Below are 72,089 nucleotides of genomic sequence, written 5' to 3' on the forward strand. Positions count from 1 at the left end.
CAACAACCTCAACAATCGATCATTCGCTTCAACTTTCTCGTAGTCGAATCCCATCCACCTATAATATCATCTTAGGGTGGTTCAGATTGAATGCATTTCGAGCAGTCATCTCAACCTATCACCTGCTCGTACGTTTTTCGATAAGGAACGGATTGGTAAGATGCGTGGAGACCGACAGTTGGTCCGACAATGCTACTTAACTTCCATTAGTGGAAAAAAGACAGCTAAATTCTTCTCATCGATGACGGACTGGATCAGAGAGAAATTGAAAGCCAGAAGAATCTACAGAATAGCTCATCTCAGTTTCTTTACTCGGTGGAGATCTAAAACCATTCAAATCGGATTCTCACTAAGCAAGGAATTGCAAGAGAAGCTGATCAATTTTCTAAGAAGGAGGCTGACATCTTTGCCGATCCGCCTCAGACATGTCAGGCATTCCTCAGAGGTTATTGTCCACCGACTGAACATTGATGTTAACCACAAATCGGTGAGATAAAAGAAGAGAAGCTTTGCTCCAGAGCGACAGAAGGTCATTAACGAAGTGTTGACAAGCTATGGACAACCGACTTCATCCACAAGGCAACCTACCCGGACTGGCTCGCGAATGTGGTTATGATCAAGAAAGCAAGTGGTAAATGATGCATCTGCATTGACTACACTAACTTGAACAAAGCCTGTTCCAAAGATAGTTTTTCTCTCCCCCGAATAGATCTACTAGTTGATGCGATAGTCGAACATTAGCTACTTAGTTTATGGATGCCTTCTCCGGCTTCAATCAAATCCGGATGGCACTTGAAGATGAGGAGAAAATGGCATTTATTATCGAGAAAGGTTTATACGCTACAAAGTCATATGCCCTTTGGCCTCAAGAACGTTGGAGCAACATATCAAAAACTAGTCAATAAAGTCTTTAAAATCCAAATCGGACACAATATGAAGGTTTATATCGACGACGTGCTTGTGAAAAGTACTGAAGCTGCCCTTCATATCAGTGACCTGACTAGGCTTTCGATGCCCTGTGGAAGTATCGGATGAAGCTAAACCCGACTAAGTGTGCCTTTGGCATCACATCAAAAATTTTTTCGATTTTATGGTAATAAAAAGAGGCATCGAGGCCAATCCCGAGAAGATCAAGGCAGTTCTTGATATAAAATTTTTAAATTCTTGAAAGGACATTCGAAGATTGGCGGGATGAATTACATCCCTAAGTCGATTTATCTCCAGGTCTGCAGAACGGTGCCTCCCTTTCTTTAAAATCTTAGGCAGATGAAAGACTTCATCTGGATGGAGGAGTGTCAAAAATCTTTTGATGAATTAAAGCAGTACCTCACTCTCCTCCACTTTTAGCAAAGCTTAGCATCGATGATGAATTACTCATATACGTGGCGACCACTTCTGAAGCCATCAGCTCGGTGATGGTCCGAGAAGAAGACAAAGTGTAAAAGCCCATCTACTATATAAGCCAGATGCTACGTGATGCTGAAATAAGATATTCAAGGATTGAAAAGGTCGTTTTTACGATTGTGACTACTATTCGATGGTTGCGGCCTTAGTTTCAGGCCTATTCGGTAAAAGTCCTTACTGACCTCCCCTAAGATCTATACTTTACAGATCGGATACTTCGAGGAGAATGACAAATGGACGGTCGAGCTCATCGAGTTTGACCTTTCTTTTGTCCCAAGAATGTCAATGAAATCTCAGATCCTCACCGACTTCATCGTTGAATACACTCTGACAAATAATGATCAAGTCAAAGGTAACTCCATAGAGAGCACTCACGAGCCGCCTGGATTTTGCACGTTTATGGAGTCTCAAACCCTCAAGGATGCGGCGCGAGCCTGATCTTGACCCACATTGACGGAATGGTGATCGAGTATGCTCTTCGATTCGACTTTAAGGCTTCAAACAATCAAGCAGAGTATGAGACCCTAATAGCTAGACTCAAGATTGCTCAGGATCTCGATGTAAATGCCTACGGGTATTCACCGATTCGCAACTCATCGCTGGACAATTTCGAGAAAAATATGCAGTCCGAGATCCTGTTCTCTCCAGATATTTACAAAGACTTAAGTCTCTACTTTCGATTACTTCAAAATTTCTCATATTCCTCGCTCTAAGAATATTCGAGCTGACTCTTTGTGCCATCTTGCTACCTCTAGTTGTGCAGACTTTGAAAAAATCTTTATCGAGTATCTTGAGAGCCCGAGCATAGACTCAGAAGAAGAGATCCACTAGATTGAAGTCGGGTAAGAGCCAAGTTGGATTGACCCGTTCATCAATTTTTGACCAATGGGACCTTGCCAACTGATCCTGTCGAGGCACGTTGAGTAAAAAGTTTGGCAACTCGATACGTGATCATAGACAATCAACTTGACAGGAGGACAGTGTCTCTACCCTTGCTCAGGTGTCTCCGACTTTTTGAGGCCGACTATACCCTCGAGAGGTGTATGAAGGCATTTGTGGCAACCACTTGGGGGGCAAGTCGCTATCGTACAAAATTCTTTGATAAGAATATTACTGGCCAACCATATAGAAGGATGCGTATGATTTGATACAGAAGTACGACCAATGTCAAAGATTCGCCAATATTTAGAGGCTCCTATCCAGCTATCTTACGGCCATCTCGGCACCCTGGCCATTTGATCAATCGAGTGTCGACCTACTTGGTCCATTCCTGCCTCTTAGTGGATAAAGAAAATTTTTCATTGTGATCATTAATTACTTTACCAAGTGGGTCAAAACCGAACTATTAGCACAGATAACAGAACAGAAGACTAGCTTTCTTTGAAAATCATTATCTATCGATTTGGTCTGTTCGGGTAATTGTCACCACAACGATCGATAATTCAACAACGCCAGATTCAAAAAATTTTGTGTAAAATATTATATCATCTACAAGCTTACTTCGATTAGATATCCCAATGTAATGAAAAAGCTGAGGTGACCGACAGGATGATTCTTCAAGGCCTAAAAATCAGAATCGATCAAGCCAAAGAAAGTTGGGCCGACGAGCTTCACATGTCATGTAGTTTTATCGAACGACTCCTCGAATTCCAACCAGAGAAACTCCGTTCAAATTGGCATTTGGAACTGAAGCCATGATTCCAGTTGAAATCTGTCTATCTTCAACTCGAGTGGAGTACTTTGACGAATCAACCAACTCGGACAAGAGACGAGCAGACTTGGATCTACTTGAAGAAACTCGAAAAAAGTCCGATTAAGAATAGTCTCCTACCAGCAAAGGATAGCGAGATATTATAATTCCCAAGCCAAGCCAAAGATTTTTTGAGTAGGAGACTTAGTCCTGAGAAGAGCAGAAATTTTCAAGCCCATTGAGCAGAAAAAATTATCTCCGAATTGGGAGGGTCCTTACAGAGTCTCGATAATGCTGCAATCAGAGGTCTACAAAATCAAAAATCTTGATGACACCAAGATTCCTCGATCTTGCAACGTCGAGAACCTGCGAAAGTATTATCAATGAGAATACCTTATCAAATAAAAAGGTCTTTATTCTTACAAGTCATGTGTCTAACAACTTAAGTTCTCGGCAAACTACATTACAACCACTCCCTCGTCGGCTTGTACCTGACGAAGCGCTAGTCGGCTCACACCCTATAACGAAGTCGGGAGTGGGCCCGTTCTTAACAATGGATGGGTCCTTCAATCATAAGCGCACCCACCAAGAGCTACGACATTAGATTGAATACGAGATCCAGGCAAAATCATTGCATTAGTCGGCTAAAATTCGATTATCGGAGCCATACGGTCCGACAACTGCCGCCATACTCGCAACAGCCCAAGGCTGCAAGTGTAAGAGTTACAATTTGTCATACGATCCGATGAAAACAGATTGCGCTAAGTTGGCTCAATACCACAGCCAAAGATCGATCGATTTTGCGGGAAGACTATAGCCTACTCGGCTAGCTACTCCTGCGAACTATTTTGACCGACTTCGTTACTTAGTCGATTTTGTGGGAAGGCTACGGCCTAATGGCTAGCTACTTCTTATGAATTATTTGACCGACTTCATTACTTAGTCGATTTTGTGGGAAGGCTGTGCCTACTCGGCTAGCTACTTTTTACGAACTATTTTGACCGACTTTGTTACTTAGTCATTTTATGAGAAGGCTGCGGCCTACTCAGCTAGCGACTTCCTACGAATTATTTGACCAACTTCGTTATTTAGTTGATTTTGTGGGAAGACTAGCCTACTTGGCTAGCTACTTCCTACGAATTATTCGACAGATGCAGCTACTTAGTCAAATTAGTAGGAAGTCTACCAAGAAAATAAAAAACGAGAGAAGTACATACAGACAAAAGAAGTCGGACAACTTATATATATAAAAATAGTAAGTATTCATTTCATTTCTAAAAAGTTTATTACAAAAGAGAAAGAGTACAAAAGATGTTTAGAAACTTGATTGGGGGCGATCCACTTCGGCTTCTACGTTTCATTATCCGACTCATCCGATTCTTTATCGGGCTGGAGGCAGCTCAAGTCCATCTTGGGCAAGAGATGATGAACTTGCTTCTTGTACTCTCGAAGTCGAGTTGAAATGCATCCACCTCGGCGTCAGCAAGCTCATCTTCATACTCCTTCAATTCGCGAAACTCGATCAGTGCTCAAGAAGCAACTTTTGAACTCGAGTTTCTGTCGATGTCAACTTTTCTTGGAGTTTGACTGTAATCTTCTCGACGGCACTCTTGGCCTCCTCAGTAGCCTTCTCTGCCTTCAAAACCCTCTCCTTCTCCTGTTGAGGGCACTTTCAGTCGACTCCATTTCTGCTTGATAATCGGCCTTCAGCTTTTGAATTCTTTTTTGTCGCTTTGCTGCTGGGCCGCCAGATTGATCAATTCGGCCTCTAGCAGAGAGATCTTCTTTCTGCTCTTTCTCTCCCGCTCTTCGACAGCTTGGAGGAGCTCATCGAAGACCTCGGCCCTCATACGAGCAGTCTGGGCCTGGTCTCCAACTCGTGGTTGATCTGGAAGGACTTGATCAACCTTTCAGACAGAACAATAATGTCGTGGATCATCTGCAATACAAAAAAAAAGTAGCTAAGTAACCTACTCGGTAAGAAAGAAAGTGGCTGAACAAAAGAAGCTCAAATACTTATCCTGATTAACGACATGTAGGCATCCGACTGTATCTCAGAGATCGGGCATACTTTTTTGACTTCCCAATCTGCGGGGAGCATCACCATCTTCGCCAACTCTACGACGAGTTGGCGTCTCGGAGCGTCGATCGGTGGCATTGAAGGCATCCCGATCACTATAGTCGGCTCCCCAGAAGGCAGGTCCGGACCATAGTCTACAGTAAAATGGGGAGATCGGTGCTTTACCCTTATCAGTAGCTTTCCGACTAGCTGCTGACTCCCTCCGGATCCGACTGGAATCGAAGAGCTTGAATTGCTTCGGCCTTCTTCGTCGGAGCTTCGACGACCTCTATGTTGTCCTCGGTTAAGGGAGAGGCCGCGACTGTCACGACCTCGGTAGAGGGTGGGAGACGAGCGTGTTGTCGGTACTCGAGATGGCGACGACGGCTGCGTGCTTTTCGGCACCCGAATCGGAGACTCCTCCCTCAACTTCTTCGACTGTCGAGATGGGCCCCAGGCCCAGATGCTGCCTTAGTCTTTTTTTTTGGATCGCCTCCTTCAGCGATCCTGCTGTGACCCGCATGCCTGCATGAACACAACAAAAAGAAGAAGACGATTAGCCATCGAATAAAGCAAAAAATACAAAAAGAATCTATGGAGAAGAAAACTATCAAGATGGCTAGTCGGGCTAATCCCGACATGTAGAGGGACTGCTTCTTGAGCAGCTTCTGATGCACGAGGATCTGGACTTCGAAAAGCTTCTCGTGCGCCTCCCGATCCTTGTTCAGAATAGTGTGTCCCTATTCGAGGAAAGATTTGGGGTGGTCCAGGTCCAATCAAAATCCCATGGGTGGTCGGCGGTAATGTAGAAAAGTTTACCCTTCCACCCATGGATAGAAGAAGAGAATTTCTTAAAGATTTATTGTCGGGGCTGAGGGCAGAAGAACCACCACCCCGTTCTTGGGATGTTTCTTCAGGACAAAGATGGCCCGAAACAAAGGACTCGAGGTTCGATACGGAGGAGATGACAAAGGACAACAAAAAAAAAGAATACGAATGGAATTGGGAGCAAGCTGAGCAGGAACGACCTCGTAAAGATCGAAGATATTGGCGAAGAAGGGTGAAGAAGGAATTGGAGTCCCGACCGAAGAAACTCCTCATGGATGGCAATATAGCCATCAAGAGGACGAATGACCCGACCTTCTTCGTCGAGTGCCATCAGCTGATATGGACTAGGGATATGATAATGTCCCCCTAGTCGGACGATTGTCGATTTAGTCAGCTCGGACCTCTCTACAAGAGGTCTGAAGGTGTTCTCAGGAGCCGACTATTCATTCGACTCACTCGAGTCTGACTGACCCTTTTGAGAAAACACCATGTCGGGCTCATCTCGAGTAATCAACTCGATCGCCCTCTGGCTTGTTGGAGCTCAAGAACTCCGGTCACCGATCAGAGTCTCATCATCGGACTCTCTGCCAGAAGAAGACATTGAAAAGATAGAAAAAGAAAAGACGAAGGAGAGGGAGGACCAAGGAAGATAACCTCTAAGAAAGCAAGAAAACCAGCAATGGGGTTTGACGCCGACAGAAGACCGACATCGGGGAAGATGACTCGCTAGCAGCAAAACCCTCAGCAAAGAAGAGAGACGGTGTGGACTCAAGGAGCAGAAAGAAGAGAGAATGAAGCCAGAAACAGTGGGGGGGACCAACCCCTATATATAGATTTTCTCAACGTCAGGATCGATGCTGAGTACCGTGCCTAGCTCAGAGATGATGACATGTGGCGGCAATCTCGATCCTTCCGACGTTCGTTCAGTGTGCCACCGTTCAGATCTTGCCGAGTAGGCTTAATCCGTATGATTGCAGATTGGACCAACGAGCGACTGACATGCGGATGACTCGGATATACGTGCTCATTATTATCCTGCCAGTCGATCTCCTGTCATTAATACAGAAGATCATCTCGAGCTCCACAGCTTTTATTGCCACGCAACCTACGAAAGGATGGCACTGCCGCATGAAAAGACATGATGACGGTTCGCCCGACGAAGAGATAGCCGAGTTGCAGTTGACTGAAGTAACTCGTAACGGACCAAGGACGAACTCCTCTCACTCGACTAACTACTAAGTCAGACTCGAAAGTTGGGAGGCAAGTGTTGGGGTAGGTTCCCGTCACTTAGCCGACTATCCTACCTTCTCATCCGTGAGCCAACTAAGAAAACACCGACTAACTGACAATCAATCCGACTCGGTTATACAAAGTTTTTTCTCCATTTGGGTAGATGTCGGATGCCATTACTGACATCCAGTCGACTGAAGGATAGATGCCTCTGGTTGGCACTACAGAACTAGAGTTAATGTGCCTTCCATTGCTGCTCAGCCTACAACCAACTTAATGGTCGGTTAATAACCGATTATGCCAAACAAAGATACGGCATCTTGGCAATTCCATCCTGCCGACTTGGGCAATATGGATCTCTACCAACTAACTGCAAACCTAATATGGCCATCATATGACTTGAAGAAGCCACATCAAGATCATGTCACTCAGACACCATACCCTGACCGGCTAGCTGTCGTCATGATGAGATATTACGATCTTATTAAATGCACCCTAAGGGTTATTTATTATGCCCCACGTCTTGTAGCGTCTGCCAGCGTGTGCGTGCCGAATAAAGAGCATGCTTGCCGCCGACATTTAAAGATGCCCACGTGACATCATGTCACGCCGTACAACAGGACATGATCGTCTGTCCTCTCATCATTTATTTTGCTCCCTTTATAAATAGAGGTAAGCGGGGATTCCTCCAGAGGGGATAAAAACGAGCCATTCTAGAACCCAGAGATTCTGCCTCTCCTTTTTCTTAAAGCATACACTGATTTGAGTGTCGGAGCCACCTTTGATGGGATTTGTTTTGCAGGTCTTCCTTCTTTTGGCATCGAGCGGAGCCCAGCACCATCTCAAGCCCAGTTTCGTCCTCGTCCCTTATCTTGGCTTTGACTGTTTGCACCTTCTCCGGTGACGGTACCTCCCTTATCAATAGTCCCTCAACCAATTGACCGGCATGACTCCTAGTTGGCCTCTGCCGACTACTTACTACCGACTACCTACCGGAGTCAAACCACAACAAAACCTAATTGGAAGAGTGTTATAAATGTATAAGGTTCCCAACCTACTGTTCAAGCTTCATCCCACAAGTTAAAACAGTTTCAGGGATACTTGCTCCGATAGGAAGGAAGCAAAAATATGGGCATGAAGAGAGTTCTGGCATGGTATTGTTTGCTTGCTCTCTGCTCATTGGCATCAGTTTCACGAGCGCAGGACTCGGCTTACCTGAACCAACTTGTCCCTTGCTTGAGTTACCCAACTCCAAGAAGACTCCCTCAACCAGCTGCTGCAACCCTTTGAAGTCTCTGATCATAAAGTCGGATCCTCGATGCCTCTGCAGCATGCTGGGTGGCAACTCGGGGACACGGCAGGTTTGGGTAAGTATGTCAGAGGACCAGCTATTATCTGCAAGGTGTGGAGAAAAACATCATGCTGGCTTTTGCAAAAGCAAGCACCTCAACTCTGATGGGGAGTTGATAAAGAATCCCTTATGATATGGCCTTTTTGTTTCAGGTCCCATAACCCTCCAAGTCTCCAAGATAGATCAATTTTTTTGATAAACAATTCGATGTGCAGGATGGAACAATTTAATTTTAGTAGGAAACCAAATAGAGTACTTACATTGCACAGCTTACGGTGATAAACATTAAGAAAGTAAACCTGATGTGCAGGTTTCAGCAAGAAAAAAAAACAACGGTCTCAAACTCAGCTGCGGAGTTTCCTGGTGCAAATGCTGTGAATGTTATGGATGTCCTCCTGTCATTGATGGCTCATACCATTTTGGCTTCTCTTGGATAAAGTCCGAAACAAGTTACTGGTTCGATCTGCTATGGGGTGAGCTTCCTTTTCCTACATGTCTCACTCTTGCATTTGTTTTTCCTCGTTTGATTGCATGATATTGTGTGCTTAAAAGCAGTATATGCTGAAATAGTAACACAATTTTGAGCCTAAGACAAATATACATGGAGACAAAGCATGGATCACAGAGATATGTAGAGGTTAACCCAGGTGATGATGAAGTCCATCTGGAGGAAACTTGATTTGTGGATTAATGTCTTTTTCCGTAACAAGGATTTGTTGATTAATGTCACAAATGTAATGATATGGACCTAAAAAGACATTGCCAGCCAACAACGTGACTCTACCAACTTCCTCATCATGAGGAAGCTTGATTTGTTGATCAATGTCTTTTTCCCGCAACAAGGATTTGTTGATTAATGCCATAAATTTAATGACATTGACCTAAAAAGACATTGCTAGACACCAACGCAACTCTACGAGCTTCCTCTTTCCTTGTTGTTCGGAAAACTTGCAGGATTGCCACCACATGGATTTGAATTTGCACCATCCAAGCACAAGAACAGAGTGGAAAAGTAACAACAGCCTACCAACGTCCTATTGGCTAAAAGCCTAAGAACACTATAACCTATCTAGGGAGCTATAAAACAGTAACTGTGATAGTCCCACATCGGTGGGGTAGAAATTTAAATGGGATTTATAATAACTTACATGGGCTACTATCAACAACTAGACTTAGATATTTTTGAACCGCATGGTTTAAGGTCTAAACAAGTTGTTGAGTCAGTAGTCAGTGTGGAGGTGACAGAAATGGTATAGCATCCTGACTGGATATCATGTGGACTATGTTGGATAGAGCATCTGATGAGATATCTTTGATCCGATGGGGGGAGGTTAACCATCGAGGAGGTGACAGCGGCATGATGGGCAGATTTAATAGGGAGATTGTGATATCCATATTGATGAATAAAATTTAAGTGGGGTTTATAATAACTTACATGGACTAGTACCAACAATTGGATTAGGTATTTTAGGTGGTTTATAAAATAATGGGTCAGTGTCTTGGGGTCAGTAGGACCCTCCGTTTAAGGTCAAAATAAGTTGTTGGGTCAGTGGTCGGTGTGGAGCATGACAGTAAGAGAACTACAAAATCAATCTGAAAGCAAAGCAAATCTAATTGAATTTGACCCTAAACTCCTCTTCTGAACTTTGGTCTATATCCTGTGGAGCAAAAATTCTGGAGACTGATTGTCTGATGGGTCTTATGATCTTCCATTAACTAGATTAACTTGCCACTGGCATGGGTTCGAGTCGCAATGGATGCTGCAGCTTTGATTAAATATAGAACATATGATCATGAGGGAGCTGATCCTAATGGCCCAAGTGCGGAGTTTGGAAGAGGTTTCTGGTCCTTTCATCCGTGGTGGTGTTGGGGTGACATATCATCCGTTGGGCTTGATCACGCTCAGGAGAGGTAGTTGGCTAGTGCCTCTGATCCCAATTTACTGTACCAAAAAAACTAGATCAACTTATGGCTGAAAACTTAAAAAAGGAGGAAGCTGATGGTGTTACCTTGTCTGGGTGATCATTGATGAAAACGAAGTTTAAAATGAATTTACTGAATAGTTGCCGAATCATCTGGAGAATTTGCTTAGCTGAACTCCATAGGAACTTTATCAGTGAAAACTTGCTAAATTAGCTGGAGAATCCCCTGCATCCTTCAAGGAACCTTTTATGGCTCATTTGACTCAGCGTGACCGCTTCCATTTTGTCCCTGAACTTTCCACTGTAGATAATGTCAAAATTACTAGTTGCTTGATAACGTCTACCTTAGATTCTTCTTCCAGTTAATCTGACAGAAAAGAAGAATATAATTGATAAAAAGAATTGATCGGAGCTCCATTATTCCATCAAAAATCAGTGATAAAGAAAATGACTTCAGGAGCTCATCTCCGGGGTCCATGGAGTCCACAATGGAGATTTCATTCAATGGTACAAGAAATACAAATATTATACCATCGATACAGGTGTGAGCATAACCGTGAAGAAAATTCATCATAATCAGGTACTTCAATTGTGGATGCTGCTATCCTTAATAACGCTCCCATATAAACCATGAGCACTAGAGATGTTTAGGTATGACTTAGTCTCCTAAAATCTCATTTCTGCAGTTTCATCAGTCATTTTAGGATGATTAAATCAGGTAAGGCTTCCAAAACATAAGGGAGATTGACCTCGACTTCAAGTGAGTACACAGATACCCCAAACAACAAGCGATCTTGTCACACATCTGAAGAGGCAGTTGCCATTTTACCTCAAACTGTTTCCAACTCTTAAATTTTTTGAAGGCACCTGTTCCTGGTTTCCATGGTTAGTTGCACAGATATAGTCAAATTCAAAATCTTTATTTCCTTTATTCAGTAGCATCAGATATGCGGAAAATGCAGCAGAGCAGAATTACCTCACCAGCATGAATACAACCTATAAATAATATTCCTGCAGAACCACCATCCTTCATATTGTACATCTCATATTACAGACCCAAATCAAGCCAGTATCTATGAAGAAAGGCTCAAGGTTACAGCTCCTGCATGATTTAAAACTTATCTTGCATATAAGAAGAAAAGAAAACTACCAAGGCACCAGCAGAAAGGCCCAATAATAGTCCAGAAGGAATTAATTTTCGAGTCGCAGCCAACCGTATACCTGAAAACACAACCGATGAGTTGAACCTAGTTGAAGACCCAACAACCAAACCACTAAGAAGCCTCCACAACAAGCGGCATTGGTTGTTGATAAAACATAAATGAGGAAAAAAAAAAGCACATACCAAATACAGCAGCAAAGAGGAAAGCAGACCCAAATCCGATGGCATCACCTACCGCCTTCGTCTCAGGTGACTGCATGAGATAATATGCCTACACCAACAAACATCACCAAACCAACATGAGTATTACTTGCAGCAAGGAAAAAAAAAAAAATACACTTGCAATATCATGATAAAACATCACATCAAGGAGACGAAGAACGATGACTCCGCAGGATGTATGACTAAAATGATTACACTGACAAAAGCCCCTTAAGAGGCACTAAATGTAAATGAATGAAATCAGCAGTACCATAAGCTAAAAGAAGGGCAATACTAGTAACATCCTGTCAGAAAGAGCATCGCAAGAAGCATCACAAATCAACTGAATATTGGGCTTTGAAAGATATCTCCCAACAGTGCAGATGAATAATGTGAATCCTGCAAGGCTGTATTCTGCATTTCAAAAGAGAATATAATATCTGTGGCACTATTCTGAGCATTCCCGATCCTCTATAAACTGAGCTTCTGCAATGCATGAATTAGAAAGAATTTATAAGTCCACCCAAGCAAAATGATGAGAAAATAACTTCTAGTGAAAATGAAAGCGCAGCACACCTTCATCTACCTTAATGTCCTCGTGGACTAAGTGGGGGAAGAAAAGAGCGAAGCAGCTTTCTACGAAGGCTTGGGATCAGCTTGTTCTCGCTCTGTTGTGCCAGTTTTGGAGGGAGCGAAACTCTAGGATTCTTCCTTTTTTTTTTTTTTTTTTGTGAAAAAAAAAAAAAAAAAAAACCCATATGCTCTTAGGCTACTGAATTCTGTTTTCTCATTCATAATAATTGCTAGGGGAGGGGAGGTTCCCTTCCCCCTCCATTATGCTCAAAAGAAGGATCTGCTGTTTCCTTAATTCTGAGGTTAGCGAATTTGTCTGGGTCTCAAACTAAATGATCTTTATCCCTCCCCCCCACCCCTTTTACAATTAACAGCATGAGTTTTTAGCCAGATCAAGACAGGAAATAACAGGTAGCAATGTCACACGAGTTCCAAACAATTCGAAGACACAAGGTCAGCTAGTTACCAAATTCTTCAAAAGAAAAGGAAAAGAACAAACGCTGGATTCTAGTTACTTACAACGGCCATGAGCGCAGCACCGGATAGTCCTCCAAGAATAGAGCCTTTACTTCTGGATCTCGCATCTGTAAATAAAGAGATGAGTCTTCAATTAATCAATTGAAAAAAAAAAAAAAAAAACGAAAGAAATTAGGGGTTTAGATGCAGGGAGTGATTAAAAATTTCTTCATTTTCGTGAAGATTGAAGGGGGAAGGAGTAAAAGGATTACAAGCAAAGAGGCCTCCACCCAGAAGAAGGGTGCCGTAGGCCGCACAGGTGGCAGGGGCGACGTCGACGAGAAGCTGAGCGCGGCAGTGGAGAGAGACGGTCTTCTTCTGGAAGTCATTCTTCCACTTCCGCTGGAAAATGGGGTGAGGAAATGAAGTGGTGAAGTGGGTTCTTTGGTTTGCGGCGGAAACCAGGGGAGGGAGGAAGAGGGAGCTACGAGAAAGACACGCGGCGGAGGAAGTCGACATGCTCGTTCGGTCGACCTCGGACACGGCCACTGAAGATGGGGGATTGGTTTCTTGTACCGGTACTACGATGATGACGATGGACCCGGCAAGGGCCGGGCCGGAGTTCCTAATGGCAATTGGTAGATGGCGACGTGAGAGAAATTCTTTCTGCACCGCGGTGTAAAAAATCCGACCGGGCACACCGTCTTATTCGATTAATCCGTATAATTTTTATTTTTTAATATATATTTAATATTTTATTTTTTTATTTAAAAATTTTATATGATAAAAATATTTTTATTTTTTATAAAAAAATTATGACATCTGATTTACATGATATATAATATTCATGTCGGATGTCATAATTTTTTACGGCACGGAGATATTTTCGTCATTCAAAATTTAAATAAAAAAATGAATTACGGATATTAAATATGCGTTGAAAAGTGGTTGGATAAAAATATCCTTCTCATATTATGATATTTGAGATGATATTATGGCATCAAAAGCAACATATGATGGATGCTATAATTTTTTATAAAAAATAGAGATATTTTTATGATAAAAAATTTTGAATGATGAAAATGCTCTTTTCTTTGAAAAAAATTATGACATCTGAGGTCAAAATATGACATCTGAGACAGAATATTTTTGTTATACAAAAGTCAACCTATAAAATATTAAATGCGTATTAAAAATGATGACTATGCGGATCAATCGGACGAGACAATGCACTCTACGTCGGATTTTCTACACCGCCTGTGGTGCACAAAGAATTACTCACGACATTATGGGTGAGGAGAAATTCTTTGTGCACCGCGAGCTGTGTAAAAATCAAACGTGAAGCACACCGTCTTATTTGATTGGTCCACATGATCACATTTTTTAATATACATTTAATGTCTGTAGGTCGATTTTTTTATTTAAAAATTTTATATGACAAAAATACTTCTGTCCTTTGAAAAAAATTATGACATTCTGTGGCATAATATGGTTCAGGATTCATAATATGGTCTAAGATATTATAATATGAAAGGAGTATTTTTGTCCAACAACTTTTTAATACACATTTAATGCTTACAGATCAGTTTTTTCATTTGAAAATTTGAATGATGAAAATATCCCTGTTCTTTGCAAAAATTATGACATCTTGTGTTATATTATGACATCCTATAGACAAAAATTACGACTTTCTGGATGCAGGATGTCATAATATGGATATGGAATGTTACAATTTTTTCAAAGAATAGAAATATTTTCATCATACAATATTTTTAAATGAAAAAACTGATCTACAGATATTAAATATGTGTTAAAAAATGATGACTATGTGGATCAATTGATAAGATAGTGCATCGCATCGGATTTTCTACATCGCCTGCAGTGCATAAATAATTTCGCTATGGGTGAGTGTTCTCATGCCTCAGATACTTCGACCCTATCATAGGCCCAACCAATCCTCTTCTCTAGCTTCAAGCAAGCATCGACACAAGCTTTAAGTCGGCCCCTATTTGCAAGAGAGAAATTCTTTCTACCCGTGGGCAGTGTAGAAAATCCAACGTGGAGTTCACCGCCTCGTTTGATTGGTCCACATAGTTTTCACTTTTCAATACGTATTTAATGCTTATAAATCGATTTTTTTGTTTAAAAATTTTATATGACGAAAATACCTGGATCTTTTGCAAGAAATTATGACATCCGACCTGCAGGATATCATAATATTCACATCAGATGTCATAATTTTTCTATAGCATAGGGACATTTTTATCATTTAAAATTTTCAAATAAAAAAATGACCTGCGGAAATTAAATGCGTGTTGGAAAGTAGTTGGACAAAAATATTTTTCTCATATTATAATATCCGAGGTGAAATATGACTAAAACTGTTAAGATGGGCCGGTCCGCCCCGATCCACCTCGACCCATCTTGACCCGTCTTTAAACGGGCGGGATGGGTGGCCCGTTTAACAGGCGGGTTGGAAAAATCTCAATCCGACCCAACCCGCCATGGATCGTAGGTTAAACGGGTCAACCTACCAAAATTCTAAAAAAAAAAATAAACAGTAAAAAAAAAAATTATTAATATTATATTTTTATTGTGCAAGAATATATAGGAAGAAGCCATAAATTAAACCTAGATGCTTTCCAATCTACAGTTCAAGAAAACAATCGTGATTTAAATTGCAAGTTACAAAAAGTCAAATTTACAGGCAAAAGCTGCTGTTCCCCATTTCTCTAGTTCTATTGCAAGTAAGGAATCCAAAAGCGCTAATGCTGAAAGAGGAAAATCCTTAAATGTCTCAGCAAAATAGCGTTGGTATTAGTTTTGAGGTTTGAAAATAGTTGCATGAGGCAACTTAGATTTCTTCCGGTACTCATGTGATGGTGATCCACGTAGCTTGAAAAATTTGTGCAATTGCTCTACTTAAGAATGGTTCAGCCATGAAGGATTAGATGTGGATGAAACTTGCCACAACCAACAATCATAGAAAAGAGAAAAATTATTTTAATGATAAATAGATAAATATTTTTTTATCACTTCTATCCATCTATAAAGGGCATACTAACGCTGTTTTTGGTTGTAGAAAATATTAGACCAGAGGGAATAACAATGGAATAGACAGAAAATAAAAAAAAAAAAAACAAAAGAAAGTAAAGGAATTTAGGTTTGGGGAAGGGATAAGGGTAAGGGGATAAGGGGAAGGGATTTGGGTTTGGGCTTTTTAGGTTGAGGCTGACTAATATATATATATATATATATATATATATTATATATATATATATATATATATAAAGAGATGGGTCAGCATGCTTCGATTCGTTCTGATTCGTCAATTTAAATAGGATGGATTATTTAATCTATTTTTAGACGGATTGCTAAAATACGAATCCAATCCATCTTATTTACATGACAAAGATCCAAATTGATAGTTCTAAAAATGATTTCAGATATCATTATTTTTTATAAAAAATAAAAATATTTTTATCATAAAAAATTTTAAATGATAAAAATATTTATATTTTTTTAAAAAATTATGACACCTGAGATAATATTATGATATTCAAAATTAAAATATATATTTAAAATAAAAATAATTTTATTAAATAAAAATTAATTTATAAAATATTATATTTTTATAAAAAAATAATAATTATGTAGATCAATGGATGGTACATCCCACGGATTTTTTGCATCACCTGCGCACAAAGAATACTCTTTACACGCACTCTAATAAAGAAGCTGGCCCGGCCCACTACACACCACCTAACCCCGAGGACACGAATGGTAATAGTTCAAACCAGGGCCATTTCTCGTCCCATCCTCCTACCCTCCTCCGACCCGTGACCCGTTTGCTCTTTTTCTCCCGTCGTCCTCCTCCTCTTTTTCCCCAAGCACGGGAACAAGAAAGCGAACGAGAGAGATCGATCGATTACTTACTAATAAAGCGAGTAAGCAAAAAATATTAAGCAACAGAAGCTCAAGGAGGGATCCAATAATTACTGTTTAAGAGAGGCTAAAGGTAGAAAGCAGTCGAGAAAGAGAGGGATCCCAAGAAAGAGAGAGAAAGCAGAATAGCATGCGGCGGTACAGCAGCAGAGCGGGTCGCTCGCCGTCGGATCCCAATCGGATGGCGGCAGACCTCCCCCTGGTCGTCTCCCTCAACTGCCTCGAGGACCCATCCCTAGAGCAGGAGGGCCTCGCCGGCGTCGCTGCCGTCGAGCACGTCGGCCTCTCCCGCCTCGCGGACGGCCGGATCGAGTCCGCCGCTGTCGTCCTTGTCCACTCCCTCGCCTTCCTCCCCCGCGCCGCCCAGCGCCGCCTCCGCCCTTGGCAGCTCATCCTCTGCCTCGGCTCCTCCGACCGGACCGTCGACTCCGCCCTCGCCGCGGACCTTGGCCTCCGCCTGGTCCACGTTGACGCTGGCCGCGCCGAGGAGGTCGCTGACACCGTCATGGCCCTCTTCCTCGGCCTCCTGCGCCGGACCCACCTCCTCTCCCGCCACTCCTCCTCCTCCTCCGCTGCCTCTGGCTGGCTCGGCTCCATCCAGCCTCTCTGCCGGGGGATGCGCCGCTGCCGTGGCCTCGTGCTCGGGATCATAGGGAGGTCCGCGTCTGCCCGCAGCCTCGCTACTAGGAGCCTGGCATTCAAGATGAGCGTCCTCTACTTTGATCTGAACCACAAGGTGCCACACCAATTTCCTTTCTAAATTTTTGTGATCTACAATTCATAGTCCAATCCAATGTATGCGGTTATCCTGTTTCACCATGCTCCATCCAAAAATTTAGCGTTCTTATCTCCTTTCTGGAGAAAAAAAGTTCTTGTCCTAATGAAACACAAAAACTATCGAAGTTCGGGATTGAGTAGTCATATTTATTGGAAACGAGTATATGTGGCTCAGGATCCTACTGTTTGCTTAAAAGGATTCAGAAGTAATTGGGAACTAATATGGATGTCTTTTGTAAGCTTAGCAAGACCTGATCTAAAAGGGGAATCTTGCATAAGATCCTTATTACGAAATAAAGGCCTGAATGATTTCTTAATAAAAAACAAGTATATGGTAACATACAAGAGATCATGCAGAAAATGTTATTGACCATATAACACTGGAAGGGAATGGCAAAATCAGCTAGAAGCCGAATCTTTTGATTGCAAGTCTTGTCCCACTTTTTGGTTTGCCAAAAGGAAATGCTTGAAGTAATAATTTGTCAGACTCAACTTTATCATTGAAAGATTGATTAAAATATAATAATGTTTAACAAGCTGAATACCCAGCATGTAACAAAATTTCTGTTGCTAATTCCTACTCCACCTAGCTCACCCTGTCACGAGCACCTTTGATATAATCCACCCTCCAATCACATAGCCTCCCGCTTCCCCTTCCACCCATCCCTAAATGGCCAAACCCAAGGTGCACCTCCTCCTCCATCTCCTCCTCATCTCTCTTACCTAACCTCCAACCAATAGTTAAGCTCCCTCTCTTTAGGGCCAACTTTGATGAATGACTAATGACCCCACTCCCACCATCCTTCCTGTGTTGCCAACCTCCCAAATTACCTGATTTGGACTAGGATATACATAGGCAAATGGAGATGCCAATATTAGATGGAGAGGGAAAGAGGCAGGAAGTGGTGATTGGGTCTTCTTTTGAACGGGCAAAGGGGGCTTGTTAATAGGGGCCCAACAACACGAGCTAGCATTAGGGAAAAAGAGGGAAGGCAGAGAGGTGTGTGGGTCATCTAAGAGGGGAATATCGAGGATGGGTGTAGAAGCTTATCCTTCTCTTCTCTTGATCTGATTGAGCCTGGAGACCCGATCTATAATGGGGCATTAAAAACCTCACTAGGGCATGGATCTATGCTGGCAGACTTCGGCAGCTTTATAGATTTGGTCAAGTTTTCCTAGTTAACTATGGACTATGGTTTGTCTTGTAGTAAAGAATGCTTATCTAGACCTTAGGTATTGAGCACTTCTTGATTGCTAATTTATCATTTTCTATCTTTGAAAATATTCTTATGTTCTATGGACGCAAATAAAAACTATTTAACTAATATGTTATTCTTTATAGATGTTTTTTCTTATAGCATACCTGAACCTCATTGTTTAGTTCTCCATGGCTTTCCTTGCATTTGACTCAATGTCTCTTTCAGAGAATTTGCTAGGTCCCTAGCTTATGAGGCCTTGATTTGTACCTTATGCCAGAAAAATAAATATTTGAAATTGTGCTCTAAAGAATCATACTGGGTGCTTATAAACTTTCATCTATATTTTATGTCTAGACCATCTTGAATTTTTGTGCATTCTTGGTACATCATCATTATCATCAGCTTTAATTCATTCTCACCTATTTTTATGAATTATTTAGTTTGCCGCACTTGTGGTTGCCACCATTGTTGAAGGAAAACTAACAAAATCAAACCTTTTTTTTGTGGGATATATGGTAGTCATGCCACCACCAGGTTCCTAACATTTGGTCCTATCCCAAGCGGAGAGGATGCCAATTTACTGAGCTAGCCTTGTTGGCCAAAAGCAAATAAGCTTATAGTGGTAACATTGATCTCCATGACTTCAACCTCATATGATAGAAATTATTGGTAGAATGGGCACAGGTTAAAGGTGAGGTTTATGGTCTAAGTTGCTTGTAAAATTTTCATGAAATTGTGTGCCTAAAAAGTGCATCTTGAATGATTTTGAAGTAGAACAGTTTTATAGAGTTCTGATGTGTTTAATATCTCATCTCATATTCTAGACTTTACCGTAATACAATTTTGTATAGGGCAAAGGAAAGTCCAGAAGGCCTTCTATTGCATTTCCTCCTGCCGCTCGAAGAATGGACACACTCAATGACCTGTTGGCAGCAAGTGATCTTGTTTCACTTCATTGTTCGCTATCCAATGATACGATGCATATTCTTAATGCAGAATGTCTGCAGCATATAAAGCCTGGTAACTTTAGTTGCACTTCTTGTAATTGTGGTCATTAGTTTTTCTTTTTCTTTTTCTTTTTTAGTTACTGGCTGTCTTCTGAATCCTCAGCATGCCTCTTTCTTCGTATTTATAATCTAAATTTGTTTGGTTGCTTTTGTACCAATTATCCATCAATTTCAACTTACAATGAACTGGTTTTCTCACAGGGGCATTTATAGTTAATACAGGTAGCAGTCAGCTAATAGATGATTGTGCACTAAAACAGCTTTTGATTGATGGAACTATAGCTGGTTGTGCATTAGATGGTGCTGAGGGGCCACAGTGGATGGAAGCATGGGTATGAGCATTAGTCTTAGGGTATGAATTATTTTCTTATTACATGTGGTTATTTAGGTCTGAGTAGTAATATGATTGAGCTACCGTCTATAAAGGCATATTTTTAGGAACAACATATTTTGTTTTTCACATATCCTATGTAAGTTTTCATGCTTGCTCGATAAATGGTGTCACTCAGTAAAATGGTTGCTGTACCTTACAATTTAGTGTAGTGGTTGGGTGTCCCAACTACCACTTACTTTAATCTTTAAACTAGTCAATGGTGACAATTTTGAGTGTTAAAAACATTTTTGAAAGATGTTCAGTTGTCCTTCCTTGAGTTCTTCAATGATTTGTGCTGATTGCAAAAAAGTTCTATTACTTTCTTAATCTTGTAGCTTAGGCTTGATGAGCCTTCCTCAGCGAGGTTAAATAAACTGTTCCATTAAATGTACTATTTCACCTGTGAGACCTGGACATGTTTCATGAGTAAGTATTTGTTAGTTATAAAATGAAACTTAAATTCTTAATAAATTGTAGTGACTTACTTCCATCCCTTGGTTGTTACGCTCTCTAATCATGAAAATTTATTTATCATAGACCATGGCTACCTTTAGATGCTGGACAAATTGTGCTATTTATCGATTTCTTGAATGTGTTTTCTTCTTGGAGAAACAACTAATGAGTACTTGTCCATGTGATGTTTATATTGTTGTTGGAAGACTAGCTTTAATTAAAACTCCATGAGTAATCATGTTTTCCCCTTTCTTGTGCATCCCTAACCCACTTTTGTTGTGGTTAAGCATCTATAATTGTTGTCGATCGACCCTAATTGATGGGAAGAAACCATTTAGGGAGCAAAAGTGAACTAGCTAGGAGTGATTGACTTCTCAGATAAAAGTAGTTGAACTTTTCGTACACCTTTGTGGATGGAATATTATGTCGATAAGCTTTTGTTTTATATGGTACAATAGGATGGATTGAGAAATGTGCATCTAAAATAGCTTGAATTGCAAGTTGCAACAATAAATTGATGGGAACCTCATCGATGTTCATGTTGTTATCCATGTGTGTTAGTGTCCCTATTGGTAGCAACTAATCATAAATATTACACACGGATATACTAGAAGAGGTCATATTTGTATCTAGAAAGCTACATCGACCATGCAATAAGCAATGGTGAAAGGAGGAAGGAAACATAAGGAAGACATCTCTCAAGGTTTGTCATACCATGCTGTATGGTATCGTAATGGTAAGGTACCAGTACAGTGCTGAGGTTTAGGTTGGTACATGAGGTGAATCCATTCGTACCAGTTTGAACTGAGCACAACTATACCGTATCATCTGATAACGACCTAGGTTATCTGGTTTCAAGCGGTGCCAACGCTAGGAGTGAGAAAAGTGCTGGAAGCTTTTGTCAATAAGGGGTGTGTGGCAATTGTTTCGTGCCAAAGCGGTAACCTACCAATGATTTCCGGTGCCGATTCTCTGGACCTTGATAGTCAACAATCAAAGGGTGAGCATGACTAAAATGAGCAGCCCGGGTGTTGAGCCTGCAAAATTAGGTGGGATCTTTCTCAAGGATGCCCCATATATTGAATGATTTGATGTTATAATGGAAGAAAATTGGGTTCTTGGTAAAAATTTTTGGATAAAAATCCAGTGGAATGGAGAAAATGCTAGATAGTTGTGCTTCTTATAAATTGCATATCACTTTGGTAAAAACTTGAGTAGGTTGGAATGCCTGGGGGGTAAAGGAAGGTCCCTACCACATGTCCTTTGTTCATTACTAGATGCCATCTCACCTGTGACCATGTGAGAGGCAACTGGCTAGACAAAGAAAAGAAAAGGACAAAAAAGAATCACATTCTAGTTTTTGCAGTTACCCCCAGAAAAAGCCTGTAGCAATGTCAAAAGTTTCCTCCCATTGGCTTTTAGCTGTAGATTACCCTCTTGGACTTTCTAGGAAACTGAGCTCTCAACTTCCTACTCATAAATCTCCAAAAGGATAGGCACCTAATCTAATCATATCCTCTTCTATTAATAAATCCTGACTTTTAAAAGTAGAGAGAAAATTTTCATGGAATAAATGGAGACCTGTCTATGCTTCCTCTCATGTTCGTGACATGTGTCAAGGTCTAGTCTATATGATGAATTGGCGTAGCTAAACAAGTACCTTGTTATATCTTAATATCCCAGAAAATTTTGTGCTAACTATAGAGTATATGTCACTTAGATGATAATGTTTTGAATGTTGGGGAGATTCATCTTATCTTTATATCTATCTCTAGTCATCTTACTTTTTTATTTTTAAAAGCTTCTTGTAATTAATTTACTTTAGTTTCTAGCTAGGTGTTATGTAAATATCAAGGATTGTGGAACCGTTCCGAACCATCGGTTTGGGGTGTACAGAACCATGCTAGCAACGAATCGGGACGGTTCCAGCAATCGAAACGAGAAACCGGTGAAGGAGTGGGAGAGGGAGAAGGAAAGAGAGAGAGAGAGGGAGGGAGGGAGAGGATGAGAGGGAGAGGAACAGAGGGCCTTTGGAAGAGAGAGAGAGGGAGGGAGAGGATGAGCGGGAGAGGAACAGAGGGCTTTTGGAGGCCATTAGAGGGCCATCGAAACTATCGGAGGGTTACTAAGGCTGCTGGAGGGCTCTGCCCTCCTCCCGATCGAAATAGAGGCTTCGACTTTACTAGATATCGGCAAAATAATTTGCCCCTTTTTCTATTGGGAGGAGAACGGAGCCCCTTCTTTGGCCCTCCAGCAGCCTCGGCAGCCCTCTGCGGCCTCTCTCGCTCTCTCTCTGCTTCCCTCTCCCCCTCCTCTCTCTCTTTTCCTATCTCTGTTCTCCCTTCGCCCTCTTTGCTGTTTGTTTGGGCCTGATACAAAATGGCATGGGGGCGTATCAAACTGTGCCACCAACTGACCAGTCCAGGCCCTGGTACTAGAACTGTGAACCATGGTAAATACAGATTATTATTGCATGAGCAGGTCACACCATTTTATCTGTTTCATATTATTTATAATATCCTTTGTGACTGCAAACTCAGATATTCTAGTTTTGTGATTTTGTTTTTTTGATCTAAGAGTCATACTTTGGTGACTTCAGGTAAGAGAGATGCCAAATGTGTTAATACTTCCTCGGAGTGCAGATTACAGTGAAGAAGTATGGATGGAAATCAGGGAGAAAGCAATCACTATATTGCAGTCATTTTTCTTTGATGGAGTTATTCCAAACAATGCTGTTTCTGATGAAGATGAAGAAAAAAGTGAAACTGGGTATGAGGAAGACCAGTCGGAGAAGCAAGTCAAGTCAAGGGTTTCTGATGGTGAGCAGCAGACAGATGAGAGTCATTTAAGCTTGGAGTATTATAAGAAAAATGATGTCCATCAATTGAAGGACTCTCAGGCTTCAGGTCTGTCTCAAACCATTGGCTCTAGATCTGAAGGAAGGCACAGTAGATCTGGTAAGAAAGGTAAAAAGAGACCTGCTCGCCGTAGATCCCAGCAGAAGTCAGATGATTTTTCAGCAGTGGAAAGTGATTGTAATTACACCTCGCGTCGGGAGGATGATACTGCTATAAGTTCTCGGTTTGCTTCTCCTGAGGATTCTAGAAATAAACAGATTTGTCTTGTGGAATCAGCAATGGGATCAACTCCAGAAAAACAAACGGAAGTAAGTACAGGGCTTAGCAGAAAATCTGTTGAGCTGCTGAGAGATGGTTTTGTTATAGCATTACATGCAAGAGACCGTCCAGGGTTCCATGTGGCTAGGCAAAGAGTTCCAGGTGGTGGGGGGTGGTTCCTTGATACGATGTCTAATGTAACAAAAAGGGATCCAGCTGCACAATTTATTGTTGCCTTTAGGAGCAAGGTCTTGTTTTGGAACTTTCTTCTGCTTTATGTTTCTGCTTTCTCACTTCTCAAGTATGTACTATAGTTGGTATTACTCTCCTGCTTGCGGACCTATGATGTCTGTTTACCTCATTTTACTTCAGGACACACTAGGTTTGCGATCCTTTGCTGCTGGCGGGAAACTTTTGCAGGTCAGATTATATAGCTTCTATTTTTTTGATAAATAAGATACAGCATTGGTATAATATGTAAGTGGTGATATTGTTGGATGATATTATATTGGATACTGAGAAGCCGGTATTACAAATTCTTTAACTCATAGTATAAGCAAATGATGAAGGATGAATGACGTCAACATCAATTTGGTGAGGCTTATTGGATTATGGTTAAGGCTTTAAAAACATGACTCTGATTTCTAGAAGAACAGAATGAAGATCATTATAGTACTTTGCATTTTTCATGTGGTGCATGTTATGGTTATTAGCTTGAGCAAGGGCATTTGATCATAGATCATCCAACTCTTACCTTTTTCTTATAAGTTGATCTTCACTTCCCAGCACTGGTATTAGCTATTTAATGATTCACTTGACCTTGAACCATTCTTTTATATTCTGAAACTTTGGGAGCAAGTTTTGGAGTGGAACAAGTATCTCATCAGGGGTGATAACCAATATAAACAAATACGATGGAAAAAAAATGCATAGTAACAGTATCTCAGTTTCTGCCATTAGACATCTGTCTACTTGCAATAACTAATTAAAACCTGAGAGAAACATGAGACACACATAAATAGTTATATCTTCTTGATACCATAATTTTTAGTTGTTGGTATCATTATTACATAATGGCTATATATTTCATTGTACTTTTTCAGGTAACTTACCAGCTATCCTTACTTTCTTTTAATGTTTCCATATAGAGAACCTTTTGGGACTTTCTAAAATTTCCAAATAAAACATGAAATAGAATTAGAACACACAAAACATTCTCAAAATTATCCTTCCGGATCCAAACTTGAAGATGCAATTTTTTCTATAACTCTTGAGCTTGCGTTACGTGATCAATTGCTCATCAGAGAAAATTTTATCTCATGCATGTAGTGTCAGTTAAATCCTTGGTGCTTCAAAACTTGACATAGAATTGAGGGATGTTCAAATTATAATATTTTCTAAAATGAGCTGTGTTGCATGGACATGGATGCAAGGATTGGATTTATTTTTAAATACACGACCAAGGCTTTTGGCTTTGCAAAAGAGAAAAACATGATTCAAGAGCATGTAGGAAAAAATAATTTTAACTAAATTGGATATACTTGATGGATTTGGAATATTATATAAGTGAAACCTTTGAAATTTCTTTTTAAGTGTTTCAATGTGCATGTTTCTTATCCAAACTACAAAATTAGCTTAAGGATAAAGGGAAATTCACATTTCACAAAGTTATTTTAACGCGTTATGTAGCTTTTTTAAAAAGAAAAAAAAAAATCAAATCCTACTATCAGGGTCACACTATTGGTGGAACTCATTGCTAGAAAGGCCAATTTTCCATCAATATCTAAAGTTGCAAAGAAGGAATTTGATAATTGTCTAAGAGTTTTGACTTGCAAATACATATCCAACATGAATTCTTTGACGTAGACACTGGAGTCCAAGTAATGTAAAAGACAACTTTTTAACCATGAGAGGTAAAAGGAATAATTAATAGGCTTTTCTATTGGGTTCCTTGTACAACTGCACTCACCATTAGAAAATCATCCATCAGCTTTCCTTTATTTGTTTATTTATGGAAACATGCAAGTTTACAGTATTTGAGAGTTTCATGGGAATCGATTAGGGTCTATCTCAATCTTTTATTCATTAGCAGCATTCCTTTTAGCATTCAATGCCATGTCTTCATTATTTGGATGGCTCGCATTTTTTAAAGTGCTTTATCGGGAGTGTATTTCATCCTTATTGTAGTTAATAATAGTTTGTTGCTCTGGGCTCAAGAATAACATCTATTTTTATAAACTGGTGCTGAAAGGTATTGCTCTGGAAACATTTAGAATAAGAAACAGTAATCAGGAAGCAGGTTCAGTGTGAATTTCCTGAGAAATGCTGAACTGAGTGCAGCACTAAGCTTTGCCCACCTTAAAAACTTCTTATAAATTAATGACAATAGACACCTGGCTATGGAAAGCATGCAATAGTCACTTCTGGCATGGAAGTTGGTCTGATTTTTACATCCCTTATCATGAAAATTTATATGTAGCATCAATTTTTTTGGCAATAACATGGCCATTGACTTTGTAAAGGAAATCTGAATTTAGTTGAATATTCATGTCCACAAGGCTGTTTGCTTGAACAAATTTCTGGCATTTGTTTTGTTCACTTCTTTTATAAAATTGTTCTATCAATAACTTTACTGGAGTCATATGATGACATGATGATATCTGTTGTGAACTAACTCTGAACAATGATATGCTACAACTAATGTAATTATGATATCTTACGGAAAATAAATACAATTTTGTTTATTTCTCGATCTAATTTAGTTATCTTATCTGATACCAGATTAATAGAAGAATGGAATTTGTATTTGCAAGTTATAATTTTGATGTGTGGGAGAGTTGGATGCTAGAAGGTTCTGTGTTGGAAGAATGTAGACTGGTGAATTGCAGAAATCCATTGGTATGTATCTTCTTTATCTTTCAAAGTGATAAGGTTTAAGCCATTTACTTTGTTTTAGCTGCATAAAGTAAATCTTATACCTGTTTGTTACCTGTACTAGTTTGGTAATCAGTAAAATATGTATTATATGCTGTAGAGTCAGCAAAATACTCCATATCTAAGAGATACACATTGCTGTGGTATTTATCAGTTTCTTTCCTTTCTTAGAATGTATTGACTGGTACATTTAAGACACAACAATATTTTTGATATTTTCCAATTTAGGAAAAACCAACTAGACCTTAACATTCAAGAATGTTTTCTTTTCTGAAAAATTTTATATTGATGTTGGTCTATTGCTTTAGGATTAAAATGGTGCAATATGTATTTTCTACTTAACACTGGTGTGTATCTGAGACACTTAAGTGTATGATGTGTTTGTATGAATCAAAATTTGTATTTTGCATCGTGACCATTTACAATTAGGCTGTCCACAAATTTTGCATTGGAGTATGCATTTTCTGGGTTGCTTATCTGATGCCAGTGCATGCTAAGCGTCAACATGGTATGACTGAAGATGTGTATCATATTCATCACTGATTGTTACGGGCACTATATGTGAATCTTACAATCTTATGGCTTCTAATTTATAGCAAAAACATTGGCCAGCTTGTTCACTAGTAATGCTTAATCTCTCTGTGCATCAAATAGTCATAATGTTTATATATGTGAATTGCAAAAAATAAGGATTGATAGGGGTCAATAGGTTTACACTGCAACTATTTTTCCATAAAAGATATTTTGTTCCTTGATGAAGCACCAGGAGAGCAATCATAAGCAAAAGATTATGCGCTCTTCATATGCTAAAGTTTGATATCTTGAGTTGATTCATAAGGAGAGAAGTTTGTTGTTCATACATGTGGAAAAATCACGAAGATGAAAAGAAAATCATTAGGAACATGCTGATTGTTTAAAGATTGTAATAAACCTTTTTTTTTCCAAATTTCTCACCATAGTTTATGAATGATAAGCAAATTAATCTAGATTTGGATGAGCATTTTCTTCTTCAGTTTGCCGTGATGAAGATATAGTGTAAATTTGAAAGTTAATTGAGAAAATTAAATTGATATGTAGAATGATGAAACTAGAGCCCATCACCAATAATAGGATTTGCTAATAGTTTAGGTCCGAGGCTGTGTATGGAATGCATCAATACCTGGTATGGCTGTCTGTTGACTATGAAAGTCTCTTGCCTCTAATAGAGAATCTTGTTGAAAAATTTTGCCTGGTTAAACTAGTAATCTCTTCATAACATGAGATATACAACAATCGCATTGGCCTTTTGGCTAGAAATAGACTATCGTCTGAGGGCTAAATGCAGTTGGTATTAGAGCCATTTCTTTTGGTGTTTAAGAAGGTAAATGCTCAGTCTCTATAAAATGCTGCAGAAACATGACATAGACAATTTAGAATATTCCTGAACTTTTTGACGAAATAAAAGATGGCATGGAAGAAGCCAAGAAGTCAGGGCCGGTAGGGCTGTCAGCCCTGATTCGAGCCACATCATATGTCTCCATCAAGATGGATGCGAAGGAATGAAACTGTTGTTCTCTAAGCATGGCGCACATACCTTGTTAATGCCTTGATTGAGCTCATTCTTGCTGTGTATGAGATTCCTTCTGTTTCTTGTTTAATTCTGTGCTCATTGTATTTGAGTGCAGGCTGTGTTGGATGTACGCATTGAGATTCTTGCAGCTGTGAGTGAAGAAGATGGAGTTGCTCGATGGCTTGATTAAGTTATTTGTTTTCAAAAAAAAAAAAAAAAAAAAAGAAAGAAAAGTTACCTGTGACTTGTGAGAAATGCTTAAGTGAACCAAACTACTCTTAGTTTTTGTTTGGTTTTCCTGTCAGTTGGATCGTAAATCATTCAATTTTGAATACGTTTGTGTGGGAATCGATGTCCTTGCATGTACGATTATACAATTTCCAATTCCTAGTTTTTGTATCAACTTCAATATGAATTTTCTTAAAATTTGGCTCCCAATCCCTGCCTGCCTGATATTTCCATTGTCATTGAGTGGCCCGCCTCACTAAAACATTGAAATTGCACTGCTTTTCTTATCCTAGTAGGACAACTGTATCGCAATCTTAGCATGCACATTTTATATTTTAGATCATTGCGAATCATTTCCTACTGATTTTTTGATGGAAAATGTTTCTTGCTGATTGATGGCACAACAAAGGCTCATCAATGCCCATGACTCGTCTTGATGCTTTGTTTGATAGTGCATTATCCTCCATCATCACTTTTGAGGATTTGCAGGATTTATATTATGGTACAAATGCTACGAGCAGCACTAAGTTCGTACGTACAGAAAGATTGGATCTATGGAGGCCTTTGCACAGGTATCGACGGGCAGACATAATCTTGCTAATCCGGCATGCAATTCTGTGTGTCATCTTCTTTCACATGAAACTCGACTGCTCAGTGTGTAATGCTGTTAGATGGGATGGGGAGCTGAGCAGGGAGCGTAGCGTTACTCTGTATTCGGCCATCTTTTTGCATGGGAAATCATGATGGTCAATCTCCTCTGTGACGACGAGAGAGGCTTGCGCCTAACACCAGTGGTAATTTCAGTCCAGACTTGTACGGATACTTGACGCACTTGTGTCTTTCATAGTCCTGCATGTTGTGGTAAAAGGTCAAGACAAGTGGGGTGTGGAACAAGGACTCCGAGAACAACAGCTTCCTCTGGTTTTTCCCGGCCTCTCCCGGAGCCCGTTTCGTTCAGCAGCTTTCCAGGTTCTGACGCTTTCGTGCTAGCACGAGGCATGGAGGCAATTACGGATGTATTATAATGGATGAATGAAAAAAATTAGCTAACCTTCTGGTCCTCCACTGCCTTGGTCCAAGCCGCTAGGTTGTGGGCATTTGACAATCTTGATCAAAGGAGGTGCTCGATTTGGGGTGAGCGACAAAAAATGAGCTGGTCCAAAATAAGAATATGGTTCATCATGATACTGATCAACACCAAAGATTTCATATATGCTGAAGAGGTTGATAGCTAAGATGGTCATATTTTCTGTTGCCAATTGGGATCATAAAAACTTTTAGGGAATAGCTTTAATATTCTACATTTCTTCTTATTTAGTCCATCTCCTACAAGCTCTGTAAAGCAGCTGACGTGGTGGAGAACCTTTAGCATTGCAAACATGAACTTGGAATCACAATATTTTACATTAAAATTCATCTCTTATCATCTTCTTCCTTCCACAGCTCAGGCCAGTTTTTCTGGGCTTCCTCCCATCCTAGAAGGGAACCCTCCTTGTTTTGATCCCAGCTGGTAGTCAGAGTAGCATAAGCAATGCCCATCGCTGACGTCCCGAAAGAGAGTAGGATGGTCAGGAATGGCAGCCATCCAGGCACCTCCCATATGTTGCCTTTCTTGAGCAAACTTAGCACGTACAACAAGCCAATGCCCAATCCCATTGGGATCCCGACGGAGAACAGCATACGACGTATCAACCTATTGAACACATCTGGGGGTATCTCATCGTCTCCGTCGTTCTGAGTGTTATTGTTGATATCACCTTCTTCTGGCCTTCTGTTCTTATCCGAGGCAGTTTTTCCGAATCCTCTGCCTTGGCCTTGCAGCTCTTTAGCCCTTCTCTTTGAGGCAGCATATGGACAGGACTTGTGGGAAGGATGGGAACTGGGCTTCTATTCATCCATGTAGAAGCTCTTGTAATGTGGAGAGGTGATGGCAGCGCCACTTGCTGAAGGAGAGTTTCCATGGCTTGCCTAAAAGCTCTTGCTTTTGTTGCCACTTTATGTGGCTTTTGGTGCCACTCCTCGCTTGAAAAGATCTTATCCAGAACAGATGAGTGGTAGTGCCTGACTCTTATCAGATTTAACCCCACTGGTATTTTGAGGGGTCGGTTCCATGTGAAGGATATAATGCTCTTATAGAAAACAACTTTCTTATACCGTCTTGAACCCTCTGCTTAAAGGGTTGGAAACTTGGAACGCCTTGGCAAACGTACGCCATCCATACCTGCTGCGACTGATAGAGAAAATAATGATATAAAAAGAAAAAAAAAAAACAAAAGAAGAAAAAAAAAAGGCACAAAATTTATATGGGTCTATCTATTGATTTACATCCACGGACAGAGACGCTGCAAAAGCTTCACTATAAAAAACTAGAGATTATCGAGTATAAAATTACTTCATAAATTCTAGCCTCCAATCCATCACATATCTAGGATGCTCAATTACAACTACTCCCTTTAAGATTACAAGGATATATATAATAGAGTAAACTGATTTAGACTCAAACTAATATTCTTATAATAATAAAAAATAAAATTTAAAATAACTCAACTTTATTCTAAATAGCCTTTTAAGCACACTAATATCAGAAGAGAAATCATTTGATTCAACTGTTTAAACACAATTCTAATCCTATATTTGAATAGTAGAGATTTCAAACCTAGTTGTTTGACTGATTTGTCTTGGCAGGGCGCCAACCAGCCTCCGCTAAGCTAGCTGGCATCTTAGTTGGAGCAAGTGGGTGGCAAAAGGAAACAGGAAGATTAGAGGGAAGAATTGGCATGGTGCTTGAATCTGTCAATCTTAAGATTTTCAAGATGAGCAAGGATCCTCTATGGTTCACATATGACATCGCATAATACTGTGCAGCCCTAGATGGACGCCATCAAAAAAATAAACTGCCATCAAATAACGTGCATTGTGTATGATATAGCATGTGTAATCTTAAACCATCTCTTAGCGTTGGCCACTCAGAATTGCACAATACTCAAAGGATTCTAGTTTTAGGCTACGGCACCTAGGGATGATAATTATAACCAACTCTTCGGATATCCGACTCGATCTGATCTGCATGGGATGGATTTTACTCGATTAAAATTGAGACAGATATGAGTTCTAGATAAAATATTTAAAGCAGATTTGGATCAGTCCAAATGGGTATGGATATGATATTTTTAATTATAGAATACATACAAAAATTAATCAATTCGATCTATATCCGATCTAATGCCATCTCTAACCATAATCTATTTTAAGTACTGAATTACTAAATTGTAGAGTTTTCATGAGCTTGCAGATTTTACTGCTCAGTGATTTCATGCAAAATTTATATGCCTCAATGTGTTTTCATGCCTCGCAAGGGAGACCATCGTACAAAAGGGCCAATAGGGTACATATAATGCGTAATGAGTTAATTGACTTTGGTCTGCTTCTTAGATCAATTATTATTTTATATATGCTTTTTATTAACCAGAAATTATATATCTAGTTTTTATTTTGATAACTATTTTATATATAGCCTTGTTTTGTTTCCTATAATTGGGCGTCCAAAATTAATTTAAGTCAGAGGAGAGGAGCCCATTTTGAGCATTTGGTTAGTTCAAAGTGGAATATTGGTAACTTCTTTATATGTACGGCTTGTTTTGGTGCATGTAATTAGACATTCAAACTTAGTTTAAGTCAAAGGAAAGGATCCATTTTTAGTATTTTGTTGGCTCGAAGTAGGGCCTTATTTGCATGTGTGAGATGAGAAAGCATATCCTGCACCATGTGGCGGTGCACAACAGCAATCACATGCTTGCATTCCTATCGACCAAACATCTAGATGACCAGATGATTGATGGAGCCCATCGGAGTGTACGTATGATTCATGTGGTCGCACATGGGCGGGCTTGAATGATAATGGTTAGATGTATGATTATTTATGCATTCAAAATTAAAATTTTCTACGGATAACCTTTACACTGGATGCTCCTCACCATCGTCGAGCAGTATCTTGGTTTTTCAATTCCAACTCTAAGTATACTTGATGAAAAAGATCTCTCAAGCTCTCAGATGAGTCAAGGACTAAATCTGTAGAAGTTCTTTTACAACATTTCTCACCTATTAGAAGAAATATCTGAATTAGTTGCAACGACTGGAAGATGAATATTATCTACGATGGTTATGTATAGCTCAACTTTATCAAACCATTAAATATATTCCTATCATTTTTTCGAAGATTTATCTTTAATTAGAGTGCAGATCAATCTAAAACATATAAAATAAATTTCTATATGTGTTAGTATGGGCTACATCTGGATGAGTTTAATCAAATAAATTACAACATTCTCCTACTTGATCCGACCTAATATAAGCATCTTCATTTTAATTATTTAAAGTATTTCAAAAATTTTTAATAAAATCTTATCTGGATCTGATGGTTGAAAACTAACATAGCCATATTTAAAATTTAATTCCTCCATAGGATATATACTATATGCTTGATTACAAAATAATTATCAGTATAAATTATGGTGATAAATACGTTATCAATCAACACAAGACCTTCTATGTATCACAATACTAATGACATTTTATAGTCAAATTTTTTATGTGAAATTGTACTTTATGAACAGATAAAATTTTGACTATTCCTTGATCATCTTTATATCATAGGATAAACAGCTAATTAGCATAAAATAAATTAAAGTTCATCATAAAATTCAATGTAATGACTTTATACATAGTGTCCAATACATATCATAAGCTATATCCCATATAATCCACCTGATCTTCAAAATCATAGGACTAAGACCTTTAATTAGTGATCTATAATCATCAGTTTTTCTTTAATATATTTTACAGATACTATAATCTCTTTTATTCTTTCATGAAGAGCCAAGTAATTGATACTAATATACTTGCAAGTACTTATACTCTTCGTATTGTTAGAGAATTTTACTGCAGAATTATCATAGTAAATTTTTATCAGTCTGTTAATAGAGCAACAACTCTAAATTTTGTGATAAAATTTTACAACCATATAGCTTTTGAATAAGTCTTATATAAGCTATGTACTTTACTTTCATATTGGATGTAGTGAACAAGATCTTATTTTACACTCATCCATGACATAGCATCTGTTGTAGTCTATCTCCAACGAGATAGTTGGTCAAGAGCCGAGTTGTTGCATCTTGATGTTGAACGACAGGAAACCTACAAAATAAGTCTATTTGTCGAAAGTTATCCGACGAAAAATCCTCCAATGCTTAAGTTAGTCGGAGAAAAGGAACAGCCAAAAAGAACCAAAAGGAGAGAGAAAGCTTATAATAATAAAGCTTATCAGGTCCCCCATTGCTTACCAATATTTATAGGGTAGGTGATGCCGTTATTGTATAACTCTCATCCTTAAATATTCAGGATGTGGGAGTTATGACATTTAGTGGGTGGTTAACTCATAAACTATCGTTAAGATGAGTAATAGGTCGTTCATGGGTAATTATTGTGCTCTACTTAATGCCATGCTGAATAACCTTCATCGATTTCGAATATACGGAATTCAAGTAGTCGGTATGACATCGAAGAAGTAGTTGACTGTATACTGAGTATCATAAATTAATTGTAGGTTGCATGTCGAACCAAGTTGGTTAGATGTTGACTTGATTAGGTCCATCACCTTTAGTCGGTGGTCAAGTCTCATCAATTTTAATCGGTTGAACACTGACTAGGACAAGACTCGTTGATCTACGTCGACTTGAATCACAGCAACTCGGTCAGTGCAAGGTGAGAAAGAATCAATTTTTGTGGACTTAGTCGGTTGATTTTAATTGGCGGAATGTAATCGGCTCCATTTAGTCGGTGGAACATAGTCGGATCAACTTAGTTGATGAAACATAATCAGCTAAGCGACGAAGATCTATCCCAAAGCTTACTCCCCAACTCCTGAGTCCGATTCTGTAGCTTTTAATTGGATGAGAGGAGTTAATTATCGTAAGCGATGAGGATCTATCCAACATTTGCCTCCAACTCCTGAGTTCGATTCTGTAGCTTTTAATAGAACAAGAAGAGCTAATTGTCGTATGGATCCGAGTTACTTTTTTTCGACAATCTTCACTTATTGTTGCCCTGAAAACTATGCCTAGCTGTTCCATCATTTCTTAAAATGAGTCATCATTTTGTAGAACATCTCATTGAATTTGAAGTATAGTCGACGAATCGAAGCATAGTTGCAAATCATTCCGTCAAATTGGAATATAGTTGTAGATTATTCCATCGAATCGAAATATAGTCGTAAATCATTCCATCGAATTGGAATATAGTTGTAGATTATTTCATCGATCGGAACATAGTCGTAGATCATTCCATCGAATCAGAATATAGTCGTGGATCATTCCATCGAATCGAAACATAGTCGTAAATCATTCCATCGAATTGAAACATAGTCGATCAGAGAAAGTTTTTCTAGTTTATTTCAGATCATTTGATCCTTAGTCAATTGGATTAAAGCCGATTAACTACTTTATTGTCCGCTTTGGCCTGCATGCATACCGTAGCTGATAAACTTGCAGTCCTTAGGCCATAGTTGATACACTTGCGGTAGCCGAACCTTATGGCTTATCAAATTATTTTGCTTTTTCATTAATCGGGTGTTAGTCGAATAATATTTTATCAGGTACTAGCTGACGATGCAATTATTTAATCGGATGTCAAGCAAACATGTTGTTCGATATATTACAGAGTATTTCAACTATGCGGCACAAAATTGTAAAAAAAATTTATTTATTTATAAAGTATTCTTACTGATAGTACATCCGTAGATTCTCAGTATTTCATATTAAAAAAATTTCATATTATCTAAGTTCTCAATTTTGTACGCCCTTGATCGTAAAACTGTCAAAATTTTATATGATCCTTCTGAGTTGTTTGCCTCCCATAGTCTCGGTCTTGTCGAGATGATGTTGATCATGCCCACCATCGATTGAGTGTGAGTTTTTTCTCAGGAGATGGTGGTGGTTGAGGATCAACAGATAACTACACAGGTCGGTCCCATAGATATTTCTCAAGATATCCCTATCTTATTAAGGCCTCTATCTCATCCTTCAACTGGATGCATTGTTCCATATCGTGACCATGATCATGATGAAATTGAGAGTAGTGCTTCCTGTTGTGAGATATCGATCATGACTTCATCGATTGAGGTCATCGGGGGTAGCTCTCCCCCTCTATCTCAATGAGAATCTGCATACAAGGAGTAGTTAAAGGAATATAAGAGTAGTACCTCCCATCAAAATTTTTAAGCTTCGAACTTGGTCAGATAGGTGGAGCCTCTCTCTCAGCATGGATTCGACTGGACCCTGCAGAGGTTTCTTCCTTCTTCATCTTTTCTTCTAATCTTTGTTATCGGATTGGTGCCAATCAGTTGCACCCTCCTGATGTGAATGTACTTCTGCATGCACTCACAGAGTTTGGTGAAAGATCAGGGAAGGATCTTGTCCAGGGAGTAGGTTTACCTGGAGCTCCACAATCCTCTCTTTATGGCTATGATGACCATCGACTCATTGAGATCCCAGACCTCCAAGGTGGTGGCATTAAAATGTGCCATAAAATCTCATAGAGATTTTCTATCTTGTTGTTTGATAGAGAAAAAGCTATCGAAAGTTCGTGACATCTTTCGGTTGGTGCCGAAGTATGCTACGAAAAGCTATTCGAACTGCTCAAATAAAAGAATTCTCTCTAGTTGAAGTCCAAAGTACCATGTTCGGATAGAATTTCAGAGAGTAATCAGAAAGGCTATACAAAGGAGGGCGTTGGATGCCCTTTGAAGAAGCATGAGAGCTTTGTAGCTCTCAAGATGGTCATGTGGATTGGTGGAGCCATTGTACGGCTCGATCTGTGGCATCTTGAACTGATTAAGAATGGCTCATCCAGAATTTATCGAAGAAGGGTGGATGAGTGTTATGCTGAGTTCGTTGGTAGAATCTCGATTATTTATTTGGAGCTGATTCAGCCAGCGGTCCAGCTTCCTCAGTTTGCGATCATACTCATCCAACTATTTTGAGATTCATCGAGATACTGAGAGTATTCGGGGGTAGAACCTTTCCTAGAAGAACTTGACAAAGGTTGCAGCCTCTTCCCCTTTTGTGAAACTAGTCAAGGAGAAGGAGATCGACGATCATCGAGTCGGCACATGGGGCGTGTCAAGAGTCAGGACGAGATGAGTGTCAGATGGATCGATGACTCATCTGTGGCACCGATTCCTTCGGTCGCTCCTGCCGCTGCTACTGCTGTCCCATAGTCTGTTGCAGGCTGTGGATAGCCTCTGTCAATATTTTAACTTACTGCACCAAGGCAGCAAATTACTAGTGGTCCACGGTTACTATTGATCGTGAAGCACTTGGCTCCTCAAGAGTCTCGGAGGTGCATCAGGCTGCAATAAGCATCGAGCAAATTCATGAAAGTATTTTGCACTCTCACTTTGGCCTTATGATTCTGAGAAAAATATTTCCTTCTTTTCCTTCTTGGCACGCTAAGCTGTTGCAGCCTGTCTCTGGTGAGATAGTCAGTCGAGAGCCGAGTTGTTACACTTTGATATTGAACAGCAGGAAACCTACAAAATAAATTCACTTATCGAAAGTTGTTCGACGAGGGATCCTCCAATGTTTAAGTTGCTGGAGAAAGAAAACAACCAAAGAGAACCAAAAATGAGAGCAAAAGCTTATAATAATAAAGTTTATCAGGTCTTCCATTGCTTACCGATATTTGTAGGATAGATGATGTCGTTACTGTGTAACTCTCATCCCTGAATGTTTAGGACATGAGAGTTATGGCATTTAGTGGGCGGTTACCTTATAAACTGTTGTTAAGATCAAGTAATGGACCGCTCGTGGGTGATTATTATGCTTCATATTTGAATGTAGTTAATGCCATACTGAATAACCATCATCAATTTTTGAATGTACAAAATTTAAGTAGTCGGTATGGCATCGAGAAAGCAGTTGGCTATATGTCGAGTATCACCAGTTAATCATAGGTTGCATGCCGAACCAAGTCGGCTAGATGTCGGTCGATTAGATCCGTTGCCTTTGTCAGTGGTCAAGTTTCGTCGATTTTAGTCGATTGAATATCGACTAGGATAAGACTCATTGATCTAGATTGGGTTGAATCACAGCAATCTGATCGTGTAGAGGTGAGAAAGAATCAATTGTTGTGGATTGTCGGTTGAATTTAATCGACGGAACATAGTCGGCTCAACTTAGCCGACGTAATATTGTCAGCTCAACTTAGTCGACGGAACATAATCGGCTAAGTGATGAGGATCTACCCCAATATCACCTTTTGTAAGTAGAAAGATATTTCAATAATAGATTTTCTACTATTAGTGCATCCAGTAAAGTGTAAATCCTAATAGCTTATTATTTTGTAATGATCAGACAGACTGTATGTGAATATGTAAATTTTTCTATCCTATAGATAATACATAACTTTCTTTACAGTTTCCTATGCTCCATTCCTAGATTATGTTGATAATGTCCAAGCATCGATATAATAAAAATAATGTTTGAATGCACATAAACATGGCATAGACTCCCAACATCATATGCATAGGTTATAAACCTTATTTCCTCTATCTTTATCTTAACTCTTAGATATTGAGCTTTATTAAATTTATCATCCTTTATAATATAAGCACACCTAGAAGAATATATATATATATATATATATATATATATATATATATATATATATATAATCTCAAATTTATGCTATAGAGATGTAAGTCCTTTAAGATAGTCTAAATAGTCTTAAGGATTTATCTCTATGAATCTCAACATTGATAACATAAGCAGCTTCATCCATATTTTATATCCCAAAATATTGAAATAAAATATTTTGATTTCCTTCAACAGACTAAAATCACTATTGACAAGCAGAATATAATTTACATAATATCAAAATTATGAACTTACTCCCACTAACCTTCAGGTATATACATTAATCAATAAAATTTTCTTTAAACCTAAAGAACATGATTATCTCATCAAGATACCATGGTGTAAAAAGTTCATTTAAATCGATAACTATATTTTTTTAATTTGCAAATCATGTGCTCTTGTCCACTGGCCAAAAAAACCCTTGGATTGTTCTAGATCACTATCAAGAAAGATTGTTTCTACATCCATCCAATGTAACTCTATGTCAAAAATAAGCTATTAAGGCCATGATTATTTTAAAAGAGTTCTTTGAAGAAATAGAAGAATAGATCTTTTTAAAGTTAATGCCCTCTTTTTGAGTAACCCCTTACCATAAGTCTGGCTTTTTATTGTTTGACCTTTCCATTGGAATTTCTTTCAGTTATATAGATTCTTTTGGAATATATTGTCACATCCTTTAGGTAGGTCAACTTATTTCTATACATGGTTGTCATCCATAGAGCCCAGCTCTTCTTTTATGGCATCCAACTACTGTAAAGATTTCTCACCTTTCATAGCTTATAAGAAGATCTCAGAGTCACATCCTTTTTCATCTATATTAGTCAGATACACCACATAATTTAGAGGTGTGGTAGATTTTTTTTTATTTTAATAGATCTCTAGAGAGCTATCTTTTGATCCACTTATGACAGTGGTTAGACAGTTACTTCTTTGACAATAGAAATCTCATAGAGTGGACCTTGATAAAGTGATAATCCCTCTTATATGTTATCTCAAGAAATAATAATAGAAATCATCACTTCAGTCTGCTTTATAGGTCCAGTATTTGCTCAAAGATGATGTCTTAAGATTCTTCACTTCCACTAAAAATATCATTTTCTAAAAATCTCACTTTATTAGTTTCTGATATATGTGATTTACAAGATAGACAAGAAAATCTATACTCTTTTGATCTCTCTGGATAATCAATGAAGAAATTACTGGTTGCTCTGAGATCAAATATCTTTCCTTATAGGTTATAAACCATGACTTCAGTTGGACAACTTCATAGCATATATCTCAAAATAGATTTTCTATCAGTCCATAACTCATAAAGAGTCTTTTGGATTGTCTTAGTAGAGATCTTATTCAAGATATGTATAACTATTTTTAGAATCTCACCCTACAAGCAAATAGATAGAGTAGAATCATAGCTTGAACCATTTTTTTAAGCATCATACTCCTTCTTTTAGCTACACCATATTGATCTAGCATGCTTTGACATTACGTACTAGAATATAATATCATGTTTCTTTAAGAATTTTGCTAATGGTCCTAGTCTGTGTCCCATTTCAGTATATCTACCATAATACTCATTATCTCTGTCGGATCTAACTACTTTAATTACTTTTCCTGGTTGTCTCTTTACTTTTGTTTCAAACTCTTTAAAGACATCAACCTTATGAAATAGAAGGTACAAATAGATATTGTGAATAGTTATCAATGAGTGTGAAGAAATACTTTTACCTATTAGATATGGGAAAAAATTTGCATATAATAGTTGTGTGAATGGTTTCTAAAGTTTCTTTAATCAACCTTACACCTTTCTTAAATGTGTATATTTGCTTTTTCTTTATGCAATCAACAGATGTCACAAAATCATGGAATTTTAATGATCCTAAGATCCTACCTTACACTAGCTTTATGATTTTTTCTTTGAAAATTTTCTCTACTCTCCAATGCCATAACATAGAAGAATTTTCAAAAGAATATGAAAATCAACTTCAGAATCTAAGACTATCTTGTAGTATCCAACTGTCTTGATAAGTGAACATACTTGATTTTTAATGAGTATAGATGATTCACTTTTAATCAGAAACTTTCTTAATAGGAAGTTCTATAAAATTATTGATAATGTGTATAAATGCACTAGAGTTAATACATCAGGTAGAATTAAAAATATTTACTAAATTAGATTCAAAATATACAAGAGTAAAGAAAATTTTTTTTTTGTAGTTAACTTTCATACTTCATCCAGTTTTTTTTAAGTATCCTATTTATTTGCAGAAGAAGTATTTGACAACTTTATTAATGGCTTCACCTAATGCCACAATAAATATTTTTTCTCTTTTGCATTGGGTATATCTTTTTTTTTTATCTACTTTTCCACTGGCTTGATATGAAGCAAAGTTCATATTTTCTATCTTCTCCTCTCTTAATCTCTTCTCCACTTATATATACACTACAATAAAAAAAAATTTTAGCAACAAATTGCTTATGATATTTCTTATTATATATCGCTAAAATCTTTTTTTTTACTGTATTTTGGTAAAAATACCACTATCTTTCAATAGGTATTTTTTTTATTAGTGATATTTTATCATAAATGTCACTATAAATTTATATTTTATGATATTTTATTATAAATATCATAATAAATTTATATTTTATGATATTTTATTATAAATACTACTATAAATTTATATTTTATGATATTTAATAAATATATCGATAAATAATATAATAATTTATAAGATTTTAAAAAATTATCATTAAATTTTAAATTATAAATTTTATATAGAGCTTGATTCAGTTATACCGATGTTATAAAATATGTTATTATTCATATATATTCTTAATTACTTATTTAATGATGTGAATATATGTTAATAAATTAAATAACTATACTTATATGTTAATAACATAAGTTATGAGTTGGTGGTTAAGAGTTACCATTCAAATAAAAAATTATTTATTCGAATCCTACTCTTGTTCTAATTCTACTATAGATAGTTTATTTTTTGATAATTTTTATGGATATATAAAAAATACTGGCATTAAAATTTTAAAGATACTTATATATGCTGCTAAAATAAAAATTTTTATCGATATTTTTTTAAAAATATCGATAATTAATTGCTGACACTACGTTAAGACAACACAAAAGAAAAAATCATAAAAATGCCGCTAAAGATATTTATGATATTTTTTTTGATCTATGACGACATCTAAAAATATCACTAATGATCATTTTTGTTGTAGTGATATTTGATCAGTCCAATTCTCATATGTATATTTATAGGAGATCTTAAAGAGATCGTACTCTGATGAAAAAAATAAGAATAAAATAGACTAAAAGGGTATCTGATATGAAAACTTTAATATCGGATTACCATACTGTGATATTTCTTATCTACATAATATGCTCATGGATGTCAGTATTTGTCTTGTCAGAACTTATATTAATTTCTGCTCAATAACATTCAAGAGAATACATGTCTTATGACATGAAGGAAGGATCCCCTAATATGCTACATTAGACTTCTTGTAGAGCAAATCGAGTCGATAGGAACGCTCAACTTTCTCAAAAAGCTCTTCTATTCTAATGTACTTTCATCCATAAGTGATGAAATTTTTTCACTCAAAATATTAGATCAGGTAAGCACATCCTGATTGGCGGATTGCCATTATTTTTCGAAGGTCTTCGGCCAATTTTCATCGATGATCAAGAGGATAACTGTCGGTGAAAACAAGATTCGGTGGCTTTTCCTCCTTTCTCCTTTTTTTTTTATTTTTGATGGTTGCTAGTGATTGTGGGTGGCTAGCGGATGTAGGCTGGAGGTCTGGCTATCCTCATCAAACAGAAGCTCGGCCACCGTGATGGGAGGAGGAGGGCACACAATTGGTCCTATTCCTCCCTCTTTTTTTTTTTTTAAATTTCTTATGGTTTGAATGGTGATCACTGGAGATCTGGGACCAGCATAGCAGCTCGGTGTGATGGTTGTCGGAGGTAAATCGAAATCTGACCATCACGAAGGGAGGGCACAACGATAGGAAACCATGAATGTTGTTGTCCCTATTCTTCTCCCTCTTTATTTATTTATTTAAACAATAATTAAAACCCAAAAATAAATCACTTATCCTTTAAAATAAATAAAAATCAGGCATTCTTTATGGAATCCAGGAATGGATTGGATCAACTCCGATCGTAGACAATCGACCATAGTGGCCGGTTGGATCTACAGCCCATCTCGATGGTTGTGGGAACAAATGGAAGCCCTTTTGTTCTTCATTTTATTTATAAATATCAACCATATAATCTTTAATATACTAAGAATAAACCTAAAATATGGCATATAAAATTTTTTCATATCACTTCAAGATCAATGGACTGAACAAAATAGCATAAAGATAGCGCTCTAATACCACTAAATATAGCACATTTTAATCTTGAATATAGAAATAATTGTACCTCCAGCCATTATTATTCAAGCCCAATAGAATGAATTTGGAACCATCTGCAACCTGCAATCATAAGAGAACAAATTTTGGATGCTTCTAATTGTCGTCGAGCAGTACCTTGATTTTTAAATTTTAATTTCAAGTATATTCGATGGAAAGGATCTTAGGAGCTCTCGGATGAGACGGGGACCAAATCTATAGAGGTCCTTTTATAATGTGCCTTACTCATCAGAGGTAGTATCTGATCAGTCGCAACGGTTGAAATGGATATTATCCATGATGGTTGTGTGGAGCTTAATTTTATTAAACTATCACATATATCTCTATCATTTTATTAGATGTTTATCTTTAGTCAGAGTCCAGATTAATCTAAAATATGAAAAATAATTAATCTCAATGTATGTTACTATAGGTTATTGTTATAGCCCAAGCCCAACTATCAAGACCCAAGCCCAAGCCCCAAAAAAAAAAAAAACTGAAACAAGGAAAATCGGGAAGAAGACTTCCGATAAGAGTCTTCTTCTCCGATGAGACCATGGTGATCGGGAGTCCTAGGACCATCAGGAGTCCTAGGACTCTCTATAAAAAGGCTCTCCCCTTCCTTAGAAGCCCTCCACCGGTCCTTTTCCCCTCTCTTCCTCCCTGATTTCTCCGATTGGAGCCGCAGATACTTGTTTCGTGCTCGTCGCGATTGCTCACCGGTGGGGTCACCGGAGGCCGAAGTAAGCTTTCCTCATTTTCTTCTCTTCTTTCTTCTTCTTCCCATGCCTCTGTGCACGACTGCCGGCGACGGATGTCGCCAATTTTTATCGGAGAAGGGACCCCTGTTTGGTCTCTTCTTCCCTTTGGTTTTTCGATGCCGGCGATCACAACCGACCGCCGGCCTTGCCTCTCCGAACTCGAGAGAGGTTGCCCCCCTCTGCCGATGGGTTCGTCATGTCGGTCGTAGGCTGAACGACCGATCAAGGGAGGGGACCTGCTGGTCCCCTGTTTCGGCCAGGAAGGAGCTCGAGAAAAGAAAAAGAAGAAAAAAAAAAAGAAGAAAAGAAAAGAAAAGAAAAAGAAGAAAAAAAAGAGAGAAAAAGAAAGGGAGAGAGAAACTTTCTCTCTCTGCTCTCTCTCTTAGATTTTTTTAAAATTTATGGAATTAAAAAAAAATATATAATAATAATAATTAAAAAAAATATAAGAAGAGTTTCCATGGATCAATCCAAAAATCCTGGACGCTGTCGTCTAGTTAATCCATGTGAGGACATTAGATTTTAACAAATTTTAATTTTTTAATTCGATAAAATTTTGATCAAAAAATATGATATTTGACGTATCACGTCCGGAGAAGGATTTTCAAGATTTCTAAAATTTTTAGTTTAGATTTTCTTTTGAGGTAAGTAGTGTTTACTTTTATTGAATTTATCTGGTAAATTATAAATTCTAAATTAAATAAATTCATGGTATGCTTGTGATTGAAAATATTTATTGAAATTAATTGTAATTGAAAATAATTATTGAAATTATTTATGATTGAAGTTATTTGTTGAAATTATTTATGATTGAAGTTATTTGTTGAAATTATTTATGATTGAAGTTATTGTTGAAAAATTATTATGATGATGTATGATCATAAAGAATGATATGATTGATTTGACTCAAATATCATTTATTTATATTATTTTTAAAAATAATATATGAATTAAAAGATGATATGAATTTGACAATCTGACTATATAAAGAATCCCGCCAATGGGGGCATATACGTTGGTAATTGATTGTCCTGAGGGTTTATGTCGCCAGCGAGACCAGCGACATATCGCCAGAGAGACCAGCGACAAACCACCAGCAAGACCAGTGGTTCCAAAGGACTTGGCTGTCAGATGATTCACAGCCTACCGCAAGCAGATACGTGGTATTATGATCCTGCCACAGGAAAAATATGGTTATAGTCATGGTTGGTAAGAAGAACTTAAGAAATTGATGAATTTAAGATGATAAGCATAATCTGAAATTATGATGAATTGAAATTTTATATATGATTGATAGTATGATTATGATTTTATGAATTTACATATTGATTTTGTTATTATCAGTAAACCGACATGTACAGTATTATTGCCTGATTTATTCAGTTAAAGGTATACACTGCTTACTGGGCTATTTAGCTCATGATGAGTTTTATATTTTTCTTTATAGATCCAAAAAATTAGCATGATGCAGGATTTTGGTTGGGAGAGCGATTAGAGATGGAGTTAGCTCATTTGATTTAGGATTTTCTCAGAATTGATTCAAGACTTTTATTTTAAGTGTTGACTTTGTCAGACAATTATTTTTCTTTTGGACACTGAGTTTTGATTTGTTATTTGAACTAAAGTTTGATTGTTAAAAATTAAAAAAATTATTTAACTTTATGTGTAAGATATAATGATGAGATGCCTTGCATGCTTATGAAAAAAGTTTTCTATGAGTATGCGGCGGTTGCCATGACTCTCGATTCACAATTTCGGGTCGGGAGCGTGACAATTAATATGGTATCAGAGCATAAGTAGATAGATAAAGACATATAGAATAGAATGAGCGAGTGATGGGTAGATATTAGAAAATTTGAGAGATTAGTTATGATAATTATGATCTGACCTGTCTCAAGTAAGTTTATAACCTTATTAAGGATAAGTTATTATCTCAAATTTATCATAGGTCAAAATGCCTCCATGGTGAACAAGAATACTCAAGGAGCGGTCGGAGGGACATCAAATCCACTTGGTGATAACACTCCCCAATTGAATAGTGATACATCTCAGCAGGAGGGAATCCTTGATCCTACCGAAAATACTCCGACAGTACAGGAGGAGCCGAACATGACTCAACTAATGCAAACTTTGATCGGAGTAGTTCAAACATAACAACAGTTACTTCAACAACAATATGCACAGCCACGTCAGCATTTTCCTCCGACACCTGGACATGGAGAACATCCAATACAGAGAAACAATATCGTCGAGTTTAAGAAGCTAGCCCCTCCAGCCTTCAAAGGGACCATCGAGCCACTGGAAGCAGATAACTGGATTATGGAAATGGAGAAGGCATTCGTCGTGCAAGAATACCACGATGAAGAGAAGATCCACTACACAGCATATCTGTTACAAGGTGAGGCATACAACTGGTGGCATATACTTGAACAAAAATATGAACACGATAGGATACCACTCACTTGGGAGAGATTTCGAGATGAATTCTTTGACAAGTACTTTCCTCGAAGTGTCAGAATACAGAAAGAGAAGGAGTTTATTCATCTGAAACAGGAGAACAGATCCGTTGTAGAATATGAAGCTAAATTCACGGAGTTAGCCAAGTTTGTTCCAAGATTAGTTGAGATTGAGTAAGACAGAGTACATAAATTTGAAATGAGATTGAAGACAGAAATTAAAAAATAAGTTGTACCCTATGAGTTAACTACTTATGCCTCAGTTGTGAATAAAGCTCTAATAATTGAGAGGGAAGTTAATGAAGCACATGCGGAGAGAGAACGGAATCAGAAGAAGAGAAATAGGTTTGGTGGAACTCAAGGACGAAATCAAAACAATAAGAGTCCAGCAAAGAAGCCAGCAAATGACAAGAATCGTGAGAATGAGACAGCTAGATGTTCGAGATGTGGCCGAAGAGAGCATGAGTCTTTTAATTGCCCATGGAATACTGGTTCTTGTTTTAGCTATGGACAGAAAGGACATAAAATTACAGATTGCCCCAGAGGAATGAGAATAGACCCACACAAACAAAGGATGGAGGTCAAAGGCCGAAAACTCAAGGAAGGATCTATGCACTCACACAACAGGATGCTCAGGCCTCTAATGCTGTGGTGACAGGTATCATTCCTGTATCTAGTATTCATGCTTCAGTTTTGTTTGATTCTGGTACTACACACTCCTTTATATCCACTACTTTTATTAGACAACATGATATAGTATGTGAACCTATGAAAATCAAATTATATGTTGAGACACCAGTAGGTGGTATTTTGAGTACTGAAAGTGTGTGCAAGTCATGTAGTATCCAAATAGGAGAAAGAGAATTACCGATAGATTTGGTGATCCTAGATATGCATGATTTCGATGTCATTCTAGGAATGGATTGGCTTGCTACTTATCATGCCTCTGTGGATTGTCATGAAAAGAGAGTGAATTTTTAAATATCGAAAGAATTAATATTCAGTTTTGATGGAAGTACAGAAACCACCCCTCCACGTATTATTTTATTTGTGCAAGCTAGACAGATGCTAAGAAAGGGATGTAGAGGTTACCTAGTATCAATAAAGAATAAAGAATATGATGAATTGAAGTTACAGGATATTCCTATCGTAAATAAATTTTCGGATGTATTCATTGATGATTTAACCGGACTACCACCAGACAGAGAAATTGAATTTACCATTGAGTTGGCACCCAATACTGGTCCGATTTCTAAAGCTCCTTACCGAATGGCCCCTATGGAGTTGAAGGAGTTAAAAGATCAATTACAGGATTTGTTGGATAAAGATTTTATAAGGCCTAGTGTATCTCCTTGGGGAGCTCCAGTCTTATTTGTGAAGAAGAAAGATAGTAGTATGAGGCTTTGTATCGACTATAGAGAGTTGAATAAGAATACTATCAGAAATAAGTATCCTCTATCTCGAATCGATGATTTATTTGATCAACTGTAAGGTGCACAAGTCTTTTCAAAAATTAATCTTCGTTCAGGATATCATCAGTTAAAAATCAAAATAGATGACATACCAAAGACTGCATTTAGAACTCGTTATGGACATTATGAATTTCTAGTGATGCCATTTGGGTTAACCAATACTCCAGCGATCTTTATGGATTTAATGAACAGAATATTCAAATCCTATCTTGATAAGTTTGTTGTCGTATTTATTGACGATATCTTGATATATTCAAGAAGCAAATTGGAGCATGTGGAATATTTACGGTGTGTACTACAAATATTGAGGAAAGAAAAATTTTATGCCAAATTTAAGAAGTGTGAATTTTGGTTGGACAAAATAATTTTTTTAGGATACATCGTGTCTAAAGATGGAATTTCTGTGGATCCAACAAAAGTGGAAGCTGTGATGCAGTGGAACAGACCTACAAATATTTTCGAGATTCGAAGCTTTCTGGGAATGACAGGTTATTACAGACGATTTGTAGAAGGATTCTCCCGCATAGCTGCACCTTTGACTTGTCTTACTCAAAAAAGGGTTAAATTCGAGTGGACCGAAGATTGTGAACAGAGTTTTCAAGAGTTAAAACAATGATTAGTTTCAGCCCCTATCCTTACTATACCAACAGGAGATGAAGAATTCATAATATACAGTGATGCATCTAAAAAGGACTCGGCTGTGTATTGATGCAACATGGTAAGGTAGTGGCCTACGCCTCAAGACAATTGAAACCATATGAATAGAATTATCCGACACATGATTTGGAATTAGCTGCAGTGATTTTTATCCTAAAAATTTGGAGACATCACTTATACGGTGTGCAGTGTGAAGTATTTACTGATCATAAGAGTTTGAAGTATATTTTTACACAGAAGGAATTAAACATGAGACAGAGAAGGTGGTTAGAACGGTTGAAAGATTATGATTTAACAATCCATTATCATCCCGGAAAAGCTAATGTCGTTGCTGATGCCCTTAGTAGAAAATTCATGAAAAATTTGGCGGTTTTAATCACACATCAAAGTCAATTATTGGAGGATATAAGAAAACTAAAATTAGACATCCGAATATATGACTCAACTGTATGATTAGCCAACATGAGGGTTCAGCAAACACTCATTGAAAGAATTATAGTTGTCCAGAATGATGATCCACAACTAATGAAAATAAAAAATTCAGTGGAAGTTGGTGTTCAATCTGAATTCAAAATACATGATGATGGTTCGTTGAGGTTCGAAAACAGAATTTACGTACCCAATGATTCAGTACTCAAGCATGAAATACTTCAGGAAGTACATCAGACCGGTTATACAGTTCATTCGGGAGGTACTAAGATGTACAGAGACTTAAAGGAAATGTACTGGTGGAATAATATGAAGAGAGAGATCGCTCAATTTGTGGCTCAATGTTTGGTGTGTCAACAAGTTAAAGCTGAACATCAGAGACCTGCGGGACTACTTCAACCTCTTGATATTCCAGTATGAAAGTGGGAACATATCACTATGAATTTTGTAACTGGACTACCTAAGACTCCAAGTAAAAATGATGCAGCCTGGGTGATTGTGGACCGATTGACAAAGTCTGCACATTTTCTACCAATTAGAGTTGGATTTACTTTGGAAAGACTAGCAAAATTATATATGAAAGAAATTGTAAGGCTATATGGAATTTCAGTGACCATTGTATCGAATCGAGACACCAGATTTGTATCACAGTTTTGGAAGAGCTTACACAAGGTATTAGGAACAAAATTATACTTCAGTACAGCTTTTCATCCACAGACTGATGGTCAGTTAGAGAGAACTATTCAGATCTTAGAAGATATGTTGAGAACCTGTATTTTGGATATGAAAAGTTCATGGGATGAGCATCTACCTTTGATTGAGTTCGCTTACAATAACAGTTATCAGGCTAGCATTGGTATGGCACCTTATGAAGCATTATATGGTAGAAGATGTCGATCACCGATTCACTGGGATGATGTTGGTGAGCGGAGAATATTGGGTCCCGAACTTGTTCAACAAGCAGTCGAGAAGATTCAATTAATTAAAGAACGACTTCGGACAGCACAAAGCAGACAGAAAAGTTATGCAGATAACAGGAGACGAAAATTAGAATTTCAAATTGGTGACCATGTATTTCTCAAAGTATCTCTTTCAAAAGGAATCTCAAGATTTGGCATTCGTGGCAAATTGAATCCTAGATATGTGGATCCGTTTGAGATTTTGGAAAGAATTGGTGAGGTGGCTTATAGACTTGCCTTACCACTTTCACTTGCAGGAGTTCATAATATTTTTTATATTTCTATGTTAAAAAAATATTTACCAGATCCAAGTCACATCGTGGAATTTGAACCATTGTAAGCTAGAAAGGAATTATCATATGAAGAATATCCTGTACGGATCGTGGACCGTAAAGAACAAGTGCTGAGATGTCGCAACATTTCTTATGTCAAGGTATAGTGGAGTCGACATTCGCAAAGAGAAGCTACTTGGGAATTAGAGGATGAAATGAAGCAAAAATATCCCCAGCTCTTCGAGACCAAAGGTATGAAAAATTTTGAGGACGAAATTTCTTTTAGGTGTGAAGAATGTTATAGCCCAAGCCCAACTATCAAGACTCAAGCCCAAGCTCAAAAAACAAAAAAAACAGAAACAGGAGAAATCGGGAAGAAGACTCCCGATAGGAGTTTTCTTCTCTGATGAGACCATGGTGATCGGGAGTCCTAGGACCACCAGGAATCCTAGAGCTCTTTATAAAAAGGCTCTCCCCTTCCTTAGAAGCCCTCCACCGGTCCTTTTTCCCTCTCTTCCTCCCTGATTTCTCCGATTGGAGCCGCGGATACTTGTTTCGTGCTCGCCGCGATTGCTCACCGACGGGGTCACCGGAGGTCGAAGTAAGCTTTCCTCCTCTTTCTCTCTTCTTTCTCCTTCTTCCCATGCCTCTGTGCACGACTGCCGGTGACGGATGTCATCGATTTTTGTTGGAGAAGGGATCCCTGTTTGGTCTCTTCTTTCCTTTGGTTTTCCGGCGCCGGCGATCACAACCGACCGCCGGCCTTGCCTCTCCGAACTCGAGAGAGGTTGCCCCCCTCTGCCGACGGGTTCGTCGTGTCGGCCGTGGCCTAAACGGTCGGTCAAGGGAGGGGATCTGTCGGTCCCCTGTTTCGGCCAGGAAGGAGCTCGAGAAAAGAAGAAAAAAAAAGAAGAAAAGAAAAAGAAGAAAAAAAAAGAGAGAAAAAGAAAGGAAGAGAGAAACTCTCTCTCTGCTCTCTCTTTTAGATTTTTTTAGGATTTATGGAATTAAATAATAATAATAATAATAATAATAATTAAAAGAAATATAAGAAGAGTTTCCATGGATCAATCCGAAAATCCTGGACGCTGTCGTCTAGTTAATCCATGTGAGGACATTGGATTTTAACAAATTTTAATTTTTTAATTCGATAAAATTTTGATTAAAAAATATGATATTTGACAAATTAGGTCCGGAGAAGGATTTTCAAGATTTCTAAAATTCTTAGTTTGAATTTTCTTTTGAGGTAAGTAGTGTTTACTTTTATTGAATTTATCTGATAAATTATAAATTTTGAATTAAATAAATTCATGATATGCTTGTGATTGAAAATATTTATTGAAATTAATTGTGATTGAAAATAATTATTGAAATTATTTATGATTGAAGTTATTTATTGAAATTATTTATGATTGAAGTTATTGTTGAAAAATTATTATGATGATGTATGATCATAAAGAATGATATGATTGATTTGACTCGAATATCATTTATTTATATTATTTTTGAAAATAATATATGAATTGAAAGATGATATGAATTTGACAACCTGACTATGTAAAGGACCCCGTCAATGGGGGCATATACGTTGGCAATTGATTGTCCTGAGGATTTATGTCGCCAGTGAGACCAGCGACATGTCGCCAGAGAGACCAGCAACAAACCGCCAGCGAGACCAGCGGTTCCAAAGGACTTGGCTGCCAGATGATTCGCAGCCTACCGCAAGCAGATACGCGGTATTATTATCCTGCTACAGGAAAAATATGGTTATAGTCATGGTTGGTAAGAAGAACTTAAGAAATTGATGAATTTAAGATGATAAGCATAATCTGAAATTATGATGAATTGAAATTTTATATATGATTGATAGTATGATTATGATTTTATGAATTTATATATTGATTTTGTTATTATCAGTAAACCGATATGTACAGTATTATTGCCTGATTTATTCAGTTAAAGGTATACACTGCTTACTGGGCTATTTAGCTCATGATGAGTTTTATATTTTTCTTTACAGATTCAGAAAATTAGCATGATGCGGGATTTCGGTTGGGAGAGCGATTAGAGATAGAGTTAGCTCATTTGATTTAGGATTTTCTCAGAATTGATTCAAGACTTTTATTTTAAGTGTTGACTTTGTCAGACAATTATTTTTCTTTTGGATACTGAGTTTTGATTTGTTATTTGAACTAAGGTTTGATTGTTAAAAATTAAAAAAATTATTTAACTTTATGTGTAAGATATAATGATGAGATATCTTGCATGCTTATAGAAAAAGTTTTCTATGAGTATGCGGCGGTTGCCATGATCCTCGATTCACAATTTCGGATCGAAAGCGTGATAGTTATATTCAGATAGATTTAATCAGATAAATTCTAACAGACCCTGCCCACTGCATTGATGAAAATAAACTAGTACAAGAAATACCAAAACCAAACCAGTCTAGGATTTCTGAGCATATGAAGACAGCATCTAATGAGACTACACGGCTTTTGTGACCATCATCAAGAACTATAGGAACTTCCAAAAATAGCGATAAGCTTGCCCACAAGTCCTTTTCAAGTGGGTTTTAGGTGTGGGATAAGTTACGGATGATGATGATAATAATCATGATAATGATGATTACAATGAGTTTCACAATTAGAAAAAATGTCCAATTGAAGGATTCAAGTTAAAACAGTTGCATTGTAATACATTTTATATCTTCTAAAGGGCAATTTAGAACAATTGAGGGTAGGTATTGTTGGAAAGGTAAAATGATGACAAGGCCCAATGGAAAGTTCCCAAAAATCCTTTATTAAGTGGCTAGAACAAGGACACAAATCCTTTGGCGGTGCATGGTTTGCACCGCAAAATCTGGTGCAATACTCAATGGTTGCCATGCCATCTAAAGATAGACGACCATCAGATAAGACACCTTTACGTGTCATGCAATCATACAAGGTATATTTTATTTGATGGCGTCTCTCTCCTAATAACAGCCATCAAGTGCTACGTGAGACTATGATGTAAGCGAACCATCGTAAAGGATCCTGCATCTCCTGCATCTTGAAAAAAAAATGAAGTCTTCAACTTTACCAATGCTATAAAGTGGTCCGCTAAGCTTTTTATTCACAACAATAAGAATGGTTGCGTTTTTGGATCGGTTCAAGACATCGGAGTGTTCTATTTGAATACATTCTTTATGAAAGCTCTCAACGTGGACTAATGCTTTTGGGGTCGCCAATTCTTAACATTTATTATTACCATTTTAGGCAAGCAAATAACTTCCACGTAGCAGGATAAGAAGTCGAAGCATATAAAACTTCTGCTGCGGTGCTATAAAGTTGAGTCTTCTATTGTTATCTTTTGTTTTTTGAATGGGAGTTTTCTGTTGTTATCAATTACTGAGTAGGTTTCTTAATTGTGGACCATTTTTCTCTTGTGATTTCAAGGGTTCTTTTTTTTTTTTTTTTTTCTCTAATCCTTTCGAGGAACAAAGAAGATTTTTGGTCGGGTTTGAATGCTACCTTGTCTCCATCTCCAGTCCATGGTTCATTCCAAGTCAAGATTTTATAACATAGGTCAATACGATCCTTTTCACCATTACAGAGAAAACAGAGAGCTAAGGACTTTCTTTCCCTCATTTTCTAAAACATTCCTTGTAGACTTCAAAGATACATATTTGAGTAGTTTTTACTCGTAAAAACAAAGATACAATCTTCCTTGAAAAAATGGAGGAAGGAAACAACATACATATTCGAGTAACTTGTAAACATTTAGCCCCGTACATCGGTTCTAAGAAACAAAGAATGTATGTTCCAAAGAATGAGAGCTAAAGAATAGCATGGGATAAAATTTTTATAATCGAATCGACCGTAGAAAGTTTTATGATCGGACTGCGATCATCCGCCACAAAATATATCGCACGTACTTATGTGCACGTATAAAGATATGATAGGTAATGACGGATTGATCATAATTTCTTCAATACCGATCCAGAAATTTTATCCTATGGCATGTCAATACGTATGTACTAAAAAATGGCAGAGGAACGGCAGTCTTTTCCACCTTCCTCTTCTGCATCACTGGCTATACCACTAGAGCTGAAGTGGTGGCTGGAACAAGAGGAGAGTGCGGTGACATTAGGCTGGAGGTCATGGTGGCCATGTCCTCGAACCTCCGAGGCAAGCTTAAGCGTAGCCCATCCTGCTTCCACTTCTTCTTCTTAGCTTGCACTGCAGCCTCCTTCGTCCGGAGCACAAAGGACTCGATCCTTCCAAGGGCTACATCCATGGTCTCGTCATCCATGTTGGCAAAGCACACCCTAAACCACCCAGGTTCGTGGCAATGAAACGAGGAACCGGGCGACACATTGAGCTTGACATCATTAATTATCACGCGCCACAGCTCCAGTTCTCCTTCAACTGTGAATTCTTTGAGAAGCCGTCTCAAGTCCATCCAGCAGAACAGGCCGGCGTTGCTCTCCAAACATTGGATTCCCACCTTCGCAAGCCGAGAAGTGAATAACTCGTGCCTCTTCGAAAGCCTCCTCCTGACCTCTTCTATCAACTTGGTTGTGAATTCATCGTCTGACAACATGGAGGCGAGCAGGTATTGTGTTTGTGAGGAGACTAGTCCAAAGCTCGACATCCTCCGAGCGCATCTAACCACCGTATCATTGTAGGAATAGACCACGCCCACCCTGAATCCAGGCAGGCCGAGGTCCTTGGAGAGGCTGTAGGTGATGTGGATGAGGCTTCGGTCGCAGTTAGGATCCTCATCCACTATCTCTGAGACGCTGACGAATTGGGGATCCTTGAAGACTGTCCCTGCGAAGATCTCGTCGCAGATTAGGTGGATCCTCTTGCCATTGGTGAAGTTGACCAGCATTCTTAGTGTCTCTCTGTCCAATATTGTCCCCAGTGGATTTGATGGGTTGGCTACCATGACCGCTTTAACTCTAACATTTGCCTTCTGGGCTTTTTCATAGGCAGATTCGAGTGCGGTCCGTGTGATTTTGAAATGATTGGAGCTCTTGCACTGAATCGGAAGGACCTGGATTCCTGTTCTCCACCTCAGGTCTCGGTCGAATCTGAACACGATATACGAGTTATTGTAAGTTTAACTTTTAGATTCGCTGTTCGCAATATTATCTGTGCTTATTATATATATGTATATTGCTGTGCAAATAATGAATATAAGACGATCAAGTTTCAAGATGCCATTTCCAGGTAGGTTTTAGATATGCAAGGTATAGACTTGCAAAATGTTCAAATCTATTGATAAATATGACTAGTGTTAAATATAAATGAAATTTCAGCAATAGAGCTTTCATGTATATAAGAAGAAAAGTATAACCAAGAATATTTCTTTTTTCTTGAATTTTCAGTGTTATTTGACTAGTAAATTAGAATATATATCTTGGTATGTACCATATCGTCAGCTTTGGAAAAAAAATGTAGGACCATGTCGTGTCTGCAATAAACATCAGTAACTTGTATATAGAGGAGCTTATAAGACATACGCTGGATAATACGGCGTTGGAACAAGGAATGCTTCGCCGGGGTCAGCCAAACAGAAGGCTATTACTTCGGCAGCCCCAGTAGCCCCACCGCTCATCACTATCCTGTCAGGATGAAAATCGCTTCTTCCTCCTCTCACTTTCCGCATGAACTTGGCAACGGCCTGCAAGTTTCAACAAATCACATCGTCATCCATTTTGCGTTACATCCAGAAAGCAACTACAATTACTTACTTCTACGAACAGGACCACCTTTAAATCACTATATATCAAGATTTCAATCACGTACAAGTCTTAATCACTTTCGGTCAATAAAAAAAGCTTCACGTTTACGCATACCTTTTTTTCATCCTTTTGGTTCTAAACAGGAGTATTTTTTTTTGTTACACTCTGATACATCCTATAATCAGACTCTGCTGTTAATTCTTTTAATATCCTCTTTTCACCTTGTAAATATTATTTTATCAATAAAAGCTGGGTACTGTGCTGTAATAATGCACAATATCTTCCTTTTCCTCAAATAAGTAAATAAATAAGCTGCACTTTTGTTAATTACCTCTCTGAATACACGCAGGCCGTGGTAATCCTGGAAATTTGCAATATTTTTGAATTCTGAAACTCCTACTTCAGTGCAAATGGAGGCCTTCGGGTTATTCTTAATCCACTCTTGTATCGGATCCAGACAAAGCTGAAAATTATATATATATATAAATAGCTAATGAGTATGACTTCTGAAGATTAATTTGAGATTATCGAACAGAGACTATAAGTAACAGAATAATAATGTGCAACAACTGCTACATGGATTGGGTTTTAGGCTGTATCTGCCGCGCAAAAGATTGATTAGCCTTCTTTCGTGATGTCAACCATTGGATTGTAAAAAAGCTACTTCAAAAGAAGGTGAATCATTCTTTCACTCGAAAGATACAACGGAAACCTGTGGATTGGTGCTTGTTTTTTTTTTTTTGATATGTTCTTACCTGGTTTTCAGCTAGTCCCAATTGAATGACTCCTTCTGGGTTGGAGGTAGGATGGAATGGATCACAATCATAAGCCTTCCACCCATCGAAGTAGGACGAATTCTCGCCGTGGCCATCACTGGTTGCCATCTTGGAAAGAAGTGGGGAGTTTGGTTCACGACGCAACTCAACAGCGAGCTCCATCGCCAAAACTCCAACGTGCGAATGGGTAATGAAAGTGAGAAGCGGAGAATCTTTACCCAAAAAAAACACAGAGGGAGAATGAGATTTAAGAATTATGAATTTGTGAGCTCTGGCGGGAGAAACGAGCGAATTTATAGGAAGCGTTCAGAAGCGAAGACCTATTCAACTTTTCAATCCCACAGTAGACCATATGCTCTTGTGGGATCAACCAGGGGACTGGTCTGCCTCAAAATGCACGTGCAGCGTGGAATTTACACGCATGCCACCAAACAAATCGTACGATGCGGGCTGGTTTCCAAATGAAGAAGGGAAATCCGGGATGCGAGAAGCTTCGTACGAAGCGAGGGAGGCGGGGAACATGGGAATTGTGAGGAATGCGCTGACGATAGGAGGGGAGACCGCGCCTCATTAGTGGTGACCATGCACCGTTTGTCTTTTCCGGCGCCGGTGATTCTGTGCATGGGAAGGTTAGCCTTACCACCGTTTTTCCCTTCTTTTGGCACAGCTCTCACCACTGATTTCGTGGAAGAGTGCAGAAGAGACTCGATGTCACGCAACACAATATGGCGAAGAAGGGAATGGCCGGTGAGCGGAGACGATCTCTCATCTTTTTCTTACATGTCATTTTTAGCATCTGGATATATTGACAGCTTGCCTACCCGTCAGACCCGGCCCCGAAACATCCATTCTCTTTGGACTACCTTCAGGCCTTAGAAAATCGGCAAACATCTTAGAAGGGCTCGGGATCAGTTATTAATGGCTCTCTTGGGGCTTCTTTCATCGGAAAGAAACCAAAGAATTTTCTCAGAGAGAAAATATAGCGGCTGACATTTCATCAGTGGGGATGTCTCCCAGAGAAGATCGATGAACAACGGTTAATCTGGAATCAATTAAAGACGCTCCCTTCAGTAAACCAGCAGAATTCTCCAATCTGAACCTCGAGCCTCCTCGCTCGAAGAGCTGCAAGGAACTGGTTGCAAGTCAACAGAAGTATGTATTGTTCTCTCATTTTTGTTCGTTGGTGACTGCCTTTGGCTCTGTTCTCAGGATCGAGTTCGTTCTAATATTTCAGCTAGCGATCCTTTGTTTACGAATTATCTTGCCTCCGTAAATACTTTCTTCTGTTTTAATCAAATTTGAGTGGCGCTTAGCGTCCCGAATACTATCAAGAATTTAAAAAAAAAAAAGGAAAAAAAAGACCCGAAACTCGAATTTACGCATCATTCCTCGGTCACTGTCTGGTTAATTAAAACTATGCCTGGGAAAAGCAAACCAAGACGGCACTTCTGTTGTGTGGGTACATGTTTCTATTAGCATGTAGACTCAGCTATGGTTGCCCGTGTCATGTTCATTCATGCGCGTGTGGCCTTTTACAAGTTGCACGCTAGGATAGCATTCATTGCTAAAGCAGGTATGAGTAAGGAATAATTCCACAAACAAACGCAACTTGAAGTCATGGCTGCTTTGATGTTTGTTTGCCGATATTAAGATCCTATCTAAATTAGATGCTTAAATGGATCAGAATGACATGTGGATTAGTAAGCGAAAGCATAGAGATTTTGATAGATAAGAACGATGCAGTGGCGGAGCCTGACATCAAATATTGAGAAGACAAGATAATAATTTATTAATAATTTTTTAAATAAAATATTTTATAATAAATAATAATAATATATATATATAATTAAAATATTATAAAAATATTAATAAATATTTAATTTTATATATAAATCAAGATAGATAAAAAATATTATCTTATATTATTTATAAAATAATTTTGATTGCATAAAAATCTTCATAATCTTTTCCATATTAAAGGTTGAAGAATAAATAAAGAATTAAAAAATAAATAAACAACTATTTTTTTAAAAAAATTATTATTTTTAATAAAAAATTAATATATAAATTAATTATATAGTTTTTTTTCAAACTAGTGGACTCATAATGTATATAAGATTAAAATAACAAGGAGGTTACCATATATATAAATATATAGATAATAAGTATTTTAAAATTTTTGGGAGGGTATTGGCCCCTTCTGGTTCTTTGTACGCTCCGTCACTGGAAGGATCAGTAGGCTCTGATGCTAGAGATGGCAATCGGATTGAGTCGCATCAGAAATGGGTCAAATTAGATATAGATTAGATTAAAAATTAATTAATTTGAATCCAATCATTTATTAAATAGATTAAAAATTTGTATCTGAATCTGACATGCTTATTCAATAGGTAATCTAATCCGATCCACATAATCTATTTATTAAATCAATCAAGTCAGGTCAAATGGATTAAACATGTTTAGTTGGTTTTTAATAGATTAAATGGATTAATTGAATCAGAGTAAATATGACAAAAATAGGTTAAACAAGTTTGAAACATGTTAAATAAATTTTCTGATTTAACTCAATCCAAATATTAGGTCGATTAAACAAGTTAAATGGATCAGATATTTGAAATCCAAATTCGTTCTAGGTATTAAACAAATTAAACAAGTCGATCTATCTGTGATTTGAATCTATTTATTTTAAATCCAAATCTACTTATGATAGATCGGGAATAGAATAGATTAATGGGTCGGATCATATTTTATCAATCTCGTCTAATACCGAAGATCCTATCTAAAAGGGCCATCTAAGCTAAGTAAAATTCTCAAGCAGGAACCAATATAAAAGTAGCGGAATGATTGTCTCAGGGATGATTGTATTTCAATTAGAGGGAGATCTGATAGTAATTAAGATCTACAAAATATGATCAGCCTATTATGTCATATAGTTGGATGCAAAATGTGAAAGAATGGCGTCTACTCACGAACAGAGTATCCCATTTGGTGCCGAGTTAGCGTCGGTTGTTACGGACTACTGGAAGACCCGATAAATTTTGCATACGAATTTGCTGAGCAACGTGGAGATGTTGCATGCTCCGCACCAGTAACTGGTCGGTGGTCTCAAAGACGTGTGATGGTCTCAAAGAAGTGTGATGGTCCTGGCTCTTCGAGGGACAGGAGTCAGCAGCGATAAGTAAGCAGACCCAACCCGTGGCGTTGAACAAGATGGCTTGGTCTCCTGCGTATTGCTGACAGCCAGCTAATTTTGACACGGTAATAACCACGAATTGAGGGTCTGCCGTCGCAAGCGTCCTTTTATTCGCTGCCACGCATTTCGGGTTCCACCAGATGGCTTTCAAGGAAACTTACATGCTTCCAATTTCCTTATTTGTCGTACAGCAAAAGAAAATTTTTACGTAGACAATTCACTAAATTTATATTTTACAAACTTAAGATATTATTATTCGGAAATGCTTCAGGGCATTCGCTATGCGCACCAAAAAAAAAAAAAAAAAAGGAAATTCATGGTCCAAAAATTACTAATTTGGTCACTCCATAATTAACTAATTTTCAATGAAAATAAATTCTATAAGATGCATTAATTCTAGAAAAATAGATAATTTTTTTAATATGTACTTTATCCTTAAAAATATATATACAATTACGGTAGCTTCCCTATCTAAAGGTCAATGCGTTGCCAAGTTTGGGCCTCCTGTGCTTTGACGCGTCAAAACGTACATCTCATGAGCTTTCGCGAACCCCACTCCGACTACCCAAAAAAAGCCCGAGTCTTCCCCCACCCCTCCCCTCGCGCCATTTTTTTTCTTTTTTTTGGGTAAAAGCATTTTTTTTTTTTTTTTTGCCCCCTTCACCATTTTTTATTTTTTGGGTAAAAGTCTCTCTTTTTTCTTTTTTTTTCCCTCTTTGTTTAGATGGAGAAGGCTGCGGTGACGTAATCCGACGTAATCCGATCCACCCCACTCCTCTGAGGCCTAAAGGTGGGTAGCTGGGCAAATTGAGCGCCGACCATGGATCCAAGTCTCAAAATGGGCACACATGACACTATATTAGTACGGAAAAGGAGCCATTTTTTATTTTTTGGGTAAAAGCCTCTCTTTTTTCTTTTTTTTGCCCCCCCTTTGTTTAGATGGAGAAGGCTGCAGTGACGTAATCCGACGTAATCCGATCCACCCCACTCCTCTAAGGCCTAAAGGTAGGTAGCTGGGCAAATTGAGCACCGACCATGGATCCAAGTCTTAAATGGGCACACATGACACTATATTAGTACGGAAAAGGAGATAAAGGGCCCAAACACGGGTGTTTGATATTACATACTGCACCATATGCACCATACTAATCATGCCTTTCAATTTTTGTGACTCCATGCATTATGCATTTATCTCGGATTGCCGATGCATGTACCTCATCTCACGTTATTATCATGGTACACAGCTGATGTGTGGTGCACAGGGTTAGATAATAATTTCTTGTATTACAGGCCATTTAACTTGAGAGAAATGCTCGATTATTCGATAGGAGAAAATAGTTAAAGACTTTGTTTGTTACAGTGCGTTAGAGGATGGCTTCAAGACTGATTCAAAATGTGTTCAAGAAAAAATGAATAAGAGATGGTTGGACTAAACTAAATATCCCGTTTTCTTAATTTCGAGGTTAAGGTTTTGAGAGGTGGTGTCGTCATTTTTAGTTTGTTTGCTTTTTTTTTTTTTTTCACTACAATAAATTTGACTAACTCGTCGTTGCCTAACGCTTCTAAGGAAAAAAAGAGGAGAAATAAATATTTGGTTACTCTTCTGTACTGGTTTGGTGCAAAGTCACATTATTTTATCACCATTGTATACGTTTGTTGAATTACCAATGTACACCTTTCGTGCTTTGGTAAAATCAATGTGCTGCTGTGGTTTCTTATCTGTCATTCCATGAAGGATGTTTCTTCTACATTTCCTTTAGCGGTGTTAAGAAAATGTGGAGAACTAGAGAACGAAACCTGTTTGGATTTTTTTCTTTTGTTTTGATATGGTGAGGTTTGTTTACCAAATTGTCTCACCCCTATGAAAAGCATGCTTCTTTCCAACAATCTCGTATTAGAACCAAACACTTGTTAGACAACGTGCACCATCCTTAATTTATCAACCTTTTCACCATTGAACAAACTCATATGATGCAGTCTCAACCAAGACATGGTACGTGACTTTGCTTGACAAAAGGCTCCTTTTCCCACCTTTCAACCGTCATATCTAGATTAGAACATGGGTCGGATTCTGCCGTCTCCTTGTCGGATCCTCCAACCTTTTTCCTTCTGTTTTTTCTGATACAAATTCTCCAAGCTTATCAGCTGGTGAATTACATTAGAACTGGAAGTTCATAGGACGTGACCGACTTCTGTCATAAGCCAAAAAAGATACGATTTTCATCGTCCAGAAGTAGCTGTCCTCCGAATCGTGGACATACCGTTCGGTTGTCTTCTAGCTACGAATATATCCAACCAAACTGTTGAAATATTTGCAGAAGAAGAGAAAGAAGACTTTATATCTCAATTTCCATTACATTCGGTACACCTCAAAGATTATATAGGCTAATATACAAACTCTATATATAGAAATAATAATAATATAAACTAATATAAGATTACGCTAATAAAAAAAATATTATAGAAAGATATGGATCGTTATGTGATCTCTAAAATCATATAATTATCTAAAACTATGTGATCTTTTTAAAATTATGTAATCCCTAAAATCATGTTTAGATGCCAACTTGAGTTGGTAAACCAAATTACAAATATGCCTAAAATCTGATGCAGTAAATCAGAAGTTGAGCTGATGTGGTGGTAGATCGAGAGCTAATGTGGCAGCTCAAAGACCAAAGTGATATATCAAGAACTAATACAGTAGCATAAAGATTGATATGACAAATCCAGAGTTGTTATAGAAGATCGAAAGTTAATGTAGTAGATCAAGAGTTGATGTAGCAACTAAGAAGCAAATATGGGAGACCATATATCACGCAAATTTGATAGTATAGACTGACATGGTAGATCAAAAGCTGACATAGTAGCTCAAAAACTCAATGTGGAAGACTGATGTATCATACGGTTGATTGACGTATTTGATAATATAGCAAATTGATGTAGTTGACTAACATATTTGATGACATAGACTGTTGTATCTTATTAGTGGCTGATGTGGCTCTTACATTATAATGATATGGCAAAATGGCTGATATGGCATGCTTTATAGATGGATAGATGATGATGTTGTAGATGTCTTATTTTATTTTTATTTATATGACAAAGTGACATGTTGGTTACTGTGGCTCCTTTATATGATATGGCAATGAGAAGACAAACAGAAGGCTATGGTCATAATAAGGACTAGTGCTTGGAGAGAAGATGGCCGAAGGTCGATGATCCTCACGAATAGAGGCATCATGAAAAAGGAGTAAGAGACCTCCAATTGGACGATGAAGAAGCTAAAAACATCAATAATTGAAACCAAAGATGGAGAGAAAGAGGTTGAGCAATGGTGTGGAGAGATGATCCAAGATCTAAAATTGAGGAGAAAAGTAGTGAAGAGAATTATAGATTTATTAAAGAATAAAGGATCTTCGGATATTAATCTATCAAAAAATAGAGGACTTGCAGAAAAATATAAATTGAAAGATAACAACAGAGATCTACATGGCTTCTAAACATAGCAATTATAGCCACAGTAGAGATGGAAAAGATGGTGATATCATATTAGGTGATTGACAGCTTTGATATCATATTAAAATATTTATTAAAAAAGAGAAAAATAAGAGAGAAAGAGAGAGAAAAAGAACTTTATATCTTTGTTTCAATCACATTCGATATATCTCAGAGGTTATATAGACTGCACATGATGAAAATAATATAGGTTGATATGGGATCATGCTAATAAAAAAAAATATGATGAGCTGATATGGGTTATCATATGATCATCTAAAATTATGTGATCTCTTTAAAATTATAGATCCTTAAAATCACATGGTCATCTAAAATCATGCTAACACAAATAACTAATCCACTTACTAAAGGATTTGATTTTTTTTCTCCATCTCAATCTTGTTCGCCTGTGGAAATCCATGAATGCATGTAGAATCCCAACAGTTGGAAAGGTGAAACAAATTGAATTAAGAACAGGTTGGTGAAACAAAATGTCTATCTATGATCTAAGAGGATCACTGAACTCAGTATAGACTCTTTTGGTCACTATGGATAAGGTTGGATAGGATCAAAGAGCAAGATCCACCACATCAAGAGCCAAATCAAAAGCCAAACTTTCAGAGACCATAACTTGATCATCCGATATCTGATTTTGATAATTTTTTTTAAAAAAATTAAATAATTTTTCGAGATCTACGACATTACAATGGCTATTAAGGGGGCAGGGCAGTTCCCATAGTGATCGGATCAAAATTTCTTCATCTAAGATTTGAAATCAGTCAATCCAGAAATTTTCTTTCAGATAAGATTTTGATCAAGTCTAGCTTTCAACGTAAAAAAAATCCTACAGAGCAATAGAAGGCAGAGTTGATATAGAAATGAAAAATTTTAACTTTTTCTAAATTATTTCTACTAGATATATCTATTTTAAGTAAAATAGTCCAATTACAACTAGAGAGGAATCCGATTCGATTTATGTAAGGACAGACCTCGTTATTATAATTAAAGGATATACACCTAATTTTAATTACTTAATAAAAAATAAAGAGAAAGAAAAGGGACTTGAGCCCTACTTTTGAAGATTATTATCTTCGTCTATCTTTTTTTTGTGAGATTCAAGTTGAGCGGATTAAAAAAAATCTTTCTTCTTCTTAATCAAATCATCTTATAAGTCTTACCATCAAACCATAGCTGATACAGCCCAAAATCTAGCTTAGAGGGGTGGGCATTTTGGCAAAGATTGAAATGCTTGGCTTGGCTATGTGGTATAAGAGCTAATAACCTACAACCAAAGTGAAGCATGTAGTGATTGCTAGAATATGCCCGGTAGGAGATACTCTAATACTTAAGTCGGTAGACTTTTGGGAAAGTAGGAATCTGAGAAGAGTGATAAAGTAAGAGTGATGTGAAAAGCTTCTTCTTCGACTTCCCCTAACTTAGTTTATATAGAGAGGAGGATGAGAATCCATTGTAATTCTGGTCTAGCGATCTTCAGACAGGCTATTATGTTGTTTCCTTATGTGCCACTTTGGCAGTTATATCCTCCTTTTTCTGTTGCGCAAATTTATAATCATCCATGCTATTTGTTAGGAGATTTGCTTGACAATTGATTTCATATGCCATATGTCATGCAACTATTGATCAACTGACTTAATAGGCATGATTTTAGCCGATGGCAAATTTAAGAAGTATCAGTAGCCTTTAAATTTGAACTTAAAAAAGGACCTTTGAGCTCAGTAGGTGGGACAATGTTTGGTATATGGGCATATGCTGAAAGGCAGAGGTGAGTCGTGGAAGCATGAGGAGGGTGGGACAGGGGGTCTCACACCGTGAGAGAGAAAAGAGGGGGCTTGAGCTAGCTTTGGCAGTATATAGGCCCAACCTTTGTTGTGCCTATTCCATAAGTCAGATATTACATATAATTTCTATTATTGATTAAATTAGAAATGGATGTGGATTGGATAATATTCATCTAGATTCATTTTGTATTTGAGTGTATCCAGAGATGGATAGAAATTTGAGCATCCAGCTAATATTTATTCCTATTGCGATCAAAGGGTCGGATGGCTTAGATAGTTGGCTATGCCTTCACTCCTGCATAGTCATAGTTGGCTTTTCCTTCAGTGTGCTTTGGGTATTTGGAGCCTCATGATTTTGTCCTTTAAAATATGCTTACATAGGAGAGAAGGTTTCAATCCATATAAGCCATACTTTCTCTTGACTTACAACTAATGTGAGACTAAAAAAGCCATCCTCCCATAATATTAGCCCCTAGTCAAGAGGAAGCAGTTGGCTTTGCCTCAGTGCCCATATATGTGAGATATTGTCCACTTTGACTCTAACCATTTTTGAATTTTGTTGGGCCTTATCCATTTGGAGCATCATGGTTTTGCTCTTTAAATTGTGCCTCATATGAGTGAGAATGTTTCAATCCATATAAGCCATATTTGCTGTTGACTCACAACTGATATGGGACTAAAGAAGCCGTCCCCCCCACAACTTTATATCTACATCCATATCCATCAAAGAAAAATGGATATAAATATGAATAAGCAACTATTCAATCCATAACCGATTTATTTGTAATTCTATTTAATTTTATATAGCACTTATGAACTTTTAAAAGAAATAAATGATCACGTTAACATGCTACTAACTTGATTTGCTTTTAACTAAATAAATTTTTTTTTGATACTATGGTCATAAAATTTTATTATCTAATTTATATTATTCATATTTATATTCATATTTCTGAAATCTAATTTATATATATATCTGTTGGGTATGAAATACCCCCCGGCCGAAGTCGCTAAAAGGCTGACCCTTCCGGACTTCTCCGACAATGAGTTCCTCCATTCGTCTACCGGGCCGCCTCAAAAGCTCTCTGGGCCTCACCGCTAGCCGACCTTCTACAGCAATCGACTACCCCCGAACTTCTTTCGGGCTTCGTCAGCATCCGAGCTTCGCCGACAACGAGATTTTTACAGTAACCAGACTCCTTCTAAGTTTCTACGACGGTCGACTGCCTTCCGGATCCCGATTGAGCTCCTGCGAGAGTCGAACTTCTACGGCGAACGGTCTACTCCGAACTCCTACAGCAGGCTGTCTATCCCAGACGTCGACTGTAAGCAAATCCCGACTTAAGCCTCTACTATAAATAAATTTCTTCTGAATTTCTACCACAGGTAGACTTCAACCGAGCTACCCCGTAGCGAGTGGGCCCTGGACGTGCTTCTACAGTGGGACACTACTCCAAGCTTCCACGGCAACCGATCCTCGCCCGAGCTCCTGTGATAAGCAGTCTCTTTTCGACCTCTCGCGAGAACTGAAGCCCGTCCGAACTTCTCCAGCGGATAGATTCCGGACGAGCTTCTATGACGGACGAGCTCCAGCAACGGGGTCCCTGCGATAGCCGATTGCCTCCGATGTTTGCTGAGCCTCCCCAGCGCTATCCGAAGTCCATCGCCGGCCGACCTCCTACCAGGCTCCCCATAAAATCAAACTTTCCCGATGGACGATCTTCAGATAAGCTTCCGCATCAGATAAATCCCAAACTGACTTCTCCGGACTTCGTCAACAAAGATCTCCATCCGAGCTCCTACAGCAAATGACTCCCGTCTGAAATATCAGCATCCGAAGTGTCCGACAATGGTAGATTCGTCAGCGACCTCGAAACATCTAAGCATCTCCTAGAACGACGAAGTAAAGAGCCATTCTGCTCCATCAGGTATCCCAGCCGAGCTTCAGCCGATGGATCCAAACTCTCTGACAAGTCACGACAAGAGCCGCCCTCCTACCCCACTCTCTGCAACGGATTCCATGCAGCTCCACCACTCTCTGGCAAGTCCCGACAACGGACACCACTTCACTCTCCGCAACAAGCTCCATGTGGCCCTGAACGACCCCTGACGCCACTACTCTCCGTAACAAACTCCACGCGGCTCTGAGCGGTCCACTACTAGATGGTTACAGACGTCGCTGTCGGTCAGTTGCACCCTCCGTCTATAAATAAGGGCCTCCAGACACGTTCTTCTCTAAGCTGGTAACTCTGTCTCGAAACTCTGTCAAAATTTTTGCTCGAGCACTCCATTTCTGTTGAAGTAGAGTACTGACTTGAATGTCGGAAGGTCTTGCCGGAGCACCCCCAACTCCGGTTTAGACTTTCTTTGCAGGTCCCGACGACGGCTGCGGTCATCCCAGCTCCAGCTTCTCCGACTTCGATGGAATTCTGCACCAACAGAATTGACGCTAGAGGAAGGGCGTGTGTCTTTGCAGTATCCTTGTTCTTAAAGGAGTGCTCAACGGGACTAATTCCGATCATCTTCTCCGACATTCTCTTCTCCTTCTTCTACAGATCTTCACCTGATGCCTTCCCGCAGAGCATCCACCAGGCGATCCACGGCCTCCGCGGCCAGATCTCAGGCTCCGGCCTCACCTCCAATTTTTCAAGCTCCTCCTCCTCCTCCGACAACGGCGGTCGGCGTGGAGCAATTCGACCTACTGGTCCAGCAGATCAGGGGCCTCACTGAAGCGGTGCAGGCTATGCAACAGCAACAACAGCCGCAGGCATCGGTGCGGTTGGAGAGAACGTCGCCAAAATTCCAAAATCCGACGGTGGGGCAGGCCACTTGGGCCAGTCGCCCCGTCTTTCCCGGAAAGACAAATCCGAGGGTGGAGAGCCCTCAGTCCGATCACGATTCTACTCCCAGAGGATCTCTACCTCCATTCTGTCCGAAGACCCTCGAGACCCGTAGTTGAGAGGACTTCCTAGATCGAAGGCTCCAAGAGATGAACCGGCGGATCGAAGAACTCCGCCACGCTCCCCCTGCTTATGGTGAGGACATCTGTACTGACCCTCCCTTTTCTCAAATGATCATGTAGGAACCGATCCCGCCAAACTTCAAGCTCCCTCAATTCGAAAGCTATGACGGGACCTCGGACCCGATCGACCATCTGGAAGCCTTCCGGACGATGATGCTGCTCCATGACGCGCCAGACGTCATTCTGTGTCGAGCTTTTCCATCCACTCTGAAGGGAGCAGCAAGGAACTGGTACTCGACATTGAAGCCGGGTACCATCTTTTTCTTTGATCAGATGAGCCACCAGTTCGCGACTCATTTTGTTAGCAGCCAGCATCCCCGGAGAGATTCGGAGTCCCTCATCAACATCAAGCAAAGAGAGGGGGAATCCATCCGGGCTTACGTCAACCGTTTCAACGTCACTGCATTGGAGGTCCGAAACTTGGATCAATCGATCGCGATGGCCGCTCTGAAAGGCAGCCTTCAAAGAATGACCTTCTGTTCTCCTTGGAAAAGAAGTACCCCAGGAATTTTTTTGATTTGCTGGCTCGGGCCGAAGGATATGCCCGAGCAGAGGAAGCCTTCAAGATGAAGGATGAGGAGACCGTGAGAGAGCGGCAAGCGGGAGACTCGAGCAAGCCTGCAGTTGAAAGAGGACCGGGTGAAGCTCGGCCACGCTCTCAAACTCCTCCCGGGCACAGGCACGCTCGGACTCCTCCCCGAGCTCGTAAACAGAGAAGCCCAGATCGTCGAGTTCAGCGAGGCTCTCCTCCCGGGAGATTTCACAGCTACGTCCCTCTCAATGCATCAAAAACTCAAGTGCTGATGGAGGTTAGGAAGCAGCTCCCAAGACCGGAGAGGATGCGCTCGCATCCCGAAAAGTACAACCTGAACAAGTTCTGCCTCTATCATCGTGACCACGACCACGATATGGAGGAGTGTATTTAGCTTCGAGACGAGATCGAGGAGCTCATCAGACGGGGTTGGCTCGACAGATTCATTCGACGCCGACCTGAAGGAAGAGAAGATCAGCCTAGGGCCCTGCCGCAGCCGGAACCGCCAAGGAGGGAGGAGCAGCCAGAAGATCGACCTCCGATCGAGATTATCAACTCCATCTCGGGGGGACCCCGGCAAGGAGCAGACCTTCCGCGGCTATAGGATTTGAAAAATCTACGAATGTATTACCAACAACTTTGCCCTGAATAAAAATTCTCTTCATACTTGTGCATTCTTTCTTTTGGTAAGAGCTTATAACGACGAGAGATAACTCCCCCATACAAATGAAATTAAGTATGTTAGGAATAGGAGGAGAACCTCGTCCTAACATGAGCAAAGTCGAAGGCCCGATTTTCTAAAGACCGGATGGGGGGAGAGGCCCTCACAACGGCCCTTATGTGCCCCCACAGCCTTGTTAGGAACAGGAGGAGAACCTCATCCTAACATGAGCAAAGTCGAAGGCCTAGTTTTTTAAAGATCGGATGGGGGGAGAGGCCCTCACAACGGCCCTTATGTGCCCCCACAGCCTTGTTAGGAACAGGAGGAGAACCTCGTCCTAACATGAGTAAAGTCGAAGGCCCGATTTTCTAAAGATCGGATTGGGGGAGAGGCCCTCACAACGGTCCTTATGTGCCCCCACAGCCTTATTAGGAACGGAGGAGAACCTCATCCTAATATGAGCAAAGTCGAAGGTCTGATTTTCTAAAGACCGGATGGGGGGAGAGACCCTCATAATGGCCCTTATGTGCCCCCACAGCCTTGTTAGGAACAGGAGGAGAACCTCGTCCTAACATGAGCAAAGTCGAAGGCCTGATTTTTTAAAGATTGGATGGGGGGAGAGGCCCTCACAACGGCCCTTATGTGCCCCCACAGCCTTGTCAGGAACAGGAGGAGAACCTCATCCTGACACGAGCCGAAATCGACTGTCGAAAATAAGGGGAGGACCTCGTCCCGACACAAATAAAGACTCGGTTGATCAACAAGGAGGAAAGCTTCTTCAATGACTCCTTCACACTCTCACGGCCCCGTCAAGAGCAGAGGAAAGACCCTCACTCAAACACAAAAAGAGAGGAGACGAAAAGAAAAAGCGACGAACTACACCGACAATAGGTGAAAAATGAACCACATCAAAGGCACAAGAGACCTCGTCTTGACGAGAGAGAAAATCCTTATCGAAAATCTCTAGTTCCTAAGGGCAAATCGACACGGCGGCAATCAGGAACCTTCAAACTACATCGACAACGAACAAGACGAAAAGTAGAAGAAGTTTGGTGAACGACGACTCAACGCAAGAACCAGCGAGAGATTACAAACTACGTCGACGCCAAACAAGATAGAAGACAAATGGAATTTGGTAAACAACCATTTAATACCAGAATGGGCGAGGTAATAAACAATTTCATTCTCATTTCATTGGTGAAGTATGCATTACAAAGCCTTAAAGATAAAAAGAAAAGAAAAAAAAGAAAAGAGAAAGAAGAAAAAGAGGCTCTAAGGAAGTCCAGTTTCTTCCGACTTCGAGCTCTCGGTTCCGATCCTTGCTATGGATTGCCTTAAATTTTTGACTTCCTCTTCTAGTTTCTTCTTTTTCAGCAGCATATCCTGGAACATCTGGTGGAACCGTCGGTGCTCGTCCTCTAACTCTCGAAGCCTCCTCCTCAGGATCTCGGACTCTGCCTCGGCATCTTTGACCGCCTACTGCTCGTGGACTAGCTGAATCTTCAGCCGCTGCAGTTCGGCCTCCCCCCAACCAAAGGCCACAGACAGTTCCGCCATAGTCTCCCTCAAGGAGCAGAGCTCATCGGAGCCTCGTGCAGAGGCAGGCTGGACTCTCCCGGATAATTACCTCCGAAGGTGGGCTACTTTGTCGGTCGTCGTCTGGAGCTTCCTTCGGTAGTCCTCTACCTGCCCACTCCAGCCGACTCGGTAGGCGTTGTAGTTCGCCTCGCATTCTGCAGCTGCTTCTGAAGATCGAAGAATCCCTTTGACCAGTCTCGGTCGCGGTCGGCTTGGACTGTGAGCCAGGACAAGCTCCCTTCCAGCTGGCCGATTTTCTCCCGTGCAACCGCCAGCTCGACCTCGAGAGAGTTGATCTTGAAAGCCTGAGCCCAAGATCGGTCGCTGGCACGCTTCCGAAGTTCCTCGAGCTCCGTCGCGAAGTCAGCCTTCTTCGGGTGAACTCCATGAGCCCCTTTTTGTGGAGGTCCTAAAGGCGAATAGCCTCCGCAGTAACTTCCGAGTGGCTCTTCCTCAACCGGTGAAGTTCATCTTCCAGCTTCATAGATTTTTTTGTCGACCGACGAACTTTTCTTTGGAGGTCTCGTATCATCGACTTCATGGGAATATCCTCCGACAGGGGAAGAGCTTCGGCAGGACACTATCGTTGGAAGACAAGAGCGCCACGACTTAAATTAATGCAAGAAGATAAAAAGAAGGAAACGAATACAAAAAGGGGGGAGGGACCCTCCGTAAAGATGAATCCAGCTTCATTGATCAAATAAGTTTCAAGTACAAGAGAATGGAAAAAAAATCACCACAAAGAGAAAAATACAAAGCTAGAGGTTTCGGACCTCTGGGGCAGAAGTAGAGGGGCTCGGCATCCCCGAAAGATCATCGACGGTGACCGCGACGGTCGACGAGGTCCCGACTGGAGGAGGACCGGCAGCGGCTTCGGATGGTCCGGCTTCATCATTGGACGCCTCATTCAGGAAGTCGAGATCCAATTCGAAAAATCTCCCAGCCACCTTCTCTTGACAGAGTTCGAAACCCTTGATGAAGGCGTCCTGGCCGAACTGGACCTTTAGATCTTCCATCTCGGAGGAGGCTTTGAACTCCTCCACTGCTCGGGCCCCTGCCTCCAAAATCAGGGACGGAATCTACGCCTTCAGCACGGAAACCTGCACCTTCAACTCGAAAATCTGCACCCTCAGTCCGGAGATTTCGACCTCAGCCTTCTCTCTCTCCTCCTCCAAGGCGGTCCTCAGATCGGATGAGGTCTATCCCTCCTTTTCCAGTGTCTCCTGAAGACTAAGGACCTCGGCGATCTTCTCCTCGAGGCGAGCGGCTCCGGCTAGGCGACCCTCCTCTGCCCGAGCTGCCTCCTTCTTGGCGATCTTTGCCGCCTCGACATTGGCGACCAGCTGGTGCCCAATCTGCACGAAAGATTGGGGAGTCAATATAACGACTGAAGAATAAGTCGAATAAAGAGGCAAGAAGGAGGAAAAAGGTGAGTTAACCTACTTCGAGGAAGGATCCCAGAGAGTCCCAGACCCGCAGCTCGGGATCGGCGAGGATGATTCTTTCGACGACCTCGAGCAGAATGTACCCTTCGACCAGCCTCTTTATCAAGTCCCTGTTGTTGAAGGGATTGTCCCCCAGGTCTTCCTCGGAGCCGCTGGCCCCCTCAACGGCAATCTTGCGACTGCGGCTCCTCCGGGCCAGGGTCTTCTTTCTCTTCCTCCCTTCAACCCCGGGTACCCTCTCGGGATGAACCTCGGGAGCGGGATCCTCAGCCGGGGGGCTCCTTGA

General features: G+C 39.2%; 4 protein-coding genes across 4 annotated transcripts; 1 reads left to right on the top strand and 3 right to left on the bottom strand.

Moving 5' to 3' along the window:
* Nucleotides 1–11,385: 11,385 nt before the first annotated feature.
* On the bottom strand, nt 11,386–13,540 carry LOC105037011 (protein FATTY ACID EXPORT 4, chloroplastic). Its single transcript, XM_073255872.1, has 4 exons — nt 13,149–13,540; nt 12,940–13,004; nt 11,830–11,917; nt 11,386–11,705 (listed from the first exon to the last, which is right to left on the bottom strand). The coding sequence occupies exons 1-4, from the start codon at nt 13,393–13,395 to the stop codon at nt 11,596–11,598; spliced, it is 510 nt and encodes a 169-aa protein (XP_073111973.1). The 5' UTR covers nt 13,396–13,540; the 3' UTR covers nt 11,386–11,595.
* Nucleotides 13,541–16,745: 3,205 nt separating this feature from the next.
* LOC105043327 (C-terminal binding protein AN-like) lies at nt 16,746–28,577 on the top strand. Its single transcript, XM_019849659.3, has 7 exons — nt 16,746–17,557; nt 19,649–19,817; nt 20,006–20,136; nt 23,230–23,994; nt 24,119–24,166; nt 26,528–26,644; nt 28,345–28,577. The coding sequence occupies exons 1-7, from the start codon at nt 16,952–16,954 to the stop codon at nt 28,417–28,419; spliced, it is 1,911 nt and encodes a 636-aa protein (XP_019705218.2). The 5' UTR covers nt 16,746–16,951; the 3' UTR covers nt 28,420–28,577.
* A 1,065-nt stretch (nt 28,578–29,642) lies between these two features.
* Nucleotides 29,643–30,502, bottom strand: LOC105043326 (uncharacterized protein PAM68-like). Its single transcript, XM_029264057.2, is given in 2 exon segments — nt 29,643–30,301; nt 30,304–30,502. Coding segments are annotated over 2 exon segments (546 nt in total). The 5' UTR covers nt 30,419–30,502; the 3' UTR covers nt 29,643–29,870.
* A 22,891-nt stretch (nt 30,503–53,393) lies between these two features.
* Nucleotides 53,394–56,324, bottom strand: LOC105043536 (1-aminocyclopropane-1-carboxylate synthase-like). Its single transcript, XM_010921113.4, has 4 exons — nt 56,058–56,324; nt 55,634–55,765; nt 55,081–55,241; nt 53,394–54,648 (listed from the first exon to the last, which is right to left on the bottom strand). Exons 1-4 carry the CDS (start codon nt 56,238–56,240, stop codon nt 53,646–53,648), a joined length of 1,479 nt encoding a protein of 492 aa, XP_010919415.1. The 5' UTR covers nt 56,241–56,324; the 3' UTR covers nt 53,394–53,645.
* Between the last annotated feature and the right edge of the window lie 15,765 nt (nt 56,325–72,089).

The sequence above is a fragment of the Elaeis guineensis genome, chromosome 4, assembly GCF_000442705.2.
Source record: "Elaeis guineensis isolate ETL-2024a chromosome 4, EG11, whole genome shotgun sequence".
Taxonomy (NCBI): Eukaryota; Viridiplantae; Streptophyta; class Magnoliopsida; order Arecales; family Arecaceae; genus Elaeis; species Elaeis guineensis.

Excerpts from the sequence above, each read along its gene's own strand:
- LOC105043536 (XM_010921113.4), bottom strand. The coding sequence starts at position 56,240 with ATGGAGCTCGCTGTTGAGTTGCGTCGTGAACCAAACTCCCCACTTCTT. Across the intron at positions 55,766-56,057 it reads TGGGACTAGCTGAAAACCAG|CTTTGTCTGGATCCGATACA; the intron begins GTAAGAACATAT and ends TATAATTTTCAG. Across the intron at positions 55,242-55,633 it reads GCCTGCGTGTATTCAGAGAG|GCCGTTGCCAAGTTCATGCG; the intron begins GTAATTAACAAA and ends TGAAACTTGCAG.
- LOC105037011 (XM_073255872.1), bottom strand. The coding sequence starts at position 13,395 with ATGTCGACTTCCTCCGCCGCGTGTCTTTCTCGTAGCTCCCTCTTCCTC. Across the intron at positions 13,005-13,148 it reads GGGTGGAGGCCTCTTTGCTT|ATGCGAGATCCAGAAGTAAA; the intron begins GTAATCCTTTTA and ends CTTTATTTACAG. Across the intron at positions 11,918-12,939 it reads GTGCTGCGCTCATGGCCGTT|GCATATTATCTCATGCAGTC; the intron begins GTAAGTAACTAG and ends TTGTTGGTGTAG.
- LOC105043327 (XM_019849659.3), top strand. The coding sequence starts at position 16,952 with ATGCGGCGGTACAGCAGCAGAGCGGGTCGCTCGCCGTCGGATCCCAAT. Across the intron at positions 19,818-20,005 it reads TCTGCAGCATATAAAGCCTG|GGGCATTTATAGTTAATACA; the intron begins GTAACTTTAGTT and ends GTTTTCTCACAG. Across the intron at positions 20,137-23,229 it reads CACAGTGGATGGAAGCATGG|GTAAGAGAGATGCCAAATGT; the intron begins GTATGAGCATTA and ends TGGTGACTTCAG.